The sequence below is a fragment of the Ranitomeya imitator genome, chromosome 2 (assembly GCF_032444005.1).
Source record: "Ranitomeya imitator isolate aRanImi1 chromosome 2, aRanImi1.pri, whole genome shotgun sequence".
Classification (NCBI taxonomy): Eukaryota; Metazoa; Chordata; class Amphibia; order Anura; family Dendrobatidae; genus Ranitomeya; species Ranitomeya imitator.
This window is the reverse complement of record NC_091283.1, coordinates 501,557,779-501,629,867: the sequence shown is the minus strand read 5'-3', so window position 1 is coordinate 501,629,867 and position 72,089 is coordinate 501,557,779. Positions and strand designations below refer to the sequence as shown.

The window sequence follows — 72,089 nt, the reverse complement described above, 5'->3', positions numbered from 1 at the left end:
AAGGGATCAAATACCTATTTCCCACACTGTATATACAGTATGTAAGATGAAAAAGTTATGTAGTATGGCACCATTCACACCCTGTAAATATTAAGAGCGAGGGTCTCATCATGACCCTGTGGATATGTTGGAGGAGAAGGATACGAAAAAGAGGAAAGCAAGATCAGTATGCCCTTCTTTGGGTGGGAAGGGGTGCATAGGAATACACCATCAAATAGAGAACATTAAAATTTGCTTTATGTTTCGCTTCTGAGATCCAAGGAGTTGTGACGTCTGGGCCAATTCAGGCTTTGTTCATTTTGATAATCGTCAGCCTGTCACCATTTTCAGTTGACAAGCGGATGTGGCTATCAGTTATTATACCCCGACGGCAGTAAAAACCTGCTCTGACAAAACGCTAGTGGCAGGGCAGGCCAGCACCTCCAAGGCATAGAGGGACAGTTCATGCCACGTGTCCAACTTGGATACCCAATAGTTGTACTGCACAGAGGAATCACGGAGGACGCTGGTCGGTTAAGTACTCTTTCACCATCTTCCAAAACTTTTCCCTCCTTGTCAAATTACCCCATGCATCAGGGCCTGGGTGATGGGAGGGTCTAATGAAACTGTCCAAGACCTTTGATAGTCTTCCCGCTTTTGGAGGACTTGGAGTGTGTCTCTCTCAACTCTACTCCTTGGTTGTGTAAGGAAGTATGAGCTCTGCCGCCAGTGTTGTCAGATGGAAATTTTTGTACTAATTGTTTGACTATGGCCTTCTTGTATTGTACTATTTTACTAGCGCACTCCTCCACAAGAAGGAGAGATGAAAAGTTCTTCTTGTAGTGGATCGCCCCCAGACACAGGGCCATGCATTTCGGTACCGGGCCTCTCTGGTTCGGTTCTGAGGCTGTCACGGTGGCTAGACCCGGTCCGCGACACTGCTAAGGGGCGTCCAATGAAAGTAGTGGAACAGTCTGTCAGGGGTTCGTGACGCCACCTGTGGTGTTCGGTCAGGGTGACCGACGCTGCTATGGGGTCCGCTGGGGTGATGGAATGGCAGCCGGATGGTATACCTTCCCACAGGTGAAGTATGTCCCCAGGGCTTCCCAGTAAGGTGAATGGTGATGGTGTGAGATACAGTCAATAATGAGGACACAAGGTTGCAGTCTCTTTACCTCTTTACTGAAGGCTTCAGGATCCTCAATCCAGAGTACGTTTAACAGGGCTCTCAGAGACCGGCCAGTCCGATGGGCACATCCAGAGTTTCCTTTGCAGATGGAAATCGTTGCCTACCAATAGCGCCTGTGTGTTGTAGTCCTATCCTGCTGAGCATTCGGAATAGTCCTTACAACTGCTGTTCTCGTTCGTCGTTCTCTACAGCTCTCTCTCTCGTTCTTTGGTTCCAGATGTTACTAGCTTTTAACGTCCCCCAGGTATGTTATGGCTAGGACGCCACCCGTATGACGGGAAGGCTTGGAGGTCTTCCGGGACCCTAGAGACGCCCCTCTCCCAATGTTGCCCCCTATGTCTTCGTAGGTGTAGTAAGGTAGACAGTCAACCTATGATTAACTGTCCAGCGGAGATTGAAGTAAGGCCTGAAGTCAGTTACTCCTACAATGTTCCGGCCACCGACTACGCGCCTCAGTAAGATGTTGCCTCTCTCTCTCTGGGCATGACTCTTACTAGCTCTCCTTTGTGCTTGATCTCGTTTACACGGTTCCACAATATCCTTCCTTTCGTGTCTCTTTCTTAGGATACCACCGCAGGGTGTGCAGGCGCGGTTCCGTTACACTCTGTTCTGTTCGCTAGGCACCTGCCAGGTTCCCACGCCCGACAGGGGCCCCCCTGTGCCTTCTCCCTGCAACACCCCCTGCCACGGGATGTTGCCTGAATCCAACCCAGTCAGCTTCTGACTAACTTCCTCCCCAGCCCCTAGTTTTACCAGTGTGAGGAGTGGCCCAATAAATAAAGCCTTTTTCTCCCCCTAGTGGCCGGAGTATGAAGTGTAATGTCTTCTGGTGATACCTGGTCAGGAGAACTCCTTAGTGCCATCAGACGTACCGCTACTCCCCTTAGCGGCAGAGTGCAATACTGCAATGACCAGGTCTTTGGGGCACTGCACTAGCATTGGTCAAGAAGGAGGAACAACCAGTAATCGTGCTTATAATGCGATGGTCATATGAATGGCTGTGGGACATACAGTAAGCCATGTGTGCCAGACTCCCAACAGGCAAGGCTTCCCTATCCCCACCAGGAGGACGACTCGCCATCTATTCCTTCTCTCTCTTCCTCTTCAAACTGAAGCTAGTGAGGGTAGTACCCTCAGTAGCGCAGGCAACCATCTCCTTACTCATTATCACTCAATCTGTTCTGAGAAGATGAGATGAGGCTGGCTGGGTAGTATCATCTTGTGTTCTTTCTCCCTCCAACTCCGCCTGGTCCACATGCAAAGCTTTCTCTTTAATTGTGAGCAGTGAGCATTTGAGGAGACACAGAAGCGAGTTGGTTACAGTAGTGTTGAGCGACTTTTACTTTTATAGGATCGGGTCGGGTTTCACAAAACCCGACTTTTTCAAAAGTCGGGTCGAGTGAAAGCGGCCGATCCTATAAAAAAGTTGGGGTCGGGGTCGGCCGAAACACGAAACCCAATGCAGTGCATTGGGTTTCCAATGGTTCCCAGGGTCTGAAGGAGAGGAAACTCTCCTTCAGGCCCTGCGATCCATATTTAAGTGTAAAATAAAGAATAAAAATAAAGAATATCGCTATACTTACCCTCTGACGCACCCTGGTACTAACCGGGAACCTTCCTTCCTTCGAATCAGCCTTTCCAGGACCTTGCGGTGACGTCGCGGTGACGTCGCGGCTTGTGATTGGTCGCGCGACCGCCCATGTGACCGCTCGCGCGACCAATCAGAAGCCGTGACGTCACCGAGACATCACCGAAGGTCCTGGAAGCGCTGATTCTTAGGAAGGAAGGCTGCCGGAAAGAAGCAGGGCGCGTTCGAGGGTGAGTATATTCCTATTAGGTATATACTTACCCTCGGACGCGCCCTGCTTCTTTCTGGCAGCCTTCCTTCCTAAGAATCAGCGCTTCCAGGACCTTCGGTGACGTCGCGGTGACGTCACGGGTTCTGATTGGTCGCGCGAGCGGTCACATGGGCGGTCGCGCGACCAATCACAAGCCGCGACGTCACCGCGACGTCACCGCAAGGTCCTGGAAGGGCTGATTCGAAGGAAGGAAGGTTCCCGGTTAGTACCAGGGCGCGTCAGAGGGTAAGTATGGCGATATTTTTTATTTGAATTCTTTATTTTACACTTAAATCTGAATTCCGATACCAATTCCCGATATCTTAAACATATCGGGAATCGGTATCGAAATTCCGATTCCAGATTCAGAAGATCGCTGACTTCATGGCCGACCCCACACAGGGGTCGGGTCAGGTTTCATGAAACCCGACTTTGCCAAAAGTCGGCGACTTCTGAAAATTGCCGACCCGTTTGGCTCAACTCTAGGTTACAGTGATTATGGTGTCATCGCTGCTCACCATCTTGGTTGATTCCTCAAAGTTTTGGAGAACCTCACATATGTCAGACATCCATGTCCACTTGTCGGTTTTTACGTGCGATAGCTGACCGGAATACCGATGGGCATGTTTGAGCTGGTATTCAACTACTGCCTTCTGGTGCTCACAAAGCCTTGCCAACATATGCAATGTGTAGTTCCAGCACATGGTCACTTCGGACACCAGTTGGTGAGCTGGCACTTGCAAGTGCTGCTGCAGCACTGCCAGACCGGAAGCAGCTGTTACTCACGGTGGGCATACACTGCATACAAGTAGCTCAGGAAAATGTGGGTAGGTTTTTAGAAACCGCTGAATCACTAAGCATGTGGGTCAGAGCTTGCAGCTCTGTTCCATTGGCACGATTCAGATACTGTAGTGCCGACGACCTCCAAAATATGCGCTGACGAGTGGAGATTGCCAGCATTTAATAGTAATCAACAGTCTCCATCTATATCTGCGGATAACATGTGCCATAATTAAGACCATATCCCTTCTGCATAGTAAATAATAAACAGCTTCAATTTATATATATGGATAATAGGTGTTATAATTAATATTATATCACTATTGCACAACAATTAATTGGCAGTTTCAATTTATATCTGCGGATATTATGTGCTATAAATATTATATCCTTGCTGCATAATAATTAATAAACAGCTGCAATTGACATCTGTTGATGATAAGTGCTATCATTAATAATACCATATTATTGCTGCATTTATTGGCCCATATGGATTAGAATGGGAATATTAAATAACAAAATAAAGACAGTTTAACATCCAATGTTCATATTAAATTGAAAATCCAGCATACCATTTAAGGCCGGTTTCACACATCAGTGTTTCCAGTATATTTGGTGATAGTTTTCTCACGCACTGGAGACACTGACACACATAGACCCATTGAAACGAATGGGTCTATGCACATAGCAGCGTGTTTTCACCGACCGTGTGTCCATGTGCAAAACACGCAGACATGTTAGTTTTTATCCAGACATACGAGCCGCAAAACATGTCACACACGTGCACATGGAGAATAGTTCACACTGTCCTCCTTGTGGACGGACTGCTACAGGGAAGTAGTGCTACTGTAAGCGCTGTTCCCCGGAGTCTGGTGCTGAACTCGGCTTTCATCCATTGTAGAAAAGAAAAAATCGTTCCAGCTCCATATTATTAAAATCCAGGTTTCCAACTTTATTGTACCATTTAAAAGACAGTGGGCATGAGCTCTCCAAGTACACACCAGGACGCGAGCGAGCCAGCTTTGATAAAGATCCTTAGTGATCAAAACGCGTCGCTCGCGTCCTGGTGTGTACTTGGAGAGCTCATGTCCACTGTCTTTTAAATGGTACAATAAAGTTGGAAACCTGGATTTTAATAATATGGAGCTGGAACGATTTTTTCTTTTCTTCATGTGACGACTACGTGGATCAGCGTGGAGTTCCGTGCACCTGCAGTGGCTACGCGGTGAGCTGGCTTTTTTTCTTTCTGTTATTTCATCCATTGTCCCCTGCTCTGCCGGCGATCAGCGCGAGCAGAGGAGAATGAATGAATGAAAAATCTGACATGGGGTCCCCTTATGTTTGTAAACCAACCCGGCAAAACTCACAGGTGCGGGCTGCTATTCTCAGGCTGGTAAGGGGCCATGGATATAGGCCACACAGCTTAAAAAAACAGCCCACAGCTGCCCAGAAAATGCGCATCTATTAGATGCACCAATTCTGGAGCTTTGCCGGGTTCTTCCCACTTGCCCTGTAGTGGTGGCAAGTGGGGTAATGAGGGGTTAATATCACCTTCCTATTGTAACGTGACATTAAGCCGGCTTAGCAATGGAGAGGTGTTAATATTACACCTCTCCACTACTAATCCTATAGTTGGTAAAGGGTTAAATAAACACACATGCAGAATAAAGTATTTTAATGAAATCATACACCACACAGTTTTACCATCTTTATTATACTGGTAATCCAAGTGACGCCCTCGATCTCCTGTAAAAAAATAAAATAAAAATAACAAACCAACAATATACCATACCTGTCTGGTGTGTTTAGTCAATACCATGCCTTAATCCATATCTGGGGGATAGAGAGTTTGCAACCGGGAGCGGTGCTAATGCAACTGTCCCGGCTGTAAGCTACTGGGGAATGAATGAGAAGCAGTGGGCACAGGCTCAGTAACTAGCGGTGACAGAGCTTGAACTACCGTGACCTCATCACTTGCATTCTCCCATGGTCCTGAGGTCACAAGAGTTCATGCGGGCTGTGACCACAGACTTAGTGATGTCAGCGCTAGTTACTGAGCTTGTGCCCGCTGCGTATCACATGATACCCGGGAGATCCAGTGTCACACCACTGGAACGGTGCAGCATTGGAAGTGACTATAGGTGATAATATTGTACGGGGATAAATGTAGGGATTCAGAAGGGGTTGATCGAATAGTGGACAACCACTATACTTCCATACTGTATAATGGCCACACATGATGCTCAATACTGTATAATGGCCACACAGTGCTCCGTACAGTATAATGGTCCCATACACTGCTCCATACTGTATAATGGCCACACAGTGCTCCATACTGTATAATGGCCACACATGATGCTCCATACTGTGTAATGGCCACACATGATACTCCATACTGTATAATGGCCACACAGTGCTCCATACTGTATAATAGCCACACATGATGCTCCATACTGTATTATGGCCACAAAGTGCACCATACTGTATAATGGTCACACAGTGCTTCATACTGTATAATAGCCACACATGATGCACAGTACCGTATAATAGCCACAGAGTGCTCCATACTATATAATGGCCACACATGATGCTCCATACTTTATAATGGCCACACAATGCACTATACTGTATAATGACCACAAAGTGCACCATACTGTATAATGGCCACACCGTGCTCCATACTGTACAATGGCCCCACATGATGCTCCATACTGTATAAAGGCCACACAGTGCTCCATACTGTATAATGGCCACAATTAACAAAGCCAGTGTACAGTGAGGGCTGTCGATGTGTCCCAGCAGCTCTGCTTACAATGCAGGTAAAGATCTCACCACCTGTCGCTGTCCATACTGCTGCATTACAGATCCTGCACATACAAGGGATACATATATATATATATACTGTACCTATGACTAATAGGCTGTACTGGATTGCTCTAACTGCTGCCACTACTCCTGATTATAATGCCTTGTACTGTAAGCACAACAGAGCAGGGCCAGCTGCATGTATGTGTGCAACACACAAACGTACCTCAGAATGTCCTCTTTCCCTCTCTGAACCACCACTCTGGAAGAAGATACGGAAGGGGCGTAGCCTAATACAAGGGGTGTGTTGGCTGCTTCTCCTGCTGGCTGTGCGGGAGAAGCAGGACTGCAGGGCACAGCCTCAAAATTGGGACAGTCCCACAGTATCATGGATGGTTGGGAGCTATGCATAGGGTCGTGCCTTCAGTCACCGCTCAGTACATGGTGAGCAACAGTTGTAACCGTGCATTATCACTGACTGACAGCCAGCTTAGTACATGGTGACTGGCGGCTGTATCCATGCACCATCGCTGACTGACAACTGGCTCTGTACTGATGCACTGCTGAGCCGGTTGTCAGTCAGTGCCGAGGACTTTGTACTGAGTGGTGACTGAAGCCACTCGACCCCTCTCTATGACTGAAAACTGGAGGCCTCTGGGACAAATAAAGTTCAAATGAACCCCATGTTTGTGGGTTTAATAGCATTCATAGCGTTTTGTCTGATCAGTGCTGTGTTTTTTAGCATATTCTGCAGTGTGATAATAGTCTGCTGGCTGTCTGTATTGAACTGATGTCTATTCAGGCTATGGCCACTGCAGTCTTACATATTTAAAGTGGTTGCTAAACACCTCTAATTGGTGTAAAAAGTAAAGCAAAAGTTGGCACTACCTGTCAGGGTTCTACTCATTGTATGTGAGCTGGTGAAGTTTTTTTTGCCAGGGCTGCTTTTTGGTCCCAGTCCAGCTCTGATCAGCATACTCATGCAGGTGGCGTGACAATGTTATTGCATAGCTGGAATCAGGATTAGGTAAGACTTATCTATATTTATTATTTTTTTATATTATCCATTTGTGGGAGTCATCATACTGTATATAAAGGGCTGTGGCACCATCATACCATATATAGAGAGAGCAGTGGGGCCATCACACTATAGATAAAGGGCCATGGGGCCATCATACTATGTAGAAGGTGCTATCACGCTATATAAGTGGTGGTGGGTACCATAATATAGTGTGTAAGGGGTTGTGCGGGCCATCATACAGTATATATGGGGCTACGGGGGCCATTATACAAAATATAGGGAGTTGTTAGGGCCGTCATATCGGTTATAGTGAGCTGTGTGTGCCATCATACTGGATATAGGGAGCAGTGGGGACCATGACACAGTGCATAGGGAGCTGTGGGGATCATGATACAGTGCATAGAGAGCTGTGGGGATCATGATACAGTGCATAGGGAGCTGTGGGGACCATCGTATAGGAAGTTGTGGAGACCATGATACAGTGCATAGGGAGCTGTGGGGATCATGATACAGTGCATAGAGAGCTGTGGGGACCATGATACAGTGCATAGGGAGCTGTGGGGACTATCGTATAGGAAGCTGTGGAGACCATCATACAGTGCATAGGGAGCTGTGGGGATCATGATACAGTGCAGGGAGCTGTGGGGACCACACATAATTTGGTGCTTTGGCCCCTGATCTTTTAGGACCCTAGCAATGCCCTGATGCATATATTAGACCAGTGTCACTGAACCAACTTTTGTTTTTATTGATTGTATCTATATGACTAATATTGCTTATGCAATACCCTTGTACAATATTGTGCAAAGGCACATTATATTTACTACCAGACTTCCTCTCCTGCGGTTTAGGGCACCATTTGTTGCTGTGTTCCCTTCCCTGATCTGATTTTAATCAATAAAGTTGTTTTGATATTTTTCCATATTCATCAGGCTCACTAGCATTATTCTTTCTCTTTGGATGTTTGTTAATCTTTTGGTGCTCTCTCACATTAGTCCTATACATGACCGGTCTTATACTATTAGCCACTTGACAATACCCTGAACTATGCACACTATAATTACCGTAAGTGTGCATTTTACAGGACAACCTCAGTGAGTTCCTTTGATTTAACTCCTGGAATAGATTGTGTATCACTAATAGAATAAATCAATCAGTTAAATTACTGAAGTTAGTTCATAAAACCCTTTAGGCTGAGTTCAGATGTCTGTACTAAAACTTGGGCAAGTAACTTCCGCAGTTGCTGCAAACTATTTTCATGCGCTATTGTGGTTCCTGACTCGAACCAGAATAGTCCATGCTGTGATTCTTTGCACTGGCACACTGGCTGTAATCATAGTAACATAGTAACATAGTAACATAGTTAGTAAGGCCGAAAAAAGACATTTGTCCATCCAGTTCAGCCTATATTCCATCATAATAAATCCCCAGATCTACGTCCTTCTACAGAACCTAATAATTGTATGATACAATATTGTTCTGCTCCAGGAAGACATCCAGGCCTCTCTTGAACCCCTCGACTGAGTTCGCCATCACCACCTCCTCAGGCAAGCAATTCCAGATTCTCACTGCCCTAACAGTAAAGAATCCTCTTCTATGTTGGTGGAAAAACCTTCTCTCCTCCAGACGCAAAGAATGCCCCCTTGTGCCCGTCACCTTCCTTGGTATAAACAGATCCTCAGCGAGATATTTGTATTGTCCCCTTATATACTTATACATGGTTATTAGATCGCCCCTCAGTCGTCTTTTTTCTAGACTAAATAATCCTAATTTCGCTAATCTATCTGGGTATTGTAGTTCTCCCATCCCCTTTATTAATTTTGTTGCCCTCCTTTGTACTCTCTCTAGTTCCATTATATCCTTCCTGAGCACCGGTGCCCAAAACTGGACACAGTACTCCATGTGCGGTCTAACTAGGGATTTGTACAGAGGCAGTATAATGCTCTCATCATGTGTATCCAGACCTCTTTTAATGCACCCCATGATCCTGTTTGCCTTGGCAGCTGCTGCCTGGCACTGGCTGCTCCAGGTAAGTTTATCATTAACTAGGATCCCCAAGTCCTTCTCCCTGTCAGATTTACCCAGTGGTTTCCCGTTCAGTGTGTAATGGTGATATTGATTCCCTCTTCCCATGTGTATAACCTTACATTTATCATTGTTAAACCTCATCTGCCACCTTTCAGCCCAAGTTTCCAACTTATCCAGATCCATCTGTAGCAGAATACTATCTTCTCTTGTATTAACTGCTTTACATAGTTTTGTATCATCTGCAAATATTGATATTTTACTGTGTAAACCTTCTACCAGATCATTAATGAATATGTTGAAGAGAACAGGTCCCAATACTGACCCATGCGGTACCCCACTGGTCACAGCGACCCAGTTAGAGACTATACCATTTATAACCACCCTCTGCTTTCTATCACTAAGCCAGTTACTAACCCATTTACACACATTTTCCCCCAGACCAAGCATTCTCATTTTGTGTACCAACCTCTTGTGCGGCACGGTATCAAACGCTTTGGAAAAATCGAGATATACCACGTCCAATGACTCACCGTGGTCCAGTCTATAGCTTACCTCTTCATAAAAACTGATTAGATTGGTTTGACAGGAGCGATTTCTCATAAACCCATGCTGATATGGAGTTAAACAGTTATTCTCATTGAGATAATCCAGAATAACATCCCTCAGAAACCCTTCAAATATTTTACCAACAATAGAGGTTAGACTTACTGGCCTATAATTTCCAGGTTCACTTTTAGAGCCCTTTTTGAATATTGGCACCACATTTGCTATGCGCCAGTCCTGCGGAACAGACCCTGTCGCTATAGAGTCACTAAAAATAAGAAATAATGGTTTATCTATTACATTACTTAGTTCTCTTAGTACTCGTGGGTGTATGCCATCCGGACCTGGAGATTTATCTATTTTAATCTTATTTAGCCGGTTTCGCACCTCTTCTTGGGTTAGATTGGTGACTCTTAATATAGGGTTTTCATTGTTTCTTGGGATTTCACCTAGCATTTCATTTTCCACCGTGAATACCGTGGAGAAGAAGGTGTTTAATATGTTAGCTTTTTCCTCGTCATCTACAACCATTCTTTCCTCACTATTTTTTAAGGGGCCTACATTTTCAGTTTTTATTCTTTTACTATTGATATAGTTGAAGAACAGTTTGGGATTAGTTTTACTCTCCTTAGCAATGTGCTTCTCTGTTTCCTTTTTGGCAGCTTTAATTAGTTTTTTAGATAAAGTATTTTTCTCCCTATAGTTTTTTAGAGCTTCAGTGGTGCCATCCTGCTTTAGTAGTGCAAATGCTTTCTTTTTACTGTTAATTGCCTGCCTTACTTCTTTGTTTAGCCACATTGGGTTTTTCCTATTTCTAGTCCTTTTATTCCCACAAGGTATAAACCGCTTACACTGCCTATTTAGGATGTTCTTAAACATTTCCCATTTATTATCTGTATTCTCATTTCTGAGGATATTGTCCCAGTCTACCAGATTAAGGGCATCTCTAAGCTGTTCAAACTTTGCCTTCCTAAAGTTCAATGTTTTTGTGACTCCCTGACAAGTCCCCCTAGTGAAAGACAGGTGAAACTGCACAATATTGTGGTCGCTATTTCCTAAATGCCCAACCACCTGCAGATTTGTTATTCTGTCAGGTCTATTAGATAGTATTAGGTCCAAAAGTGCTGCTCCTCTGGTTGGATTCTGCACCAATTGTGAAAGATAATTTTTCTTGGTTATTAGCAGAAACCTGTTGCCTTTATGGGTTTCACAGGTTTCTGTTTCCCAGTTAATATCCGGGTAGTTAAAGTCCCCCATAACCAGGACCTCATTATGGGTTGCAGCTCCATCTATCTGCTTTAGAAGTAGACTTTCCATGGTTTCTGTTATATTTGGGGGTTTGTAACAGACCCCAATGAGAATTTTGTTACCATTTTTCCCTCCATGAATTTCAACCCATATGGACTCGACATCCTCATTCCCTTCGCTAATATCCTCCCTTAAAGTGGACTTTAGACAAGACTTTACATAGAGACAAACCCCTCCTCCTCTCCGATTTTTACGATCCTTTCTAAACAGACTGTAACCCTGTAAGTTAACTGCCCAGTCATAGCTTTCATCTAACCATGTCTCGGTTATTCCCACTATGTCAAAGTTACCTGTAGATATTTCTGCTTCTAGTTCTTCCATCTTGTTTGTCAGGCTTCTGGCGTTTGCGAGCATGCAGTTTAGAGGATTTTGTTTTGTTCCAATCTCCTCACTGTGGATTGTTTTAGAAATGTTCTTACCTCCCTTCTGAGTATGTTTTCCTGGGTCGTCTTTGTTCGAGTCTAATGTTTTTCTTCCCGTCCCCTCTTCTTCTAGTTTAACGCCCTCCTGATGAGTGTAGCGAGTCTTCTGGCGAATGTGTGTTTCCCAGGTTTGTTGAGGTGTAGTCCGTCTCTGGCGAGGAGTCCATCGTACAAGTAATTCACACCGTGGTCCAGGAATCCGAATCCTTGTTGTCTGCACCATCGTCTTAGCCAGTTGTTTGCATCAAGGATCCTGTTCCATCTCCTGGTGCCATGCCCATCTACTGGAAGGATAGAAGAAAAAACTACCTGTGCATCCAGTTCCTTTACTTTCTTCCCGAACTCTTCAAAGTCCTTGCAGATTGTCGGTAGGTCCTTCCTTGCCGTGTCATTGGTGCCAACATGTATCAGAAGAAATGGGTGGACGTCCTTGGAGCTGAAGAGCTTTGGTATCCTATCGGTCACATCCTTGATCATCGCACCTGGAAGGCAGCATACTTCTCTTGCAGTTATGTCCGGTCTGCAGATGGCTGCTTCTGTGCCTCTCAGTAGTGAGTCTCCCACCACCACCACTCTTCGTTGCTTCTTGGCTGTACTTTTTGCTGTCACTTGTTGCTGTGTGCCCTTTTCTTTTTTGCTTGCTGGTATTGCTTCATTCTTAGGTGTGCCATCTTCATCCTCTACAAAGATTTGATATCGGTTCTTCAGTTGTGTGGTTGGTGATTTCTCCATGGTCTTCTTGCTTCTTTTGGTCACATGCTTCCACTCATCTGCTTTTGGAGGTTCTCTGACACTTTTTGCACCTTCTGTGACCAGTAGAGATGCTTCTGTTCTGTCTAGAAAGTCTTCATTCTCTTTGATGAGTTTCAAAGTTGCTATTCTTTCTTCCAGACCCCGCACCTTTTCTTCTAAAAGGGCCACTAGTCTACACTTCTGACAGGTGAAATTGGATTCTTCTTCTGGTCGATCTGTGAACATGTAGCACATGCTGCAGCTCACCATGTAGGTTGTCACATCTGCCATGTTGCTCCTAGATCCTGCTGACTTGCTGTGTGTTTTCCTTCTTGTGTAATCTACTCAGCCAAGCTCTCTTTCAATAATGTCCTACAGGCAAAAATGGTTTGGTTTGGTGATGCTTTCGAAGCAGCTGGTCCCGGCTGTACCCAACGATCTTCTAGCTTAGGGAGACTTCGCTTCTCCCAGAAGGCACCTGGAATATGCAAATTAGCCTCCTGAAGCTTGAATCCCTGGTTTGGTGATGCTTTCGAAGCAGCTGGTCCCGGCTGTACCCAACGATCTTCTAGCTTAGGGAGACTTCGCTTCTCCCAGAAGGCACCTGGAATATGCAAATTAGCCTCCTGAAGCTTGAATCCCTGGTTTGGTGATGCTTTCGAAGCAGCTGGTCCCGGCTGTACCCAACGATCTTCTAGCTTAGGGAGACTTCGCTTCTCCCAGAAGGCACCTGGAATATGCAAATTAGCCTCCTGAAGCTTGAATCCCTGGTTTGGTGATGCTTTCAAAGCAGCTGGTCCCGGCTGTACCCAACGATCTTCTAGCTTAGGGAGACTTCGCTTCTCCCAGAAGGCACCTGGAATATGCAAATTAGCCTCCTGAAGCTTGAATCCCTGGTTTGGTGATGCTTTCGAAGCAGCTGGTCCCGGCTGTACCCAACGATCTTCTAGCTTAGGGAGACTTCGCTTCTCCCAGAAGGCACCTGGAATATGCAAATTAGCCTCCTGAAGCTTGAATCCCTGGTTTGGTGATGCTTTCGAAGCAGCTGGTCCCGGCTGTACCCAACGATCTTCTAGCTTAGGGAGACTTCGCTTCTCCCAGAAGGCACCTGGAATATGCAAATTAGCCTCCTGAAGCTTGAATCCCTGGTTTGGTGATGCTTTCGAAGCAGCTGGTCCCGGCTGTACCCAACGATCTTCTAGCTTAGGGAGACTTCGCTTCTCCCAGAAGGCACCTGGAATATGCAAATTAGCCTCCTGAAGCTTGAATCCCTGGTTTGGTGATGCTTTCGAAGCAGCTGGTCCCGGCTGTACCCAACGATCTTCTAGCTTAGGGAGACTTCGCTTCTCCCAGAAGGCACCTGGAATATGCAAATTAGCCTCCTGAAGCTTGAATCCCTGGTTTGGTGATGCTTTCGAAGCAGCTGGTCCCGGCTGTACCCAACGATCTTCTAGCTTAGGGAGACTTCGCTTCTCCCAGAAGGCACCTGGAATATGCAAATTAGCCTCCTGAAGCTTGAATCCCTGGTTTGGTGATGCTTTCGAAGCAGCTGGTCCCGGCTGTACCCAACGATCTTCTAGCTTAGGGAGACTTCGCTTCTCCCAGAAGGCACCTGGAATATGCAAATTAGCCTCCTGAAGCTTGAATCCCTGGTTTGGTGATGCTTTCGAAGCAGCTGGTCCCGGCTGTACCCAACGATCTTCTAGCTTAGGGAGACTTCGCTTCTCCCAGAAGGCACCTGGAATATGCAAATTAGCCTCCTGAAGCTTGAATCCCTGGTTTGGTGATGCTTTCGAAGCAGCTGGTCCCGGCTGTACCCAACGATCTTCTAGCTTAGGGAGACTTCGCTTCTCCCAGAAGGCACCTGGAATATGCAAATTAGCCTCCTGAAGCTTGAATCCCTGGATTGAAGCTTGAATCCCTGGTTTCTGAAGCTTGAATCCCTGGTTTCAATCGGTCGGTGTGTGGTATGTGGCATATATGTATTATACACTCTTCTTAAAGGGAATATGTCAAATGGATCAACCCACCTAAGCCGTCTATATGGGCATATAGGTCATAGGAAGCTGAATAAAATAATACCTTGATGGGATTGATTGGATTGTAAATTTCAAGGAAGATTTGTGTACCGCTTATGGACCTTAACAGCTCATTTAAATATTAGGAATAATGTGGATTTCTCTGGATTGAAACTTTGGAACACAAATATCAAGGTATCATTCTATTCAACTTTCTGTAACCTGCATTCTCATATAGACGGCTTAGGAGAATTGATGCTACTGACAGATTCCCTTTAATGAGCCCTTACACCCAAGCACTGAGATCCACAGTCCTCTAAATACAATGAACAGGTGCCAGTACTGTTGAAGAGAAGAGTGATTTGCAACATTAATCTATTGGGCACTAATGAAAACACGATTCATGATTGTCCCATTCCCCAGCCAACCGACCTCCTGGCTGCTGGGGGCTGTTGTTCACGCTTGATTGACTTTTCAGACTGGAATGATTTCTTGAGCCACTGGCTAAACCAGTTTACTCCCAATGCCGCAATATGAGGCAGTTTTAAGGCAGCTTTGCCTCTGCAGTATCAAAAGGGCAATGGAGCTGAAGCTGACCAGATCAGAAGCCAACTGTGTGCTCCAATGATCCTGGTCAGATCAGCACTTACTATTCCAAAGAGCTTATAAGCTTTGAACACGTTCAGCTACTGATGTTAGACAGCAGCACCCACTCTCAGGCAATGAGCAGTAAAGAAATACAACATTGTAATCATCAGAGAACAGAGAATTTTACTAAATAGTAAATTAGAAAAAATTTCCCTTCACTGTAAACACATTTCAATAATACCCATCAATGAAGGGATGGGGAGAGGAATAACCTTTAATGGTACTGCTATCATTTTGTGTGGCAGAATACTTTTTGACCGCATAGGTGGACCATGGTCTAGGTGTACTTCCAACTACCGTACCCTTCATTCAATGTGGTCGATGTCTGCTTTTTCCTGCAGGATAAAATCACGGCTACCTGTAAGATTTACCTCTTCTATTAGGTGCCACTAAGACTATCTGTATATTTGAGGTGTAGGAAAATATGCAAAATACTTAGAGATCGTAACAAATAATGAATTCCAAAAGGCAGACCTTAAAATAACAAAAATCTGTAACAGGGATCCCTCATCTACATTGAGCCATTTATACAGTAACACTGGTATCTTCTGAAGTGATAGAGGCTGCTACCTCTAAACACCCCCCAAAATTAAACCTGGTGCACAAGTGATGGATCAGTTCTATGTATATATGGTATGCCTGTAGGATAAGGAATACTTTATACACAAGCTTTAAAAAGGCCAAAATTGTGAACCATGAAATCTGAGTAATAAACTAAAGATTTGCCTCCAAATCCCAAGCTTAACCCCTTGCCTCTTCCCAGAGTTGAAGCAACAGTCACACTTCTAATCAGCACCCACAATGGTGGCAACCCCAGTCTCCACAAAAGACCATCACCTCAAGGGACCCTCAATTTGTTCTATTAAGTAGGAGAATCTACTATTATAACCCTCTCAAGAAAAAGGCTCAAGCAATGGCCACAATTGTGAACAATGAAATCTGAGTAATAAAATAAAGATTCCTCCCAAATCATAAACCTAACCCCCTGCCTCCTCCTGGAGTTGAAGCAACAGTCACACTTCCTATCTATTGAGTAGAAAAATCTACTATTATGTCCCTCTCAAGAAAAAGACTCAAGGAAAGGAATTACTATACACATTTATTTCATCATGTTAAGTTCCCAATATCATTCATTCTCATCACAGTGATAGCAGAGAATTATACTTCATGAAGCCCAAAGTTGTGGTGAAGGTCTCGGTCTATCTTCTTAATTAATCTTTTCTTCAATTTCATTGAAAGAAGAAGAAACCACCTTTCCATCTACCACTTCTTCTATGATGGTCTTTACCCGTTTGCTTTTGCTTGGGTCTGTAATGAAATGGTTTTGTGAGCAGAATAATAGTTTGCTTCTCTACAACAAGGACATTTCTCCATATCACAATCATCATACTTAAAGGGTTTATACAGCTTTTAAAATGTATGGTTTATTCTTAGGATTAACTTTTAATGTTAGATCCTTGAAGGTCCGACTATTTTTCCTCCTTTGATCTGTTGTGGGAAAGGGCTGCAATCTGCCCTGTTTACATAGGCTATAGCCTCATTTTTTTTTACTTACCTGTAGTTTATTTTTGCATTGGCCAATCTAGATATTGCAGTTTTCTTCCAATTGTTATAATGCAACAGCTTGAAAAACCACTAAAAATATGGTGCTGACAAATACGAACCACAGCAAACGCTTAAAAGTGCTGCATGCTATGAAAATAGCTGATTATAGGGGGTTTAAATAGCCATACCTCCACACATACCGTTTAATATTTATGAAGAATTTATAAAGGCTGCATAACCCATTTAAGCCTCCTTAAATCTCTCTGTATCATATGAGATCTTCTGCCCTATAACAAATTAATTTCCTTTATGAAACTATATTAGAATTACTGTAGGCCTAACTTCACTTGGTGCACAAATTCTGCCCTTGCCTTTTATCTAAATATCCTAGTACCTCCTTTGGTTCCTAACATGCTGAACACATGCCCTGATATTGTCCACAACTATGTCCCTCCAGACTTATTTGATTTTTGTAGGCATCCCAGATCTATATAATTTTGTTCTTCATAATGTTTTTCATACTTCATAGAGTTGCCCACTTTGTACAATCCCTAGGAGAATGGTCCATTGACATTATGCTAGCCACAAAATGTCATCCACTTGGGATCCCCGCTTATCCTCATCTGTAGTCTGTGGGGAAACCTGCCAGTAGTTGTTCATTTTCTTTGCAGCACCTCCACAGAGGAAATTAAGTATTACATAGTGCTCATTACTATCAATGGGTTGTCTAGTTAACTCGAGGTCCTCCAGAACGAGAGAGGCTTTTTTGTAACTGCTCTCACTCTGATAAGAAATAAGGATCCTGAGCAGAGAACCCCCCACAAAAAACTTAGAATTAGTTAATAGGAAATATAAAATGGGGTTTTCTAAACCTAGAAAACTCATCTGATATGAAATGATCATCAAATTACAAATTGAACATCAATTCAAGTGATGGATGTAATGTAGTAGCTTCTGTCTTTTTTGGAAGTTCATGTTTGGTACGTCCAAGGTATTTGGATCAAGAAAGTAAATGAACACAAAGGTCATATCATATACTATCACTATCATCATCTACTGTGAATCATTGGACAATCATGTTACTGGTTTGCAACATATTTTTTGCAAGGGTTAGACCCAAGAAAAAAAATATTTGCAAACTTTGCCAAGCAGTAGATGACCAACGAGCTACTGTTTTTTTTTTTTTGTTCTACCTGATGATGTTCAATCATTATACTATTTGTTAGATATAAGGAAACATGGCTGCCTAATTTTAGAAATGTATCTTCTCTATAACCTGTATCTGATATTACCAGTCATTAACTTTTAAGATGTTCCATGCAAGGCTTGTGAATAAGAATGGTGCTTTTTCCTCATATTAGGCAAAGATCTTTTTTAAGTCTTGAACTCAGATAATCATGCAACCTCAATTAGACATCTCCTTTAGAAACATGGCCAAATGTAGGACAATTAAGAGTAATATTCTAACTATATGTTAAGTCACATGATAAACTTTTCCCATTCAGGCAGTTTTTTCTAAAAGGAAATTATCCTATACAGGAATGTCTCTACATTCCATAAAAGTATGAGAGGAATGAGAAAACATTACATTACCTTTTTTTGAATCAATCGATTCTGAGGATGAGGATGATACAGCAGATGACTTGCTTTTGCTGACACTTGAGGCTGAGCTTGAAAATTGTCTGTTGATGGCATATGAGAAATTAGTTTATTTTTTTTTAATCTATTTGAATATGATTTTTGTGTGCTGTGCACCCAAGGACAATTCCTTTCAAGATGTTTCATGGACAAACCAACAGGAAGGTGGTGGGTAAGAGATATAAATATTTGTGAGTTTTTCGTAGTTTAAAGAGTAGTTTGAGTGCTGCTTTCTTGGAATTGGTATCAGTCGCTCGTAAGTGATGCCATATTCTTACTATATGCCATTAATTTCTGAAAGGAGAAACCCGCTTAATAAAAAAGTTCAGGTTACTTTTAGCAGTACTATCTTCCAAAGTAGGGGGGCCTATGTCAAGGGTTGTCCAGTAAAACAGCTGAGGTTAATGGGTGAGACAGAAAGCAAGATCAAGCATTAAGTCATGGACATGGAACTCTTTGGAGCATTGTGAATAAAGCACTGAAGAAGGATGACTAGATGAAGGATGGAGAGACAGAATGAGCATTTGCCAGGATGTATTGGAGAGTTATGTTAGGAAAGTTGTAATACAGAATAGAAATCAAGAGCCTGGGACAGCTGTGTAGTTTTACTATGTGTGAAAGATGCACAGCCATATCTGGGTTTAGAAGTGAACCAGATAAACTGTAGATAAAAAGCAGCTCGAAATGTTATTAGCATTACATTCTCTTGTAATTATGGTGTGAAAGGTCTTACTCATCTGTGTTATAATGCCATCAATGAGTTAGCAGTATTATAATTGCAAACTATATAGTTATATCTTGGGGCTTATCTCTAGGGATTCCATATGTAGCAGTCACCTTTGGAACCTGAGGGCATCCAAAAGTATTATAAATGGTAGACACGATACAATTGATGTGATTCGAATGATAATTTTTGGAAATATTTCTGAAATCAGGTATAAAAAGATTAATCTCTAGTTAATCGATGATCACTCTTATGCATCTTATCTGTGGTCAACTTAAAAATTCTCGTTTTGGTTAAATGTTTGTTTTGTTGACATAGGGTTTTGTATATTTTTTATGCTGCTTACCCCAGTTCTCCCTCCAGCAGGCGGCAGTATGTTTCAATTTCCATTTCCAGCCTTGCCTTGATATCGAGAAGGTCTCTGTACTCTTGGCCTTGTCTTTCTATGTCAAATCGGATCTGTGCCAGCTGCTCCTCAATTCCATTGATAGCAATCTGGAGCTGCTGTAGTTGTAATCCGTAGCGGCCGTCTACCTCAGCCAAGGTATCTTCAAGAGATTTTTTTCTAAAATCAAACATATTTTAGAAATGTAACAATGACTAGTAGATCCTTAGTTCTGCAATTTAGCTTTAGTACAACCACTAAAGATATTAGTGTTAAACATTGGTACAATGCTGCTGTCTAAAAAGACCTTGACTTACCAGAGCAAGCTGCGATTGAAGCTCAATCTCCAAGGCCTGCAGGGTACGTCTGAGATCTGAAATTTCACTCTTGCTCGTTTCTACTTGTTCCACGCCAGCTGAAATTTCTTTATTCAGTTCCTTGCTCTGAAACAAGAAATCATAAACATTTTGCCACCATCTAATAAAATAAATTTCATGATCACTCAAAATGTTAGATTTTATGATGGGGCAAAAAAGATATTGACTTGGACTATTGAAAAGTTTCCTTGTCCAGTAGAACCCTAATATTTAACATAGAGAAATCTCTTTGATATGACCACCTAAAATTGCATTGAAAAGTAGTAATCTAAAGCGATGGTCCTCCTAAAGAATATGGACAGTATACATAAAGGAAATCTGGTCTTAGTAAAAGGGGTAATCATTTGGATAACTTTTAGTGTATTTAAAGAAATAAAAACGAAAACACTTAAAGATCTCACCTTGGCATTGAACCATGCCTCCGCATCCCTCCGGTTCTTCTCAGCCAATGCTTCATAGTCTGCTCTCATATCATTCAGAAGCTTAGTGAGACCCACACCTGGGGCAGCATCCATTTCCACGTTCACTGTTCCAGAAGTGCTGCTCTTTGCAATGCTCATCTCCTAGAAAACATACACAACTTACTCCAGACAAAATAGATGTGATTTCACTGAATTCGGACAGAAGTGCCAGCTGACAGTATGCTTAAGTGCTATGTATTTCACTTTGCTTGATTAACTATAATCAGTAAAACATATGGTCAATATCCTGCTTAAATTTGCATAGCAATAAAGGCTAACTGTACTTTGATTTAACTGTCCTGAGTGTGGCCATTATGTGACTGGCATCCTGCATTATAACCAACTAGCTATTGAACCCGTTCTACGCCCGGGTGGCGAGCATTTATATTGGTATATTGTCTCCATCATGGTATGTGCTGCTCCATCCTGCGTCCCCATCCTGTCATGCGCTGCTCCATCCTGTGTCCCCATCCTGTCATGTGCTGCTCCATCCTGCGTCCCCATCCTGTCATGCGCTGCTCCATCCTGCGTCCCCATCCTGTCATGTTCTGCTCCATCCTGCGTTCCCTTTCCTGTCATGCGCTGCTCCCATCCTGCGTCCCCATCCTGTCATGCGCTGCTCCATCCTGCGTTCCCTTTCCTGTCATGTGCTGCTCCATCCTGCGTTCCCTTTCCTGTGATGCGCTGCTCCCATCCTGTGATGCGCTGCTCCCATCCTGCGTCCCCATCCTGTCATGTGCTGCTCCATCCTGCGTCCCCATCCTGTCATGCGCTGCTCCATCATGCGTCCCCATCCTGTCATGCGCTGCTCCATCCTGTGTCCCCATCCTTATGTGCTGCCTCATCCTGCGTCCCCATCCTTATGTGCTGCTGCATCCTGCATCCCCATCCTTATGTGCTGCTGCATCCTGCGTCCCCATCCTTATGTGCTGCTCCATCCTGCGTCCCCATCCTTATGTGCTGCTCCCATCCTGCGTCCCCATCCTTATGTGCTGCTCCATCCTGCGTCCCCATCCTTATGTGCTGCTGCATCCTGCGTCCCCATCCTTATGTGCTGCTGCATCCTGCGTCCCCATCCTTATGTGCTGCTGCATCCTGCGTCCCCATCCTTATGTGCTGCTGCATCCTGCGTCCCCATCCTTATGTGCTGCTGTATCCTGCGTCCCCATCCTTATGTACTGCTGCATCCTGCGTCCCCATCCTTATGTACTGCTGCATCCTGCGTCCCCATCCTTATGTTCATGCTGCATCCTGCGTCCCCATCCTTATGTGCTGCTGCATCCTGCGTCCCCATCCTTATGTGCTGCTCCATCCTGCGTCCCCATCCTTATGTGCTGCTGCATCCTGCGTCCCCATCCTTATGTACTGCTGCATCCTGCGTCCCCATCCTTATGTGCTGCTGCATCCTGCGTCCCCATCCTTATGTTCATGCTGCATCCTGCGTCCCCATCCTTATGTGCTGCTGCATCCTGCGTCCCCATCCTTATGTTCATGCTGCATCCTGCGTCCCCATCCTTATGTGCTGCTCCATCCTGCGTCCCCATCCTTATGTGCTGCTCCATCCTGCGTCCCCATCCTTATGTGCTGCTCCATCCTGCGTCCCCATCCTTATGTGCTGCTGCATCCTGCGTCCCCATCCTTATGTGCTGCTCCCATCCTGCGTCCCCATCCTTATGTGCTGCTCCATCCTGCGTCCCCATCCTTATGTGCTGCTGCATCCTGCGTCCCCATCCTTATGTGCTGCTGCATCCTGCGTCCCCATCCTTATGTGCTGCTGCATCCTGCTTCCCCATCCTTATGTGCTGCTGCATCCTGCGTCCCCATCCTTATGTGCTGCTGTATCCTGCGTCCCCATCCTTATGTACTGCTGCATCCTGCGTCCCCATCCTTATGTACTGCTGCATCCTGCGTCCCCATCCTTATGTTCATGCTGCATCCTGCGTCCCCATCCTTATGTGCTGCTGCATCCTGCGTCCCCATCCTTATGTGCTGCTCCATCCTGCGTCCCCATCCTTATGTGCTGCTGAATCCTGCGTCCCCATCCTTATGTTCATGCTGCATCCTGCGTCCCCATCCTTATGTGCTGCTGCATCCTGCGTCCCCATCCTTATGTGCTGCTCCATCCTGCGTCCCCATCCTTATGTGCTGCTGCATCCTGCGTCCCCATCCTTATGTACTGCTGCATCCTGCGTCCCCATCCTTATGTGCTGCTGCATCCTGCGTCCCAATCCTTGTGTTCATGCTGCATCCTGCGTCCCCATCCTTATGTGCTGCTGCATCCTGCGTCCCCATCCTTATGTTCATGCTGCATCCTGCGTCCCCATCCTTATGTGCTGCTCCATCCTGCGTCCCCATCCTTATGTGCTGCTCCATCCTGCGTCCCCATCCTTATGTGCTGCTCCATCCTGCGTCCCCATCCTTATGTGCTGCTCCATCCTGCGTCCCCATACTGTTATGTGCTGCTCCATCCTGCGTCCCCATCCTTATGTGCTGCTCCATCCTGCGTCCCCATCCTTATGTGCTGCTCCATCCTGCGTCCCCATCCTTATGTGCTGCTCCATCCTGCGTCCCCATCCTTATGTGCTGCTCCATCCTGCGTCCTCATCCTTATGTGCTGCTCCATCCTGCGTCCCCATACTGTTATGTGTTGCTCCATCCTGCGTCCCCATCCTTATGTGCTGCTCCATCCTGCGTCCCCATCCTTATGTGCTGCTCCATCCTGCGTCCCCATCCTTATGTGCTGCTCCATCCTGCGTCCCCATCCTTATGTCCTGCTCCATCCTGTGTCCCCATACTGTTATGTGCTGCTCCATCCTGCGTCCCCATCCTTATGTGCTGCTCCATCCTGCGTCCCCATCCTTATGTGCTGCTCCATCCTGCGTCCCCATCCTTATGTGCTGCTCCATCCTGCGTCCCCATCCTTGTGTACTGCTGCATCCTGCGTCCCCATCCTTATGTGCTGCTCTATCCTGCGTCCCCATCCTTATGTGCTGCTCCATCCTGCGTCCCCATCCTTATGTGCTGCTCCATCCTGCGTCCCCATCCTTATGTGCTGCTCCATCCTGCGTCCCCATACTGCCTCTGACCCGCTCGGCGCCGAGTGCTGGGGGGCCTGAGCAGGCGGGGACACCGGCACGCTGTGGGGGTCAGGTGCCGGTATCGCCGCCAGCTCAGGCCCCCCCAGCACTTACTATACTCACCTGTCCGGCGTTCCATCGCTGAGCGCCGCCATCTTCCTGGTCTCCTGGCTGTGACTGTTCAGTCAGAGGGCGGTGCCGGCGCGCATTAAGCGCGTCATCGCGCCCTCTGAACTGAAGGCCACAGACCGAAGTGCCAGCTGACAGTATGCTTAAGTGCTATGTATTTCACTTTGCTTGATTAACTATAATCAGTAAAACATATGGTCAATATCCTGCTTAAATTTGCATAGCAATAAAGGCTAACTGTACTTTGATTTAACTGTCCTGAGTGTGGCCATTATGTGACTGGCATCCTGCATTATAACCAACTAGCTATTGAACCCGTTCTACGCCCGGGTGGCGAGCATTTATATTGGTATATTGTCTCCATCATGGTATGTGCTGCTCCATCCTGCGTCCCCATCCTGTCATGCGCTGCTCCATCCTGCGTCCCCATCCTGTCATGTGCTGCTCCATCCTGCGTCCCCATCCTGTCATGCGCTGCTCCATCCTGCGTCCCCATCCTGTCATGTGCTGCTCCATCCTGCGTTCCCTTTCCTGTCATGCGCTGCTCCCATCCTGCGTCCCCATCCTGTCATGCGCTGCTCCATCCTGCGTTCCCTTTCCTGTCATGTGCTGCTCCATCCTGCGTTCCCTTTCCTGTCATGCGCTGCTCCCATCCTGCGTCCCCATCCTGTGATGCGCTGCTCCCATCCTGTGAGGCGCTGCTCCCATCCTGCGTCCCCATCCTGTCATGTGCTGCTCCATCCTGCGTCCCCATCCTGTCATGCGCTGCTCCATCATGCGTCCCCATCCTGTCATGCGCTGCTCCATCCTGCGTCCCCATCCTTATGTGCTGCTGCATCCTGCGTCCCCATCCTGTCATGTGCTGCTCCATCCTGCGTCCCCATCCTGTCATGCGCTGCTCCATCATGCGTCCCCATGCTGTCATGTGCTGCTCCATCCTGCGTCCCCATCCTGTCATGCGCTGCTCCATCATGCGTCCCCATCCTGTCATGCGCTGCTCCATCCTGCGTCCCCATCCTTATGTGCTGCTGCATCCTGCGTCCCCATCCTTATGTGCTGCTGCATCCTGCGTCCCCATCCTTATGTGCTGCTGCATCCTGCGTCCCCATCCTTATGTGCTGCTCCATCCTGCGTCCCCATCCTTATGTGCTGCTCCCATCCTGCGTCCCCATCCTTATGTGCTGCTCCATCCTGCGTCCCCATCCTTATGTGCTGCTGCATCCTGCGTCCCCATCCTTATGTGCTGCTGCATCCTGCGTCCCCATCCTTATGTGCTGCTGCATCCTGCGTCCCCATCCTTATGTGCTGCTGCATCCTGCGTCCCCATCCTTATGTGCTGCTCCATCCTGCGTCCCCATCCTTATGTACTGCTGCATCCTGCGTCCCCATCCTTATGTACTGCTGCATCCTGCGTCCCCATCCTTATGTTCATGCTGCATCCTGCGTCCCCATCCTTATGTGCTGCTGTATCCTGCGTCCCCATCCTTATGTGCTGCTGCATCCTGCGTCCCCATCCTTATGTGCTGCTGTATCCTGCGTCCCCATCCTTATGTGCTGCTGTATCCTGCGTCCCAATCCTTATGTTCATGCTGCATCCTGCGTCCCCATCCTTATGTGCTGCTCCATCCTGCGTCCCCATCCTTATGGGCTGCTCCATCCTGCGTCCCCATCCTTATGTGCTGCTCCATCCTGCGTCCCCATCCTTATGTGCTGCTCCATCCTGCGTCCCCATACTGTTATGTGCTGCTCCATCCTGCGTCCCCATCCTTATGTGCTGCTCCATCCTGCGTCCCCATCCTTATGTGCTGCTCCATCCTGCGTCCCCATCCTTATGTGCTGCTCCATCCTGCGTCCCCATCCTTATGCGCTGCTCCATCCTGCGTCCCCATACTGTTATGTGCTGCTCCATCCTGCGTCCCCATCCTTATGTGCTGCTCCATCCTGCGTCCCCATCCTTATGTGCTGCTCCATCCTGCGTCCCCATCCTTATGTGCTGCTCCATCCTGCGTCCCCATCCTTATGTGCTGCTCCATCCTGCGTCCCCATCCTTATGTGCTGCTCCATCCTGCGTCCCCATACTGTTATGTGCTGCTCCATCCTGCGTCCCCATCCTTATGTGCTGCTCCATCCTGCGTCCCCATCCTTATGTGCTGCTCCATCCTGCGTCCTCATCCTTATGTGCTGCTCCATCCTGCGTCCCCATACTGTTATGTGCTGCTCCATCCTGCGTCCCCATCCTTATGTGCTGCTCCATCCTGCGTCCCCATCCTTATGTGCTGCTCCATCCTGCGTCCCCATCCTTATGTGCTGCTGCATCCTGCGTCCCCATCCTTATGTGCTGCTGTATCCTGCGTCCCCATCCTTATGTTCATGCTGCATCCTGCGTCCCCATCCTTATGTGCTGCTCCATCCTGCGTCCCCATCCTTATGTGCTGCTCCATCCTGCGTCCCCATCCTTATGTGCTGCTCCATCCTGTGTCCCCATCCTTATGTGCTGCTCCATCCTGCGTCCCCATACTGTTATGTGCTGCTCCATCCTGCGTCCCCATCCTTATGTGCTGCTTCATCCTGCGTCCCCATCCTTATGTGCTGCTCCATCCTGCGTCCCCATCCTTATGTGCTGCTCCATCCTGCGTCCCCATCCTTATGCGCTGCTCCATCCTGCGTCCCCATCCTTATGTGCTGCTCCATCCTGCGTCCCCATACTGTTATGTGCTGCTCCATCCTGCATCCCCATCCTTATGTGCTGCTCCATCCTGCGTCCCCATCCTTATGTGCTGCTCCATCCTGCGTCCTCATCCTTATGTGCTGCTCCATCCTGCGTCCCCATACTGTTATGTGCTGCTCCATCCTGCGTCCCCATCCTTATGTGCTGCTCCATCCTGCGTCCCCATCCTTATGTGCTGCTCCATCCTGCGTCCCCATCCTTATGTGCTGCTCCATCCTGCATCCCCATCCTTATGTCCTGCTCCATCCTGTGTCCCCATACTGTTATGTTCTGCTCCATCCTGCGTCCCCATCCTTATGTGCTGCTCCATCCTGCGTCCCCATCCTTATGTGCTGCTCCATCCTGCGTCCCCATCCTTATGTGCTGCTCCATCCTGCGTCCCCATCCTTATGTACTGCTGCATCCTGCGTCCCCATCCTTATGTGCTGCTCCATCCTGCGTCCCCATCCTTATGTGCTGCTCCATCCTGCGTCCCCATACTGCCTCTGACCCGCTCGGCGCCGAGTGCTGGGGGGCCTGAGCAGGCGGGGACACCGGCACGCTGTGGGGGTCAGGTGCCGGTATCGCCGCCAGCTCAGGCCCCCCCAGCTCTTACTATACTCACCTGTCCGGCGTTCCATCGCTGAGCGCCGCCATCTTCCCGGTCTCCTGGCTGTGACCGTTCAGTCAGAGGGCGGCGCCGGCGCGCATTAAGCGCGTCATCGCGCCCTCTGAACTGAAGGCCACAGACCGAAGACCGGGAAGATGGCGCCGCTCAGCGATGGAACGGGGACAGGTGAATATAGGCCGTTACTCACCCTCCTGGCGGTCCCTGCTTTTGCGGTGGAGATCGCGGTGTGTGTTCAGTGTGAACGCACACCGCGATCTCCCGGGAGCGTCGCTCTGTGAGGCCCAGACTGCGCCGGCGCTTGCGCTTGCGCAGTCTATAGAGGCTTCGGACAGAGTGACGCTCCCAGCGTTATATTATAGATTTTCCCCTCTGCATGATCCACACTTTAAATGCAACCTCTCACCAGAAAAAAACATTGGCATAATGTTATGCTGCATGGTGCCTGCACTTAGCTGAATGCAGTGGGAAAAAAATAAACTTTATTCTCCCCAGCAGCATTCCAGTTTCAGTCAGAGAGGTGGCGCAGGCGTTGGTTCAATCACCGCTCTGAATGTACAGATCGACTGCTGTCACCACATCCTTGACCCTGACTAACAGCCATCCCTAATGCAGTGTCAGTCAGGGCGAGGGGGCACAGTTTCAGTCACAAGGGCGACACCGGCACAGGTTCAGTCACCGCTCTAATACAGCGTGTGTCGAGCACAACAGGTCTAGGAACTATTTCCCTGAGTCTTGGGACAGAGTTCTGTGACTTTTTGCTTGCGCTCTTTGTGCGGTACCATGGCCCTGTGACGCAACAGGGTTCGCTTCCTTCATACCGGGTGAAGCTAACCCGTGTGTGTATCCATATTATACCGCCATATAGTCCGTCATTACTCAGCAGCAGGTTCCATCTCTGCACGGTGGACCCCAGGCTGCGAACGCACCTTATACCATCCTACTAATTATTTGGTGCGTTCCGCTAACCCTAACACCGTCTTTTCCATCTGGTCCAGACCGACATGACAACTTCTCCAGCCAGGACTCAGCTGCAGAGATTACATCAAAGACACATTTCACTTCTCATATTCCAGCCATCACCATCTATTCCAAACCTGCACAAACTCCTTATCCTGCTGATACACCAATGCTGAGCCGCTGCTGTAGTTTGTGCCCCTATTACTGCACCTATTGTGTGGTTCTGTGTGCCCTCTAAATTCTAAAGCAACCCTCTAGATTCTAGAGTCTAAAATATAGTGATGGTGGGTGCAAGTGCCCTAGAAAACAGTGCCCATTAGAAACCTAGAAATTAATATTGCCCTGTGTGCCCCTTTGACACAGTAACCCGTGTTCCCCTATAACAATAAGTGCTCACTTTACATTTAATAATGTCTTGAGTCTCCCCCTATTACAGCTTCCCTGTAAACAGTACAATAACCCCTCACTGTATAGTACCACCCACTCGGTATACTGACCCCTTAGGCTGGTTTCACACTTGCATTGCTGTGCGCTGCGGATGGTAGCGTACTTCCTCCTTGCTTCCTCCGCAAGTGTGAAACCAGTCTTAGTAGCCACTAAATTGTTTAGTGGGTCCAGCATTGTATGATGGCCCCCTCACTATAATCTCCACACTGTATAATGACGCCCTAGATAGCCTCCATATAGTATAATGCACCAGATTTTCAATATAGTATAATACACTCCCCATAGGCCTCCATATAGTATAATGTACTCCCCATAGGCCTCCATATAGTATAATGCATTCCCCCATGGGCATACGCTATAGGGTATAATGCGCTCCCCATAGGCAGACTCTATAGAATTCTGCACCCCTCAAAGGCAGATTCTATATTGTATAATGCACCCCCATAGGTAGATTCTATATAGTATAATGTACCCCCCATAGGCAGACTCTATAGTATAATGCACCCCCATAGGCAGACTTTATAGTATAATGCATCTCCCATATAGGCAGACACTATAGTATCATGTAACCTCCCCCCCACACACACACACATATTCAGACTCTAGTATAATGCACCCCTCCATAGGCAGACTCTATAGTATACTGCACTCCCCCAGAGGCAGACTCTATAGTATAATACAGCACCCCTTAGGCAGACTGTTTAGTATGATGCAGCACCCCATAGGCAGACTTTATAGTATAATGCAGCCCCCCGTAAGCAGACTCTATATAGTATAATGCAGCCCCCCATAGGCAGACTCTAAATTATAATGCAGCCCCCATAGGCAGACTCTATAGTATAATACAGCACCCCGTAGGCAGACTCTATATTAGGCAGACTCCATAATGCACCCCCTACAGGCAAACTCTTTGGTATAATATAGCCGCCCACACACAGGCAGTCTCTATAGTATAATACAGCACCCCGTAGGCAGACTCTATATTAGGCAGACTCCATAATGCACCCCCTACAGGCAGACTCTATAGTATAATGCAGCCCCCCTCCGTAGGCAGACTCCATAATGCACCCCCCACAGGCAAACTCTTTGGTATAATATAGCCGCCCACACACAGGCAGTCTCTATAGTATAATACAGCCTTCCCACCATATGCAGACTCCATAATGCACCCCCCACACACACACAGGCAGACTCTATTATGTAATGCAGCTCCATAAAAACAATAAATAAATACCTTTTTTCCTCCTCATTCCTCCTCTGATTCAAGCGCCCGCACATCTCCGGACAGCGGGCGCCGAGTAGTGACGCCATCACGACCCCTGTAAGCAACGCTCCTTCTCTCATCGATGAGCTCAGCTGTATCGGCATCCAGCCGATACAGTTGAACCTGCGATGATGGGCTGGGGTCCCACTACTGGCACCAGGGCCCCCCACCTTTTTAGGGGACCCAAAGCGTGCAGGTGGCAGAGCAGGGAGATCGTGTCTCCCTGCTATGCCGCAGTGTAACTATCGGCGATGTGCACGCCGATACAGTTACAGTAGCGTAGCTCCGAGTGGGCCCCCTCAGAGGTCGGGGCGACCTCTCTGCCCCCTGGTAGCTACGCTACTGGTTCTTCCCCAGATTATTTGCTGGGGGTCTTAGTTGTGGGTTACACTGTGATCAGTTTGTTGTCATATATTTTTCTGACAAAAGGATTTTGGTCAATTTAGACCTTTTCAAGAACAAAAATAATTAATGGAAAGAATTTCTACATTTAATTAATATTAGGGCAATTCCACTTTTGTAAATTATTTTTTGAAACATAAACCACTGCCTGACATTGCTTCTTTATTGCACTATGATGCAAAATCGCTCAGTTTAAGGTAGTCTGTCATTAATTTTTAAATTATGTGAACATTTTGGGGAATTGAATAGATTGTAGCTCACCTAAAATAGTGCAAACAATAATGTTTCTTCATTAATAAAAAAAAAGTTGGATGCACTATCTCCCCAAATCTTACCTCCTCATGGTTCTTCTTCAGGTAAGCCAGTTCTTCAGACAGGCTCTCAATCTGGATTTCCAGATCTCCTCTGGACAGGGTCAATTCATCCAAGACTCTGCGGAGTCCATTGGTGTCAGCCTCAACACTCTGGCGGAGAGCCAGCTCGTTCTCATACCTTATGAACAAAGAAAATAGATATTTTTTCAGTATTGGTATAACTTTGGGAAAACATATGTTCCTTCCTGATATCAAAATGTCTAATTCAATCTTTGTGTATATAGTATATTAGTCTTCAAGAATTATTTCCTCATTTCCAATGGGTAATTATTGGGAGGCAGAGGAGGGCTGTCATATGATGGCTCTTGTGTTTGAAGATATCCCTGGACCAGATAAGATGACACTAGTATTATATGGCAAATTATAGCTAGGCAGCACTTTTACAGATTTTACATTGGGAATTAGGAGCGTCAAGTTTTTATCATGCGCATCTTGCTTACTATCATTTACTTTTTCCTCTATTTAAATCATTTATGACTTTTTTATTTTCAATCCAGGTTTAATAATTATAGATTACCCTTTAAGACCTATGTTAGTCTATCTTGCCTGAAGCAGCTTTATTTTACCTCAAAATAGCCCAATACATTTCCAAGTCTTTCATTGCGACAAGACATTCTTGACCTAAATAGATCCCATGAGTAACAACTTATAGTCCAAACTTTTCCATTCAAAATAATATTTTGAAAATGTTACTGTATTATGAAATCAATGTGTTAATATTTAATTGGACCTACTTCAGTCTGAAGTCATCAGCAGCCAGTTTGGCATTGTCAATCTGAAGAACAACACGGGAATTTTCAATGGTAGCTGCAAGGATCTAAAAATGAAGAAAGAAATAAGAAAAGCATAAAAATAACTGTTGACTAATAGACGCTTAATGGAGCAGATTTAGAGGGGGGTGCAGAGGTTGAGTTGTATGTGCTTCCAAAAACCCAAGGAAGCCTAAAAATTACAGTAACCCCATTTAAGGAGAACAATGCTACTATTATTAAGTTGTGACAGAAGAGTTCCTGTAATAGGTTTTGGACTGAGAGTTTCACGTTATGCCTCAGATAATAGCACAATACAACGGTGACAGGCAGCTATAACAAAAGTTATCATTCAATAAATCAAAGACAATGGTACTGTACCTTGCTTCTCAAGTCATTGATAATGTCATAGTACTTGCTGTAGTCTTTGGAAGCTGCATCGCCTCCAACACCAACTTGTTTCTCATACCATGCTCGAATCTTTGCTTCCAGCTCAGCATTAGCAGCCTCAAGTGCTCTAACGTTCTCCAAGTAGGAAGCCAGACGGTCATTGAGATTTTGCATGGTCTGTTTCTCACCTCCACCAAAGGAACTAAAGCCGCCAGATGCCCCTCCACCAAAGCCACCAGCAGCGACCCCACCACCGAATCCAAAAGCAGAGCTCAAGGAAAATGCTCCACCGGATCCACTACCATAGCCTCCACCAAAGCTTCCTCCATAGCTGCTACCCCCAAAGCCACTTCCAAAGCCTCCAGATGAGCTTGAAGCTGTATAAGATCCTGCAGAACTTAAACGATAGGAGCTCATGGTGGATATTCTGGTGTAGAAGTTCTAAACTGATCAGAGAAGAAAAGGCAATGAGGATGCTCATCATGGTTTTCACTTCTATATATACAGCATTTAATGGGCGTTTAAAACGGATAGGTATACGAAAGAAAAAAAATCTCAGTGAACACCTGTTTCTAAGTCTACTCTAAATGTCTTTCCTCATAAAAGTTACATAATACCTTCAGGGAATTCTTTGTAACTATGTATTTGTAAAGGTAGGTGGAGAAAATGCTATTTTTATTTGGAAATATTTTCCCCAATTGCCTACCTTTGACTTCCATTTAGTATTACTGTCATCTTCATCCTCGAGGCAAAATAGATGACAGTCGGTAATGGTTTTTTTAAATGAAGATTTTAAAGTGACTTTGTTCTGAATTTTTTTGGTTGAAAGCCTGTAATTTTAATTGTTGGAAATTTTTACTTCGAACAAAGAATTTGTATAAAAACACTTAGTGAAGATACTATCTTTAATACACTTTCACACTATAATCAAGTGACTAGAATTTTCAGTAGAATTCGTGATCTTTTGTTTTTCTACCATTCCCCCAAGCAATCTCCTCCTACATACTGTATGAGCAGGACTACAAAGTAATTCTGCAGCTGCACACTGGAGTGCCGACATCCGCAAAACACATCAGTCACTCATCTCACCACACTTTTGAATCAAGAATGAGAATATTGTCATAGCTAAGTATAGCTATTTGGATATCTGAAATAGTGACTGACGCTTTTACCTTAAAAGTGTAGGGCATAGATAAAAGCAAAAACCCAGTCTTAGCGTGCCTCATTTGTTTTGTTCTATCAAAGTACCATATGTGCTTTGTGTACATGAAAACTCCAGTGTGCAGAAGAGACCTGTCTCGTTCTTTTGCGCAGCTCGACCCAACTCTTGGAATGGGTTCCAATTCGTATTCTTCTGTGTAAGAACTTAGAAGAACTAAATTAGAATAACTCATTGGTGGCCTGGGACTATGACTGATGGCTAGAAATCACTGATCCCGGTTTGGCCCTTAGATACTAGGGTAGTGGGGTCATTGCCAGAGTCTTCATTCTAAGGATTGTGGTGGTTCCATTAGCAGAAAGTTATGGCATATCCATAGGTGATGTCATCACTTTGTGGAATGTTAAAACCTCTGTAGTACCATGGGACCACCCAAACACATATATTGGCTCTTGGTGATATGATCTTATTAATGTTCTAAAACCACTATATGCTCAAGTATGAGGTACGAACGTTGGCATGTCCCTTTATGGTTCTTAAGCCTCCCAGGTCAAATAAAAGGAGTATTCAGCAGTATTTAAATGGTAAATGGATAAAGGAGAACATGAAAATAATTTTATTTTGGTGTCCTTTAATGGAAAGAACGCTGAGTGAACTTTTCAATAATTAAGGCATGTCAATGAAAATAAATGATACGGGTTAACATACTTGACGTCTGTTTTTTTCTACCTAGACATTCAGGTTCAAGAAAAATATGTCCAACTTGCAGAATAAGGATTTTTAACCTAATTAATTTGTCATGTTTTTATAAAGTGTTGATTTATTAGTTGATGAAAGTCTACAATGCAGCTTCTAAACATCTAATCATCTCAATATTCTTCATTTTGCCATGATGAAGAGGGTCCTACTGCAAGTACACTTCCCTTACTATGACATACAAAGCCATCCACAACTAGGGTTGAGCGAAACGGATCGTTCATTTTCAAAAGTCGCCGACTTTTGGCAAAGTCGGGTTTCATGAAACCCGATCCGACCCCTGTGCGGGGTCGGCCATGCGGTATGCGACTTTCGCGCCAAAGTCACGTTTCAATGACGCGAAAAGCGCCATTTCTCAGCCAATGAAGGTAAACGCAGAGTGTGGGCAGCGTGATGACATAGGTCCTGGTCCCCACCATCTTAGAGAAGGGCATTGCAGTGATTGGCTTGCTGTCTGCGGCGTCACAGGGGCTATAAAGGGGCGTTCCCGCCGACCGCCATCTTACTGCTGCTGATCTGAGCTTAGGGAGAGGTTGCTGCCGCTTCGTCAGAAGCAGGGATAGCGTTAGGCAGGGTCCATTAACCACCAAACCGCTTGTGCTGTAGCGATTTGCACTGTCCAACATCACCTTCGGTGTGCAGGGACAGTGGAAGCTACATTTTTTTTTTCCCTCAGCGCTGTAGCTCATTGGGCTGCCCTAGAAGGCTCCCTGATAGCTGCATTGCTGTGTGTACGCCGCTGTGCAAACCAACTGCTTTTTTCAAAGCACAAATCCTCTTGTTCCTTCCTTTCTGCACAGCTATCTTGTTTGTTTGTCCACACTTTTTATTTAATTTGTGCATCAGTCCACTCCTTATTGCTGCCTGCCATACCTGGCTGAGATTACTGCAGGGAGATAGTAATTGAAGGACAGTTCCTTTTTTTTTTTTTTTTTGTGGGAGATTAAGATTGGCATTTCTGCTAGAGTGCCATCCCTGTCTGTGCCATCTCTCACTCAGTGGGCCATAGAAAGCCAATTTATTTTTTTGCTTGATTTGGGTTCTAAAATCTACCTGAAAAAATCACTACGTCAATCAGTGGGAGAAAAATATTGGCCTCAGGGCTTGTGTGCCACTCCTGACTCTTGTGTGTGCCTTCTCTCAGTCAGTGGGCCATAGAAAGCCTATTTATTTTTTTGCTTGATTTGGGTTCCAAAATCTACCTGAAAAAATCACTACATCAATCAGTGGGAGAAAAATATTGGCCTCAGGGCTTGTGTGCCACTCCTGACTCCTGTGTGCATCATCACTCACTCAGTGGGCCATAGAAAGCCTATTTTTTTTTTTTTTTGCTTTATTTGGGTTCTAAATTCTACCAGAAAAAATCAATAAATCAATCAGTGGGAGATTAATATTGGCCTTTGGGCTTGTGTGCCAGTCCTAAGCGTGCCATCTCTCTCACAAATAGTGGGCCATAGAAAGCCTATTTATTTTTTTTTTTTTGGTTTTATAAATTCTCCCTGAAAAAAAAAAGGGAGATTAATATTGGCCTTTGGGCTTGTGTGCCAGTCCTAAGCGTGCCATCTCTCTCTCTCAGATAGTGGGCCATAGAAAGCCTATTTATTATTTTTTTTATTGGGTTTATAAATTTTCCCTGAAAAAAAAAAAAAAAAAGTGGGAGATTAATATTGGCCTCTGGGCTTGTGTGCCAGTCCTGAGCGTGCCATCTCTCTCACAAATAGTGGGCCATAGAAAGCCTATTTTTTGTTTTATTTGTTTTCTAAATTCTCCCTGAAGAAATCATTTTATTTGATTTGGTTTCTAAATTCTTCCTGAAAAAATCATTTTATTCTATTATTTTTTTTCTAAAGTCTCCCTGAAAAAAAAAAATAAAATCAGTGGGAGATTAATATTGCCCTTTCTGCTTGTGTGCCAGTCTTGACTCCTGGATGTGCCATCTCTCTCTCTCTCCAATTGTGGGCCATAGAAAGCATATTATTTTTTTTTGCTTGATTTGGGTTCCAAAATCTACCTGAAAAAATCACTACATCAATCAGTGGGAGATAAATATTGGCCTCTGGGCTTGTGTGCCACTCCTGACTCCTGTGTGCGTCATCTCTCACTCAGTGGGCCATAGAAAGCCTATTTTTTGTTTTATTTGTTTTCTAAATTCTCCCTGAAGAAATCATTTTATTTTATTTGGTTTCTAAATTCTTCCTGAAAAAATCATTTTATTCTATTATTTTTTTTTCTAAAGTCTCCATGAAAAAAAAAAAAAATCAGTGGGAGTTTAATATTGCCCTTTCTGCTTGTGTGCCAGTCTTGACTCCTGGGTGTGCCATCTCTCTCTCTCTCTCTCCAATTGTGGGCCATAGAAAGCATATTATTTTTTTTGCTTGATTTGGGTTCCAAAATCTACCTTAAAAAATCACTAAATCAATCAGTGGGAGATAAATATTGGCCTCTGGGCTTGTGTGCCACTCATGACTCCTGTGTGCGTCATTTCTCACTCAGTGGGCCAAAGAAAGCCTATTTTTTGTTTTATTTGTTTTCTAAATTCTCCCTGAAGAAATCATTTTATTTTATTTGGTTTCTAAATTCTTCCTGAAAAAAATCATTTTATTCTATTATTTTTTTTTTTCTAAAGTTTCCCTGAAAAAAAAAAAAAAAAATCAAATCAGTGGGAGATTAATATTGCCCTTTCTGCTTGTGTGCCAGTCTTGACTCCTGGGTGTGCCATCTCTCTCTCTCTCTCCAATTGTGGGCCATAGAAAGCCTATTATTTTTTTTGCTTGATTTGGGTTCCAAAATCTACCTGAAAAAATCACTAAATCAATCAGTGGGAGATAAATATTGGCCTCTGGGCTTGTGTGCCACTCCTGACTCCTGTGTGCGCCATCTCTCACTCAGTGGGGCATAGAAAGCCTTTTTTTTTTTTTTTATTTGGTTTCTAAATTGTCATTGGAAAAATCATTTTATGTTATTTGGTTTCTAAATTCTTCCTGAAAAAATCATTTTATTTTATTTTGTTTCTAAAGTCTCCCTGAAAAAAAAATAAAAAAATAAAAAAAACAGTGGGAGATTAATATTTACATTTGTGCTTCAGTGACAGTCCTGCGTGTGTGGCATCTCTCTCATTTGGTGCCACCAAAAACAGAGTGTGTAACATTGTGCCTGATTTTCGTTGTGGTCTCACCCACCTGTAAAGGGGTAGCTAAATCATACTGAAGTTATAGCTCACCGTGTAAGTTGTGTGACAGCAACAAATACCGTTAGTTTGGTTACGTTTTTAAAACAATGAGGAAGTCTGGTGGAAGAGGTCGTGGCCGGGGGCGTTCATTGTCAGCTGGTAATGAGGGTAGTGGTAGTGGTGGAGCATCAGGTGGTCGTGGGAAAAAAAATATTGCACCTAAGTCTGGAGCTGTGGAGCCAGGATCGTCGTCTGGCTACACAAGGCCTCGAACGCTCCCTTTTCTGGGAGTAGGAAAACCGCTTTTAAAGCCGGAGCAGCAAGAGCAAGTTTTGGCTTATCTTGCTGACTCAGCCTCTAGCTCTTTTGCCTCCTCTCGTGAAACTGGTAAATGTAAAAGCAGCGCGTCGTTAGTGGATGTTCACGGTCAGGGACAAGTCGCTTCCTTGTCCTCTTCAGCAAAAACAACAACAGAGAAGAATGCAGCAGGCGACACAACGGGTTACTCCATGGAGCTCTTTACACATACCGTCCCTGGCTTAGAAAGTGAAGCAGTTAACAGTCCATGCCCATTACAAGTTGAATCTGACATGGAGTGCACTGATGCACAGCCACAGCCAGACTACTATGCTGGTCCTTTGACTCAGACCACAACATTGCCCTCGCAGGGTAATGATCAAGAATCAGACCCTGATGAGACTATGTTGCCCCATCACGAACGCTATACCACTGACCGACACGGTGACACAGACGAAGTTGCACACGAGCTACAAGAAGAGGTAATAGATGACCCAGTTCTTGACCCCAATTGGCAGCCATTGGGGGAACAGGGTGCAGGCAGCAGCAGTTCTGAAGCGGAGGAGGAGGGGCCGCAGCAGGCATCAACATCGCAACAGGTTCCATCTGCCGGGCCCGTATCTTGCCCAAAACGCGTGGCAAAGCCAAAACCTGTTGGAGGACAGCGTGGCCATCCGGTTAAAGCTCAGTCTGCAATACCTGAAAAGGTATCCGATGCTAGAAAGAGTGCAGTCTGGCATTTTTTTAAACAACATCCAATTGATCAGCGCAAAGTCATCTGTCAAAAATGTTCAACTACCTTAAGCAGAGGGCAGAATCTGAAAAGTCTCAATACAAGTTGCATGCATAGACATTTAACCACCATGCATTTGCAAGCTTGGACTAACTACCAAATGTCCCTTAAGGTTGTAGCACCCTCGGCCAATGAAGCTAGTCATCAACGCAACATCCCTTCCGGCAGTGTAGGGCCACCATTTTCCGCACCACCTGCAGTATCTGTGCAGGTTTCTTTGCCAGGCCAAAGCAGTCAGGGTCAGGGAATCACCAGTTTCGTAGTAGGAAACACTGCATCTAGGGCACCGGCGGCAACAATAACCATCTCCCACCGTCTCTCAGTCTGCCATGTCCACCGGCACCCCCGCTAGTTCCACGATCTCCAGCTCTCCAGTCCAGCTCACCCTACATGAGACTATGGTTAGAAAAAGGAAGCACTTAGCCTCGCATCCGCGTACACAGGGTTTGAACGCCCACATAGCTAGACTAATCTCGTTAGAGATGATGCCCTACCGGTTAGTTGAAAGCGAAGCTTTCAAAGCCCTGATGGACTACGCTGTACCACGCTACAAGCTACCCAGTCGACACTTTTTTTCCAGAAAAGCCATCCCAGCCCTCCACCAGCATGTTAAAGAGCGCATCGTCCATGCACTCAGGCAATCTGTGAACACAAAGGTGCACCTGACAACAGATGCATGGACCAGTAGGCATGGCCAGGGACGTTACGTGTCCATCACGGCACACTGGGTGAATGTTGTGGATGCAGGGTCCACAGGGGACAGCAATTTTGGGACAGTTCTGCCTAGCCCATGGTCTAGGAAACAGTTGGCTGTAGCCGTTCGCACCCCCTCCTCCTCCTCCTCGTCCTCCTGCAGAAGCGAGAGCTCGTCCACAGACCGCAGTCGCACAACCACTCCATCCGCAGCTGCCACTGTTGCACACCAGGTCTCCCATTATGGGGCAGCTACTGGCAAACGTCAGCAGGCTGTATTGGCTATGAAGTGTTTGGGCGACAACAGACACACCGCGGAAGTTCTGTCCGAGTTCTTGCAGAAAGAAACGCAGTCGTGGCTGGGCACTGTAGATCTTGAGGCAGGCAAGGTAGTGAGTGATAACGGAAGGAATTTCATGGCTGCCATCTCCCTTTCCCAACTGAAACACATTCCTTGCCTGGCTCACACCTTAAACCTGGTGGTGCAGTGCTTCCTGAAAAGTTATCCGGGGTTATCCGACCTGCTCCTCAAAGTGCGTGGACTTTGCTCACATATCCGCCGTTCGCCCGTACACTCCAGCCGTATGCAGACCTATCAGCGTTCTTTGAACCTTCCCCAGCATCGCCTAATCATAGACGTTGCAACAAGGTGGAACTCAACACTGCACATGCTTCAGTTTTTGTGGGAGGATACACATACACGGGCAGGCAGTAGGATGGCAGACATGGAGTTGTCAGGTGTGCAGTGGTCGAAGATTCAAGACATGTGTCAAGTCCTTCAGTGTTTTGAGGAATGCACACGGCTGGTTAGTGCAGACAACGCCATAATAAGCATGAGCATCCCCCTAATGCGTCTGCTGATGCAAAGTTTGACGCACATAAAGGATCAGGCGTCTGCAGCTGAGGAAGAGGAAAGCCTTGATGACAGTCAGCCATTGTCTGGCCAGGGCAGTGTACAGGACGAGGTAGCAGGCGAAGAGGAGGAGGAGGACGAGGAGGATGATGGGGATGATTATATTTTTAATGAGGAAGCTATTCCGGGGCCACTGGAAATTGTTGGCGCGGCAAGGCCGGGTTCTGGTTTTTGGAGGGACACAAGTGACGTGGATTTGCCTGAAACTGCCCCTCAAGCAAGCACAACCGCAGATTTGAGAACTGGAACTTTGGCCCACATGGCGGATTATGCATTACGTATCCTCAAAAGGGACACACGCATTACTAAAATGATGAACGATGACGATTACTGGTTGGTCTGCCTCCTTGATCCTCGCTATAAAGGCAAATTGCAAAATATAATGCCACATGACAACTTGGAAATAATATTAGCAACCAAACAATCAACTCTTGTTGACCGTTTGCTTCTGGCATTCCCTGCACACAGCGCCCGTGATCGTTCTCACACGAGCTGCAGGGGCCAGCAGACCAGAGGTGTTAGAGGGGCAGAAATCAGAAGTGGCGTTGGCCAGAGGGGTTTTCTGACCAGGTTGTGGAGTGATTTTGCTATGACCGCAGACAGGACAGGTACTGCAGCATCAATTCAAAGTGACAGGAGAAAACATTTGTCCAGTATGGTTACAAACTATTTTTCATCCCTTATCGACGTTCTCCCTCAACCGTCATTCCCATTTGATTACTGGGCATCCAAATTAGACACCTGGCCAGAATTGGCAGAATATGCATTGCAGGAGCTTGCTTGCCCGGCAGCTAGTGTCCTATCAAAAAGAGTATTCAGTGCTGCAGGTTCAATACTAACAGAAAAAAGGACTCGTCTGGCTACCCAAAATGTAGATGATCTAACCTTCATTAAAATGAACCACAACTGGATTTCGAAATCTTTTGCCCCACCTTGCCCGGCTGACACCTAGCTTTCCTATGAAAAGGTCTTGCCTGTGGACTATTCTGAATGACTTTTCCAATCTTGTAATTTTCTGCACCTGATTGTCCAGCATACGACATGTTTACACCTCACTAAATGGCCAAACTCCCCACACGGGGCCGTGGTATCACCACTTGGCGCCAGCACCCGTGAGAGTGCTGTTTGTCTGAAGAGGTGGGTGTGCCCACTTTTGGCCGACGGCACTGCCACTGGGTCCCTCATAGTACAATAAAGTGTCTCTGGCGGTGGTGGTGCGCACCCAACGTCAGACACACCGTTGTAATATGAGGGGCCCTGGGCCTGTACCGCCTGCCACAAGACAGTTCCCCCCCCCAGCTCAAACAGTGCTCTACCACTTGCAAAATTATCTCTCACAGCTCCACCAATGTTTAGTCTATGCGCTGACATCCTTCAATGCCTGGCACTGACAATACCATTGTATTGACATTTTTGTTATGTTAGGCCTTCGAAGCCTGTCTGCGGTCCCTCCTTCCACTAGGCCTCCACTGACCATTGTACTGCTGCCCGTGTACCCCTGGAACCAATTTTAAATTGCCAACAGCCCTATTTTTTTGTTAGGCCTTCGATGCCTGTCTGCGGTCCCTCCTTCCACTAGGCCTCCACTGACCACACCACTGCTGCCCGTGTACCCCTGGAACCAATTTAAAATTGCCTACAGCCATGTGTTATTATGTTAGGCCTTCGATGCCTGTCTGCGGTCACTCCTTCCACTAGGCCTCCACTGACCACACCACTGCTGCCCGTGTACCCCTGGAACCAATTTAAAATTGCCTACAGCCAGCCCAATTTTTTTATTTTAGGCCTTCGATGCCTGTCTGCGGTCCGTTCTTTCTACTACTACTACACTGACCAGGCCACTGCTGCCCGTGTTCCCCTGGAACCAATTTAAAATTGCCTACAGCCATGTGTTATTATGTTAGGCCTTCGATGCCTGTCTGCGGTCACTCCTTCCACTAGGCCTCCACTGACCACACCACTGCTGCCCGTGTACCCCTGGAACCAATTTAAAATTGCCTACAGCCAACCCAATTTTATTATGTTAGGCCTTCGAAGCCTGTCTGCGGTCCGCTCTTTCTACTACGACACTGACCAGGCCACTGCTGCCCGTTTACCCATGGAACCAATTTAAAATTGCCTACAGCCATGTGTTATTATGTTAGGCCTTCGATGCCTGTCTGCGGTCACTCCTTCCACTAGGCCTCCACTGACCACACCACTGCTGCCCGTGTACCCCTGGAACCAATTTAAAATTGCCTACAGCAATGTGTTATTATGTTAGGCCTTCGATGCCTGTCTGCGGTCACTCCTTCCACTAGGCCTCCACTGACCACACCACTGCTGCCCGTGTACCCCTGGAACCAATTTAAAATTGCCTACAGCAATGTGTTATTATGTTAGGCCTTCGATGCCTGTCTGCGGTCACTCCTTCCACTAGGCCTCCACTGACCACACCACTGCTGCCCGTGTACCCCTGGAACCAATTTAAAATTGCCTGCAGCCAGCCCAATTTTTTTATTTTAGGCCTTCGATGCCTGTCTGCGGTCCGTTCTTTCTACTACTACTACACTGACCAGGCCACTGCTGCCCGTGTTCCCCTGGAACCAATTTAAAATTGCCTACAGCCATGTGTTATTATGTTAGGCCTTCGATGCCTGTCTGCGGTTACTCCTTCCACTAGGCCTCCACTGACCACACCACTGCTGCCCGTGTACCCCTGGAACCAATTTAAAATTGCCTACAGCCATCTGTTATTATGTTAGGCCTTCGAAGCGTGTCTGCGGTCCTTCCTTCCAATAGTTCTCCACTGACCAGACCAATGCTGGCCGTGTACCCCTGGAACCCAGCTGAAAGTGCATGTAGCCTCCTTTTTTTCTTTGTTTTATATTTAGAAAGCCCAGATGAACTACGCTGTGCAACGGTTCAAGCTACCCAGTCGACATTTCTTTTGCGAGAACAGCCATCCCAGCCCTCCAGCGGCATGAAAAAGTCTGCATTGTCATAGCACTCAGGCAATCAAACAGTAGAAAGGTGCACCTGACAAGAGACGCATGGACCAGTAGGCATGTCCACAAAAAGTTACGTGTCCATTACGGCGCACTGGGTTAATGTGTTGGATGCATGGTCCACAGGGGACAGCCTACAAAGTCTGTCTGCAGTCCCTAATTCCAATTTTCCTCCGCTGACCACACCACTGCTGCCCGTGTACCCCTGGAACCAATTTTACAGTGTCTACAGCCTAATTTTGTTATGTTAGGCCTACTACGCCTGTCTGCGGTCCCTCCTTCCAATACTCGTCCACTGACCACACCACTGCTGCCCGTGGACCCCTGGAACCTATTTTTAATTGCATAGAGCATCCTTTTTTTAATAGTAGGCGTACAAAGTCTGTCTGCGGTCCACTATTGAAATTGTCCTCCACTGCCCAGAGCACTGCTGCTTGTGTACCCCTGTAACTTTTTTAAGCTGCAGGGAGCCACATTTTTGGTTTAAGTCCTACTACCTGTGTCTGTCTGCGCCACTCAATTCAGCTGTGTTCCTTTGAAAAAAGCTGAGCGTCAATAGTCTTGTTTTCAGCCTCTAGGAATTTTAAAACTGCATTGGGGGTACAACTTTGGTAGGGCCTACTAACGGTGTCTGCCTCCCCAAGGTGTGCCCCAGGTTTCCTCGCCATTGCTTCGATCTTAATGCTCTCGTTTAGTAGTTGTTGGAAACTACACTGCATTAGGCCTACAAATTGGGTATGGGGTGTAGAGAGATGGTGTGTTCCACTCCAAGGTGTTCCCCAGGTTTCCTCTCCATTGCTTCGATCTTCATGCTCTCGTTTAGTAGTTGTTGGAAACTACACTGCATTAGGCCTACAAATTGGGTATGGGGTGTAGAGAGATGGTGTGTTCCACTCCAAGGTGTTCCCCAGGTTTCCTCTCCATTGCTTCGATCTTCATGCTCTCGTTTAGTAGTTGTTGGAAACTACACTGCATTAGGCCTACAAATTGGGTATGGGGTGTAGAGAGATGGTGTGTTCCACTCCAAGGTGTTCCCCAGGTTTCGTCCACATTGCTTCGGTCTTCCGACTCTCGTTTAGTAGTTGTAGAAAACTACACTTCATTAGGCCTAAAAATTGGGTATGGGGTGTAGAGAGATGGTGTGTTCCACTCCAAGGTGTTCCCCAGGTTTCCTCTCCATTGCTTCGATCTTCATGCTCTCGTTTAGTAGTTGTTGGAAACTACGCTGCATTAGGCCTACAAATTGGGTATGGGGTGTAGAGAGATGGTGTGTTCCACTCCAAGGTGTTCCCCAGGTTTCCTCTCCAATGCTTCGGTCTTCCGACTCTCGTTTAGTAGTTGTAGAAAACTACACTGCATTAGGCCTACAAATTGGGTATGGGGTGTAGAGAGATGGTGTGTTCCACTCCAAGGTGTTCCCCAGGTTTCCTCGCCATTGCTGCGATCTTAATGCTCTCGTTTAGTAGTTGTTGGAAACTACACTGCATTAGGCCTACAAATTGGGTATGGGGTGTAGAGAGACGGTGTGTTACACTCCAAGGTGTTCCCCAGGTTTCGTCCACATTGCTTCGATCTTCCGACTCTCGTTTAGTAGTTGTTGAAAACTACACTGCATTAGGCCTACAAATTGGGTATGGGGTGTAGAGAGATGGTGTGTTACACTCCAAGGTGTTCTCCAGGTTGCCTTTCCTGAGCTTCTATCTTCAGGCTCTCATTAAATTGTGGTTAAATGGAACAACTGCATTTGGCGTACTAGTTGGTTTGGGGCCTACTATCGGTGTCTGCCACTCCTTGCTGTTCTCCTGGTTCCTGTCCTGAAATTCCATTTTCAGGCTCTCGTTAAGTAGTTGTTAATGTTAGACTGCATTTGGCCTACTAGTTGGGTTGGGGCCTACTATCGGTGTCTGCCACTCCTTGCTGTTCTCCTCCACTGAACAAAGCTGTGCCATCTGTTTACTACGGTTGCCAATTTTGAACTGCATTTCGACTACTTACTGATTTGGGCCTACTCTCTGTGTCAGCCTCTCATTCCAGTTGTCCTCCATTGCAATGCCCCCTGGTTAGTCCTGTGTTACCAATTTTGAACTGCATTTAGCCAACTTTATTCTTTGGGCCTATATCTGTGTTTCCTCCTCATCCTGCCCATTGCCCAGCCAGTGATAGATGAGTCTGCTGGTACATTGACCCATAACGCAAAATTCCCCGTGCACACTACACAGCAAGATTGTGACCCTGCTGAAAGTCAGGTTGCTCTTCCCGCATACCATACCACCTTACACGGGGACAAAGAGGAAGGTGCAGATGAAAGTGCAGGTTCCTTCATCAGGTGGGGGGAGGAATACTAGTTGGCGACGTCACTGGCACAGGGCCTCTCATAGTACGCAAAAGTGTTGCTGCCGGTGGGAGGCGCCCCCGCCGTGCAAACACACCGCTGTACTTTGAGGTGCCCTGTGCCAGTGCCAATGCCAACGAGTGGGCCCCCCCTGCTTGCTCAGGATCACAGCACTTGCAAAGTTGAAATACTTACCTCTCCCTGCTCCACTGCCGTGACGTGGTCCAGATTTACTGGGCCCACTAATTACTTGAACCAGCCCTACCCCCCACAACTTTAGCCAAATGACCCCCAATTTCAAATGCCTTCCAATTATTATAAGCTAAATTACGATTGACAAGCTTCTGTAACAAGAATGGATGTTTTTGCCATTAAAATGGGCAGTGTAGGTGTTTTCCTGGCCTCCACTCACTGCCGACTATGCTCCCCCATTGACTTGCATTGGGTTTCGTGTTTCGGGCGATACCCGACTTTTCGCCATAATCGGCCGATTCCACTCGACTCGACTTCTAAGATAGTCGGGTTTCGCGAAACACGACTCGACTCTAAAAAGGTCAAGGTCGCTCAACCCTATCCACAACCAGTCTCCTTCATACATCTGCGACATGGTCTCACGGTACTTACCTACACTCAACCTTAAGGTACCTTTACACATAACGATATCGTTAACGATATCGTTGCTTTTTGTGACGTAGCAACGATATCGTTAAGGAAATCGTTCTGTGTGACAGTGACCAACGATCAGGCCCCTGCTGGGAGATCGTTGGTCGCTGAGGAAAGTCCAGAACTTTATTTCGTCGCTGGATCTCCCGCTGACATCGCTGTATCGGCGTGTGTGACACCGATCCAGCGATGTCTTCACTGGTAACCAGGGTAAACATCGGGTTACCAAGCGCAGGGCCACGCTTAGTAACCCGATGTTTGCCCTGGTTACCAGCGTAAAAGTTAAAAAACAAACACTACATACTTACCTACCGCTGTCTGTCCCCGGCGCTCTGCTTCTCTGCACTTCTCCTGCACTGGCTGTGAGCGTCGGTCAGCCGGAAAGCAAAGCGGTGACGTCACCGCTCTGCTTTCCGGCCGCTGTGCTCACAGTCAGTGCAGGAGGAGTGCAGAGAAGCTGAGCGCCGGTGACAGACAGCGGTAGGTAAGTATGTAGTGTTTGTTTTTTAACTTTTACGCTGGTAACCAGGGTAAACATCGGGTTACTAAGTGCGGCCCTGCGCTTAGTAACCCGATGTTTACCCTGGTTACCCGGGGACCTCGGGATCGTTGGTCGCTGGAGAGCTGTCTGTGTGACAGCTCTCCAGCGACCAAACAGCGACGCTGCAGCGATCGACATCGTTGTCGGTATCGCTGCAGCGTCGCTGAGTGTGAAGGTACCTTTAGATCCTCACAAGATCTCCTTCTCTACTCCCCTCTTATCTCTTTTTCCCACAACCGCATCCAAGACTTCTCCCGTGCTTCCCCCATACTCTGGAACTCTCTACCACAACTCATCAGACTCTTGCCTACCATAAAAACCTTCAAAAAGAACCTGAAGACTCACCTCTTCCATCAATCCTACAGCCTGCAGTGATCCTCAACCTACTGAACCACTGCACAACCAGCTCTACTCTCTCCTAGTGTATCCTCACCCATCCCCTGCAGACTGTGAGCCCTCGCTGGCAGGGTCCTCCCTCCTTCTGTACCTGTACCTGTTAATGCCTTGTTTTTACTCATGTTTATTGTATTTATCTATATTTGCCCCCTTTTCACATGTAAAGCGCCATGGAATAAATGGCGCTATAAAAATGTATAATAATAATAATAATTAGTGTTGAGCGATACCTTCCGATATCGGAAAGTATCGGTATCGGTTTGGATCGGCCGATATTCAAAAAATATCGGATATCGCCGATACCGATACCCGATCCCAATGCAAGTCAATGGGACCAAAATATCGGAATTAAAATAAACCCTTTCTTTCCTTGTAGGTTCATTCTACATGAAGGAAAACAACTAAGAATAATGCCGGATGTATTTGGGGAGGTGGCGGAGACATTAAAGTCATAGAGGTTTATCCCAATCAAATAGAATAGCATGTTTTTTGTTTTTTTTTAAGACGTTCGGAGTGACAAAGATATTGACTATGTAAATTTTTTTTTTATTTTGTCAGATATTGATGTTTCACTATTCCACGCCCTTCCCCTTCTTTTTTTTCTTTTTTTTTTTCTTTTCCCACACTTTCATCTTCATCATCATCAGCATCTTTGACATCAACTTCTTCACCTTATTCATCTTCTTCTTCATCTTCTACCTATTTTTTTTTTTTTATTACATTCTTCATATTCATTTTATTCAACTATTATTATTCTTCTTATTCTACATATTCTTTTTATTCCACTGTTATTATTCTTCCTATTCTACTTCTTCATCATATTCTCATTTGTGACAGGCATTCCCGTAGTTGTTATCTATAAAAGTTTGAAGATTACACCTTCCGTTCTGCCAGTCACAAAAGTTACATTTGTCCGCGTTCAGTTTGGCCTGCAGCATCAGGCTTTATCCAGGGGCACCACGAGGAGGAACGGACTCACCCCCATACACTGCTTAGTCTTCTTCTGCATATAATTTAGATAATATCTTTTGCTCTGATATTAAGTCTTATGCTTAATGTTCTTCTGCTCTTTGTTCTGCAGCCTCTTGTTCTTCTGCTTCTCGGTCTTCCATGTTGTCGTCTCCAGGGTCGTCGTCTCCAGTGTCGTCATCTCCGCCATCGTCGTCGTCGTCATCGGGGTGGTCTTCCGTGTCGTCGTCATCGTGGTGGTCTTCCGGGTCGTCGACGTTAGGGTCTTCAACTTGGAAATGTAGCAGAAGGTACAAGAAGGCTGAGAAAATGCCAAGAACCAGCTGATGGAACTGGAACTCGGATGGCTACCCGAAGGTTCAAGAGCCTATGGAACTACCGAGGACCAGCTGACGTTACTGGAACCCGGTTACTAAGCAGGAGGTACCCGTGCTAAAAAGCACTACCAAGGACCGCCTGACGTTGACGGAACTCGGATACCCAGAAGGAGGCACCTAAGCCAAAGGCTCTGCCCGGAACCAGCTGACGTTACTGGAACCAGGATGGGGAGCAGAAGGTACAAGAGCAAAAGACACTGCCGAGAACCAGCTGACGGTACTGGAACCCGGATGGGTAGCCGAAGGTCCAAGAGCCAATGGAACTACCGAGGACCAGCTGACGTTACTGGAACCCGGTTACTAAGCAGGAGGTACCCGTGCCTGAAAGCACTACCAAGGACCACCTGACGTTGGTGGAACTTGGATACCCAGAAGGAGGCACCTAAGCCAAAGGCTCTGCCCGGAACCAGCTGACGGTACTGGAACCAGGATGGGGAGCAGAAGGTACAAGAGCAAAAGACACTGCCGAGAACCAGCTGACGGTGCTGGAACCAGGTGGTGGACCCGAAGGCCCACAGGAGAGGAGAGAACAGCTAGGCCACGAGGCAGCCGCAGTTACCGAACCCCAACAGTCCTACAGGGGGAGCTGGGCCTACTGGCACTACATAACCAGCCTTGACTACCAGTTCACGCAGCCCACATAGGAAGCTCCTAAACTGGAGGCACCCTGGAGTTGGCTAACTCGACCGCACCACGACGGGGCAAGCATAGGCGTCTCAGTGAAGTTGACACAACCCGGAAACAGCTGACGGTGCTGAAACCAGGCTTGGCACGAGGGAGTACCTGTGACAAGAACACTGCCGAGAACCAGCTGGCGGTGCTGGAACCCGGATGCGTTGCCCCAGTGTGCAAGAGCCAATGGCACGACCGAGGACCAGCTGACGGTGCTGGAACCCGGTTACTAAGCTGTAGGTGCCCGCGCTTAAAAGCACTACCAAGGACCGCCTGGCGTTGGCGGAACTCGGATACCCAGGAGGAGGCACCTAAGCCAAAGGCTCGGCCCGGAACCAGCTGACGGTGCTGGAACCAGGTGGTGGACCCGAAGGTCCACAGGAGAGGAGAGAACAGCTAGGCCGCGAGGCAGCCGCAGTTACCGAACCCCAACAGTCCTACAGGGGGAGCTGGGCCTACTGGCACTACAGAACCAGCCTTGACTACCAGTTCACGCAGCCCACATAGGAAGCTCCTAAACTGGAGGCACCCTGGAGTTGGCTAACCCGACCGCACCACGACGAGGCAAGCATAGGTGTCTCAGTGAGCTTGACACAACCCGGAAACAGCTGACGGTGCTGAAACCAGGCTTGGCACGAGGGAGTACCTGTGACAAAAACACTGCCGAGAACCAGCTGGCGGTGCTGGAACCCGGATGCGTTGCCCCAGTGTGCAAGAGCCAATGGCACGACCGAGGACCAGCTGACGGTGCTGGAACCCGGTTACTAAGCTGTAGGTGCCCGCGCTTAAAAGCACTACCAAGGACCGCCTGGCGTTGGCGGAACTCGGATACCCAGGAGGAGGCACCTAAGCCAAAGGCTCGGCCCGGAACCAGCTGACGGTGCTGGAACCAGGTGGTGGACCCGAAGGTCCACAGGAGAGGAGAGAACAGCTAGGCCGCGAGGCAGCCGCAGTTACCGAACCCCAACAGTCCTACAGGGGGAGCTGGGCCTACTGGCACTACAGAACCAGCCTTGACTACCAGTTCACGCAGCCCACTTAGGAAGCTCCTAAACTGGAGGCACCCTGGAGTTGGCTAACCCGACCGCACCACGACGAGGCAAGCATAGGTGTCTCAGTGAGCTTGACACAACCCGGAAACAGCTGACGGTGCTGAAACCAGGCTTGGCACGAGGGAGTACCTGTGACAAAAACACTGCCGAGAACCAGCTGGCGGTGCTGGAACCCGGATGCGTTGCCCCAGTGTGCAAGAGCCAATGGCACGACCGAGGACCAGCTGACGGTGCTGGAACCCGGTTACTAAGCTGTAGGTGCCCGCGCTTAAAAGCACTACCAAGGACCGCCTGGCGTTGGCGGAACTCGGATACCCAGGAGGAGGCACCTAAGCCAAAGGCTCGGCCCGGAACCAGCTGACGGTGCTGGAACCAGGTGGTGGACCCGAAGGCCCACAGGAGAGGAGAGAACAGCTAGGCCGCGAGGCAGCCGCAGTTACCGAACCCCAACAGTCCTACAGGGGGAGCTGGGCCTACTGGCACTACAGAACCAGCCTTGACTACCAGTTCACGCAGCCCACATAGGAAGCTCCTAAACTGGAGGCACCCTGGAGTTGGCTAACCCGACCGCACCACGACGAGGCAAGCATAGGTGTCTCAGTGAGCTTGACACAACCCGGAAACAGCTGACGGTGCTGAAACCAGGCTTGGCACGAGGGAGTACCTGTGACAAAAACACTGCCGAGAACCAGCTGGCGGTGCTGGAACCCGGATGCGTTGCCCCAGTGTGCAAGAGCCAATGGCACGACCGAGGACCAGCTGACGGTGCTGGAACCCGGTTACTAAGCTGTAGGTGCCCGCGCTTAAAAGCACTACCAAGGACCGCCTGGCGTTGGCGGAACTCGGATACCCAGGAGGAGGCACCTAAGCCAAAGGCTCGGCCCGGAACCAGCTGACGGTGCTGGAACCAGGTGGTGGACCCGAAGGTCCACAGGAGAGGAGAGAACAGCTAGGCCGCGAGGCAGCCGCAGTTACCGAACCCCAACAGTCCTACAGGGGGAGCTGGGCCTACTGGCACTACAGAACCAGCCTTGACTACCAGTTCACGCAGCCCACATAGGAAGCTCCTAAACTGGAGGCACCCTGGAGTTGGCTAACCCGACCGCACCACGACGAGGCAAGCATAGGTGTCTCAGTGAGCTTGACACAACCCGGAAACAGCTGACGGTGCTGAAACCAGGCTTGGCACGAGGGAGTACCTGTGACAAAAACACTGCCGAGAACCAGCTGGCGGTGCTGGAACCCGGATGCGTTGCCCCAGTGTGCAAGAGCCAATGGCACGACCGAGGACCAGCTGACGGTGCTGGAACCCGGTTACTAAGCTGTAGGTGCCCGCGCTTAAAAGCACTACCAAGGACCGCCTGGCGTTGGCGGAACTCGGATACCCAGGAGGAGGCACCTAAGCCAAAGGCTCGGCCCGGAACCAGCTGACGGTGCTGGAACCAGGTGGTGGACCCGAAGGCCCACAGGAGAGGAGAGAACAGCTAGGCCGCGAGGCAGCCGCAGTTACCGAACCCCAACAGTCCTACAGGGGGAGCTGGGCCTACTGGCACTACAGAACCAGCCTTGACTACCAGTTCACGCAGCCCACATAGGAAGCTCCTAAACTGGAGGCACCCTGGAGTTGGCTAACCCGACCGCACCACGACGAGGCAAGCATAGGTGTCTCAGTGAGCTTGACACAACCCGGAAACAGCTGACGGTGCTGAAACCAGGCTTGGCACGAGGGAGTACCTGTGACAAAAACACTGCCGAGAACCAGCTGGCGGTGCTGGAACCCGGATGCGTTGCCCCAGTGTGCAAGAGCCAATGGCACGACCGAGGACCAGCTGACGGTGCTGGAACCCGGTTACTAAGCTGTAGGTGCCCGCGCTTAAAAGCACTACCAAGGACCGCCTGGCGTTGGCGGAACTCGGATACCCAGGAGGAGGCACCTAAGCCAAAGGCTCGGCCCGGAACCAGCTGACGGTGCTGGAACCAGGTGGTGGACCCGAAGGCCCACAGGAGAGGAGAGAACAGCTAGGCCGCGAGGCAGCCGCAGTTACCGAACCCCAACAGTCCTACAGGGGGAGCTGGGCCTACTGGCACTACAGAACCAGCCTTGACTACCAGTTCACGCAGCCCACATAGGAAGCTCCTAAACTGGAGGCACCCTGGAGTTGGCTAACCCGACCGCACCACGACGAGGCAAGCATAGGTGTCTCAGTGAGCTTGACACAACCCGGAAACAGCTGACGGTGCTGAAACCAGGCTTGGCACGAGGGAGTACCTGTGACAAAAACACTGCCGAGAACCAGCTGGCGGTGCTGGAACCCGGATGCGTTGCCCCAGTGTGCAAGAGCCAATGGCACGACCGAGGACCAGCTGACGGTGCTGGAACCCGGTTACTAAGCTGTAGGTGCCCGCGCTTAAAAGCACTACCAAGGACCGCCTGGCGTTGGCGGAACTCGGATACCCAGGAGGAGGCACCTAAGCCAAAGGCTCGGCCCGGAACCAGCTGACGGTGCTGGAACCAGGTGGTGGACCCGAAGGTCCACAGGAGAGGAGAGAACAGCTAGGCCGCGAGGCAGCCGCAGTTACCGAACCCCAACAGTCCTACAGGGGGAGCTGGGCCTACTGGCACTACAGAACCAGCCTTGACTACCAGTTCACGCAGCCCACATAGGAAGCTCCTAAACTGGAGGCACCCTGGAGTTGGCTAACCCGACCGCACCACGACGAGGCAAGCATAGGTGTCTCAGTGAGCTTGACACAACCCGGAAACAGCTGACGGTGCTGAAACCAGGCTTGGCACGAGGGAGTACCTGTGAGAAAAACACTGCCGAGAACCAGCTGGCGGTGCTGGAACCCGGATGCGTTGCCCCAGTGTGCAAGAGCCAATGGCACGACCGAGGACCAGCTGACGGTGCTGGAACCCGGTTACTAAGCTGTAGGTGCCCGCGCTTAAAAGCACTACCAAGGACCGCCTGGCGTTGGCGGAACTCGGATACCCAGGAGGAGGCACCTAAGCCAAAGGCTCGGCCCGGAACCAGCTGACGGTGCTGGAACCAGGTGGTGGACCCGAAGGTCCACAGGAGAGGAGAGAACAGCTAGGCCGCGAGGCAGCCGCAGTTACCGAACCCCAACAGTCCTACAGGGGGAGCTGGGCCTACTGGCACTACAGAACCAGCCTTGACTACCAGTTCACGCAGCCCACATAGGAAGCTCCTAAACTGGAGGCACCCTGGAGTTGGCTAACCCGACCGCACCACGACGAGGCAAGCATAGGTGTCTCAGTGAGCTTGACACAACCCGGAAACAGCTGACGGTGCTGAAACCAGGCTTGGCACGAGGGAGTACCTGTGACAAAAACACTGCCGAGAACCAGCTGGCGGTGCTGGAACCCGGATGCGTTGCCCCAGTGTGCAAGAGCCAATGGCACGACCGAGGACCAGCTGACGGTGCTGGAACCCGGTTACTAAGCTGTAGGTGCCCGCGCTTAAAAGCACTACCAAGGACCGCCTGGCGTTGGCGGAACTCGGATACCCAGGAGGAGGCACCTAAGCCAAAGGCTCGGCCCGGAACCAGCTGACGGTGCTGGAACCAGGTGGTGGACCCGAAGGCCCACAGGAGAGGAGAGAACAGCTAGGCCGCGAGGCAGCCGCAGTTACCGAACCCCAACAGTCCTACAGGGGGAGCTGGGCCTACTGGCACTACAGAACCAGCCTTGACTACCAGTTCACGCAGCCCACATAGGAAGCTCCTAAACTGGAGGCACCCTGGAGTTGGCTAACCCGACCGCACCACGACGAGGCAAGCATAGGTGTCTCAGTGAGCTTGACACAACCCGGAAACAGCTGACGGTGCTGAAACCAGGCTTGGCACGAGGGAGTACCTGTGACAAAAACACTGCCGAGAACCAGCTGGCGGTGCTGGAACCCGGATGCGTTGCCCCAGTGTGCAAGAGCCAATGGCACGACCGAGGACCAGCTGACGGTGCTGGAACCCGGTTACTAAGCTGTAGGTGCCCGCGCTTAAAAGCACTACCAAGGACCGCCTGGCGTTGGCGGAACTCGGATACCCAGGAGGAGGCACCTAAGCCAAAGGCTCGGCCCGGAACCAGCTGACGGTGCTGGAACCAGGTGGTGGACCCGAAGGTCCACAGGAGAGGAGAGAACAGCTAGGCCGCGAGGCAGCCGCAGTTACCGAACCCCAACAGTCCTACAGGGGGAGCTGGGCCTACTGGCACTACAGAACCAGCCTTGACTACCAGTTCACGCAGCCCACATAGGAAGCTCCTAAACTGGAGGCACCCTGGAGTTGGCTAACCCGACCGCACCACGACGAGGCAAGCATAGGTGTCTCAGTGAGCTTGACACAACCCGGAAACAGCTGACGGTGCTGAAACCAGGCTTGGCACGAGGGAGTACCTGTGACAAAAACACTGCCGAGAACCAGCTGGCGGTGCTGGAACCCGGATGCGTTGCCCCAGTGTGCAAGAGCCAATGGCACGACCGAGGACCAGCTGACGGTGCTGGAACCCGGTTACTAAGCTGTAGGTGCCCGCGCTTAAAAGCACTACCAAGGACCGCCTGGCGTTGGCGGAACTCGGATACCCAGGAGGAGGCACCTAAGCCAAAGGCTCGGCCCGGAACCAGCTGACGGTGCTGGAACCAGGTGGTGGACCCGAAGGCCCACAGGAGAGGAGAGAACAGCTAGGCCGCGAGGCAGCCGCAGTTACCGAACCCCAACAGTCCTACAGGGGGAGCTGGGCCTACTGGCACTACAGAACCAGCCTTGACTACCAGTTCACGCAGCCCACATAGGAAGCTCCTAAACTGGAGGCACCCTGGAGTTGGCTAACCCGACCGCACCACGACGAGGCAAGCATAGGTGTCTCAGTGAAGTTGACACAACCCGGAAACAGCTGACGGTGCTGAAACCAGGCTTGGCACGAGGGAGTACCTGTGACAAGAACACTGCCGAGAACCAGCTGGCGGTGCTGGAACCCGGATGCGTTGCCTTGCCTATTAAAGATTGTCTTCCTAGAGCCCCAACTAGCGGTGTTGGAGCAAAGGGTAAGCAGGGGGAGATGAGTGTAGGCCGAAGCCTGCACTGGAGGCAGCTTTGTGTCTGCGTTGCGTTTGCAGGACACTTTGCCGGCTACACACTGGGGGAACAGCTGGCGTTGCTGAACCCCACTAACACAATGGCGTGTGTTTTTCTCTGTGCAGCTAGCACTTGCGGGCAAAAACTAGCGATGTTAGAGCCCGTGTTGAAGCAGGAGGAGGAGGAGAGGAGCAGAGTGTAGGCCGAAGCTTAGTTGAACCAATTTCAAAGGAAACCTTTAACCCCCCCCTCAGGTGTTACAAAGTACAAGAGACACACCTTGTGCAGTATTAATGCTGCACAAGTGAAAGGTTGCTCTATTAATTTGTCTACTTGCACACGCTGAATGAAAGACATACACAATTTACCCCATTCTACAGTCAAACTGTAGTGGATGCGTGACTTGGTTTTTTGATGAGACGCAGCACAGGTGTCCAAAATAACGCCTTGGTGCTTGGAGCAGCTTCCTGAGCGTTGTTATTTGCTGTACAGGAGTCTGCGCTCTTGTGTTATCCCTTGGCAATGCCCTGTTAGCGCTGCCCATCTTATGACATCATTTCATGTTGGCCGGTGCGGTTAACGATGGCCATAAATCCCAGACCCACAGTGTCTTTTCATAAAGCCACACTGCGGTGCTGGGATTCGTGGCCTTGAGCAGTAAATATTTTGGCCGCTCACACACGTCCTTACACCTGCTTCAGACTGGGCGGCCTCTGCTGATCCCTTCTTGCATGCCGCGGCCATGAGGCTGCACAGTCTGAAGAAGGCTGAAGGAGATGAGTTAAGACAGGCGAAGATATGCACTGCTCGTGCCCATCAATCACACCCTCGCAGTCAAAATAATTAAGACAACGAGGAGCATTTTATTCAGGCAGGGCGGACGAACAGGCGCAAGTAGCCAACCAATGATGTCAGAAGACGGGAAGCGCTACCAAGGGGGGTGCTGCGTATCATTAGAAAGGAAAGTCACACCTCAGGGACAGTGGAATGGTCTCAAAGAGACACATTTTGTACGTGTTGAGTTCCACGTGGGCAAGGAGAAAACATCAGCCACCTTGTACAAATGCAGCAGTACTGCTGTACAAGGTGGCTGTTATACATAGAAACACCTGGGGGTGGGGGCCAGGCTCCCTTCAATTTCAGTTCATGTGCCTGCGTGGCGTTTGCAGGTCACGTTGCAAGCTGCACAGCAGGGGAACAGCTGGCGGTGCTGAACCCCACTAACACATTGGCTGGTGTTTTTCTCTGTGCAGCTAGCATTTCCGGGCAAAAACTAGCGGTGTTTGAGCCCAGGGTCAGCAGGAGGAGGAGGAGAGGAGCAAAGTGTAGGCCGAAGCCTGCACTGGTGGCAGCTTTTGGTCGGTTGTGCCAGCGTGGCTTGTGCTGGACACGATGCCGGCTACACAGCGGGGGAACAGCTGGCGTTGCTGAACCCCACTAACACATTGGCTGGTGTTTTTCTCTGTGCAGCTAGCATTTCCGGGCAAAAACTAGCGGTGTTTGAGCCCAGGGTCAGCAGGAGGAGGAGGAGAGGAGCAAAGTGTAGGCCGAAGCCTGCACTGGTGGCAGCTTTTGGTCGGTTGTGCCAGCGTGGCTTGTGCTGGACACGATGCCGGCTACACAGCGGGGGAACAGCTGGCGTTGCTGAACCCCACTAACACATTGGCTGGTGTTTTTCTCTGTGCAGCTAGCATTTCCGGGCAAAAACTAGCGTTGTTAGAGCCCAGGGTCAGCAGGAGGAGGAGAGGAGCAGAGTGTAGGCCGAAGCCTAGTTGAACCAATTTCAAAGGTTACCTTTAACCCCCCCTCAGGTGTTACAAAGAACAAGAGCCACTCCTTCTGCAGCATTAATGCTGCACAAGTAAAAGGTTGCTCTATTAATTTGTCTACTTGCACAAGCTGAATGCAACACGTAGACTATTTAGCCCATTATACTGTTTAACAGTAGTGGAGGCGTGACTTGTCTTTTTAAAGAAAAGCAGCACAGGTGTCGAAAACACCTTTTTGCATGGGCGCAGCTTCCTGAGCGTTGTTAGTTGCTGTACAGGAGTCTGCGCTCTTGTGATCCTTTGGCCATGCGCTGTGAGCGCTTCCTGTCTTATGACCTCATTTCATGTTGGCCGTTGCGGTTAGCGATGGACATGAATCCCAGACCCACAGTGTGTTTTTAAAAAATCACACTGCGGTGCTGGGATTCGTGCCCTGGTGCAGTAAATATGTTTGCCGCTCACACATGTCCTTACACCTGCTTCAGACTGGACGGCCTCATCTGATCCCTTATCGCCTGCCGAGGCCATGAGGACACCCAGTCTGAAGAAGGCGGAAGGAGATGAGTGAACACAGGCAAACATATGCACTGCACATGCCCATCAATCACACCCTCGCTGTCCAAAAAAATAAGACACCGAGGGGCGTTGTTTCGAGCAGGGGAGATGCACAGGCGCAGCCAGCTAACCAATGATGTCAAAAGACGGGCAGCGCTAACAAGGGTGGTGCTGCGTGTCATTACAAAGGAAAGTCACACCTCAGGGACATTGTAATGGTCTCTAATGAGACACATTTTGTACGTGTTGAGTTCCACGTGGGCAAGGAGAAAAAGTCAGCCACCTCGTACAAATGCAGCAGTACTGCTGTACAAGGTGGCTGTTATACATAGAAACACCTGTGGGTGGGGGGCAGGCTCCCTTCAATTTCAGTTCATGTGCCTGCGTGGCGTTTGCAGGTCACGTTGCAAGCTACACAGCAGGGGAACAGCTGGCGTTGCTGAACCCCACTGACACATTGACTGGTGTTTTTCTCTGTGCAGATTGCATGTCCGGGCAAAAACTAGCGGTGTTAGAGCCCAGGGTCAGCAGGAGGAGGAGGAGAGGAGCAAAGTGTAGGCCGAAGCCTGCACTGGTGGCAGCTTTTGGTCGGTTGTGCCAGCGTGGCTTGTGCTGGACACGATGCCGGCTACACAGCGGGGGAACAGCTGGCGGTGCTGAACCCCACTAACACATTGGCTGGTGTTTTTCTCTGTGCAGCTAGCATTTCCGGGCAAAAACTAGCGGTGTTTGAGCCCAGGGTCAGCAGGAGGAGTAGAGGAGCAGAGTGTAGGCCGAAGCCTAGTTGAACCAATTTCAAAGGTTACCTTTAACCCCCCCCCTCAGGTGTTGCAAGGTACAAGAGCCACACCTTGAACAGCATTAATGATGCACAAGTCAAAGGTTGCTCTATTTAATTTTGCTCCTTGCACACGCTGAATTAAACACGTACACTATTTAGCCCATTATACTGTCAAACAGTAGTGGAGGCGTGACTACTAGTCTTTTTAAGGAGACGCAGCACAGGTGTACAAATTTACACCTAGGTGCTGTGCGCAGATTCCTTACCGTTGTTATTTGCAGTACAGGAAACTGCGCTCTTGTGTTATCCCTTGGCAATACCCTGTTAGTGCAGGCCGTCTCATGACCTCATTTCATGTTGGCCGGTGCGGTTAACGATGGCCATAAATCCCAGACCCACAGTGGCTTTTCCTAAAGTCACACTGCGGTGCTGGGATTCGTGGCCTTGTGCAGTAAATATGTTCGCCGCTCACACATGTCCTTACACCTGCTTCAGACTGGGCGGCCTCAGCTGATCCCTTATCGCATGCCGCGGCCATGAGGCCGCACAGTCAGAAGAAGGCGGAAGGAGGGGAGTGAAAACAGGGGAACATATGCACTGCTCGTGCCCATCAATCACACCCTCGCAGTCAAAATATATGAGACAACGGGGGGCGTTGTGTCGGGCAGGGGGGACGCACAGGCACAGCCAGCCAACCAATGATGTCAGGAGACGGGCAGCGCTAACAATGGGGGTGCTGCGTGTCATTACAAAGGAAAGTCACACCTCAGGGACATTGTAATGGTCTCTAATGAGACACATTTTGTACGTGTTGAGTTCCACGTGGGCAAGGAGAAAAAGTCAGCCACCTCGTACAAATGCAGCAGTACTGCTGTACAAGGTGGCTGATATACATAGAAACACCTGTGGGTGGGGGGCAGGCTCCCTTCAATTTCAGTTCATGTGCCTGCGTGGCGTTTGCAGGTCACGTTGCAAGCTACACAGCAGGGGAACAGCTGGCGTTGCTGAACCCCACTGACACATTGACTGGTGTTTTTCTCTGTGCAGATTGCATGTCCGGGCAAAAACTAGCGGTGTTAGAGCCCAGGGTCAGCAGGAGGAGGAGGAGAGGAGCAAAGTGTAGGCCGAAGCCTGCACTGGTGGCAGCTTTTGTTCTGTTGTGCCAGCGTGGCTTGTGCTGGACACGTTGCCGACTACACAGCAGGGGAACAGCTGGCGGTGCTGAACCCCACTAACACATTGGCTGGTGTTTTTCTCTGTGCAGCTAGCATTTCCGGGCAAAAACTAGCGGTGTTTGAGCCCAGGGTCAGCAGGAGGAGTAGAGGAGCAGAGTGTAGGCCGAAGCCTAGTTGAACCAATTTCAAAGGTTACCTTTAACCCCCCCCTCAGGTGTTGCAAGGTACAAGAGCCACACCTTGAACAGCATTAATGATGCACAAGTCAAAGGTTGCTCTATTTAATTTTGCTCCTTGCACACGCTGAATTAAACACGTACACTATTTAGCCCATTATACTGTCAAACAGTTGTGGAGGCGTGACTTGTCTTTTTAACGAGACGCAGCACAGGTGTCAAAATTTGCACCTAGGTACTGGGCGCAGATTCCTGAGCGTTGTTATTTGCTGTACAGGAGTCTGCGCTCTTGTGTTATCCCTTGGCAATACCCTGTTAGTGCAGGCCGTCTCATGACCTCATTTCATGTTGGCCGGTGCGGTTAACGATGGCCATAAATCCCAGACCCACAGTGGCTTTTCCTAAAGTCACACTGCGGTGCTGGGATTCGTGGCCTTGTGCAGTAAATATGTTCGCCGCTCACACATGTCCTTACACCTGCTTCAGACTGGGCGGCCTCAGCTGATCCCTTATCGCATGCCGCGGCCATGAGGCCGCACAGTCAGAAGAAGGCGGAAGGAGGGGAGTGAAAACAGGGGAACATATGCACTGCTCGTGCCCATCAATCACACCCTCGCAGTCAAAATATATGAGACAACGGGGGGCGTTGTGTCGGGCAGGGGGGACGCACAGGCACAGCCAGCCAACCAATGATGTCAGGAGACGGGCAGCGCTAACAATGGGGGTGCTGCGTGTCATTACAAAGGAAAGTCACACCTCAGGGACATTGTAATGGTCTCTAATGAGACACATTTTGTACGTGTTGAGTTCCACGTGGGCAAGGAGAAAAAGTCAGCCACCTCGTACAAATGCAGCAGTACTGCTGTACAAGGTGGCTGATATACATAGAAACACCTGTGGGTGGGGGGCAGGCTCCCTTCAATTTCAGTTCATGTGCCTGCGTGGCGTTTGCAGGTCACGTTGCAAGCTACACAGCAGGGGAACAGCTGGCGTTGCTGAACCCCACTAACACATTGGCTGGTGTTTTTCTCTGTGCAGCTAGCATGTCCGGGCAGAAACTGGCGTTGTTTGAGCCCAGGGTCAGCAGGAGGAGGAGAGGAGCAAAGTGTAGGCCGAAGCCTGCACTGGTGGCAGCTTTTGGTCGGTTGTGCCAGCGTGGCTTGTGCTGGACACGATGCCGGCTACACAGCGGGGGAACAGCAGGCGGTGCTGAACCCCACTAACACATTGGCTGGTGTTTTTCTCTGTGCAGCTAGCATGTCCGGGCAGAAACTGGCGTTGTTTGAGCCCAGGGTCAGCAGGAGGAGGAGAGGAGCAAAGTGTAGGCCGAAGCCTGCACTGGTGGCAGCTTTTGGTCGGTTGTGCCAGCGTGGCTTGTGCTGGACACGTTGCCGACTACACAGCAGGGGAACAGCTGGCGGTGCTGAACCCCACTAACACATTGGCTGGTGTTTTTCTCTGTGCAGCTAGCATTTCCGGGCAAAAACTAGCGGTGTTTGAGCCCAGGGTCAGCAGGAGGAGTAGAGGAGCAGAGTGTAGGCCGAAGCCTAGTTGAACCAATTTCAAAGGTTACCTTTAACCCCCCCCTCAGGTGTTGCAAGGTACAAGAGCCACACCTTGTGCAGCATTAATGCTGCACAAGTAAAAGGTTGCTCTATTTGTTTTGCTCCTTGCACACGCTGACTAAAACACGTACACTATTTAGCCCATTATACTGTCAAACAGTTGTGGAGGCGTGACTTGTCTTTTTAACGAGACGCAGCACAGGTGTCAAAATTTGCACCTAGGTACTGGGCGCAGATTCCTGAGCGTTGTTATTTGCTGTACAGGAGTCTGCGCTATTGTGATCCCTTGGCCATGCGCTGTGAGCGCTTCCTGTCTTCTGACCTCATTTCATGTCGGCCGTTGCGGTTAGCGATGGACATGAATCCCAGACCCACAGTGTGTTTTTAAAAAATCACACTGCGGTGCTGGGATTCGTGCCCTGGTGCACTAAATATGTTTGCCGCTCACACATGTCCTTACACCTGCTTCAGACTGGGCGGCCTCATCTGATCCCTTATCGCCTGCCGCGGCCATGAGGACACCCAGTCTGAAGAAGGCGGAAGGAGATGAGTGAACACAGGCAAACATATGCACTGCACATGCCCATCAATCACACCCTCGCTGTCCAAAAAAATAAGACACCGAGGGCCGTTGTTTCGAGCAGGGGAGATGCACAGGCGCAGCCAGCTAACCAATGATGTCAAAAGACGGGCAGCGCTAACAAGGGTGGTGCTGCGTGTCATTACAAAGGAAAGTCACACCTCAGGGACATTGTAATGGTCTCTAATGAGACACATTTTGTACGTGTTGAGTTCCACGTGGGCAAGGAGAAAAAGTCAGCCACCTCGTACAAATGCAGCAGTACTGCTGTACAAGGTGGCTGATATACATAGAAACACCTGTGGGTGGGGGGCAGGCTCCCTTCAATTTCAGTTCATGTGCCTGCGTGGCGTTTGCAGGTCACGTTGCAAGCTACACAGCAGGGGAACAGCTGGCGTTGCTGAACCCCACTGACACATTGACTGGTGTTTTTCTCTGTGCAGATTGCATGTCCGGGCAAAAACTAGCGGTGTTAGAGCCCAGGGTCAGCAGGAGGAGGAGGAGAGGAGCAAAGTGTAGGCCGAAGCCTGCACTGGTGGCAGCTTTTGGTCGGTTGTGCCAGCGTGGCTTGTGCTGGACACGATGCCGGCTACACAGCGGGGGAACAGCAGGCGGTGCTGAACCCCACTAACACATTGGCTGGTGTTTTTCTCTGTGCAGCTAGCATGTCCGGGCAGAAACTGGCGTTGTTTGAGCCCAGGGTCAGCAGGAGGAGGAGAGGAGCAAAGTGTAGGCCGAAGCCTGCACTGGTGGCAGCTTTTGGTCGGTTGTGCCAGCGTGGCTTGTGCTGGACACGTTGCCGACTACACAGCAGGGGAACAGCTGGCGGTGCTGAACCCCACTAACACATTGGCTGGTGTTTTTCTCTGTGCAGCTAGCATTTCCGGGCAAAAACTAGCGGTGTTTGAGCCCAGGGTCAGCAGGAGGAGTAGAGGAGCAGAGTGTAGGCCGAAGCCTAGTTGAACCAATTTCAAAGGTTACCTTTAACCCCCCCCTCAGGTGTTGCAAGGTACAAGAGCCACACCTTGTGCAGCATTAATGCTGCACAAGTAAAAGGTTGCTCTATTTGTTTTGCTCCTTGCACACGCTGACTAAAACACGTACACTATTTAGCCCATTATACTGTCAAACAGTTGTGGAGGCGTGACTTGTCTTTTTAACGAGACGCAGCACAGGTGTCAAAATTTGCACCTAGGTACTGGGCGCAGATTCCTGAGCGTTGTTATTTGCTGTACAGGAGTCTGCGCTATTGTGATCCCTTGGCCATGCGCTGTGAGCGCTTCCTGTCTTCTGACCTCATTTCATGTCGGCCGTTGCGGTTAGCGATGGACATGAATCCCAGACCCACAGTGTGTTTTCAAACAATCACACTACGTGGCTGGGATTCGTGGCCTTGTGCAGTAAATAGGTTTGCCGCTTACACATGTCCTTACACCGGCTCCAGACTGGGCGGCCTCAGCTGATCCCTTATCGCCTACCACGGCCAGGAGGCCGCACAGTCTGAAGAAGGCGGAAGGAGATGAGTTAAGACAGGCGAACATATGCACTGCTCGTGCCCATAAACCACACCCTCGCTGACAAAATAAATATGACAACGAGGGGCGTTGTTTCTAGCAGGGCGGATGCACAGGCGCAGCCAGCTAACCATGATGACAAAAGACGGGAAACGCTACCAAGGGGGGTGCTGCGTATCATTACAAAGGAAAGTCACACCTCAGGGACAGTGGAATGGTCTCAATGAGACACATTTTGTACGTGTTGAGTTCCACGTGGGCAAGGAGAAAAAGTCAGCCACCTTGTACAAATGCAGCAGTACTGCTGTACTAGGTGGCTGTTATACATAGAAACACCTGGGGGGGTGGGGCCAGGTTCCCTTTTAATTTCAGTTCCTGTGCCTGCATGGCGTTTGCAGGTCACGTTGCCGGCTACACAGCAGGGGAACAGCTGGCGTTGCTGAACCCCACTAACACATTGGCTGGTGTTTTTCTCTGTGCAGCTAGCACTTCCGGGCAAAAACTAGCGGTGTTTGAGCCCAGGGTCAGCAGGAGGAGGAGAGGAGCAGAGTGTAGGCCGAAGCCTGCACTGGTGGCAGCTTTTGTTCTGTTGTGCCAGCGTGGCTTGTGCTGGACACGTTGCCGACTACACAGCAGGGGAACAGCTGGCGGTGCTGAACCCCACTGACACATCACCTAGTGTTTTTTTCTGTGTAGACAACACTTCCAGGTGGCAACTGACAGTGTTGAAACCCAGGGAATCAAAGAGGAGCAGAGTGTAGGCCGAAGCCTGCAGTGGAGCAAGTTGAAAGGGAACCTTTAACCCCCCCCCCCAGGCATTTGTTGCTGAAAGAGCCATCTTGTACAGCAGTAATACTGCACATGGAAAATGGTGGCTCCGAAAATTATGCTCCTTGCAAACGCTGAAGTACACACTCATATAATGTGTCCCCTCACACCGTCAAACCATCCCGGAAGTGGGACTTTCCTTTGTAATGTGACACAGCACAGCCGTCATTCCAACCCCCTTGGTGCCGGGCACCACCTCCTCAACGTTGTTTGGTTCTGTCACGGAGCCCGCACTGTAATGTTATCCCTTGGCCATGCACAGTTAGCGGTGCCCGTCTTCTGACATCATGTAGGTGTCAGGCTGGCAGTGCCTGTGCGTCCAAGCTGCCCGAGATCCAACCTTGCAGTGTCATCTAATGTAGTCCCACTGCGGGCCAGGGATCCATGGGCATGCGCAGTGCATATCATCGCCTCTCACTCACCTCCTTCCTGCTTCTTCAGACTGTGCGGCGTCACGGCCGTGGCATGCTATTAGGGATCAGCTGACGCCGCCTAGTCTGAAGAAGCGTGAAGAAGGGGAGTGAGAGGCTAGTATATGCACTGCGCATGGCCATGGATACCAGGCCCACTGTGGGATCACATTAGACGACACTGCGAGGTGTGATTTCGGGCAGCGTGGACGCACAGGCGCAGCCAGGACGACAACAAATGATGTCAGAGGACGGGCAGCGCAAACTGTGCATGGCCAAGGGATAACATAACAGCGCAGGGTCCATGACGGAATCAAACAACGCTAAGGAGGCAGCGCACGGTGCCAAGGGGGTAGCAATGACGGCTGTGCTGTGTCACATTACAAAGGAAAGTCCCACCTCCGGGACGGTTGGACGGTGTGAGGGGACACATTACATGAGTGTGTAGTTCAGCGTTTGCAAGGAGCATAATTTCAAGAGCGACCTTTCCCTTGTGCAGTATTAGTGCTGCACATGGTGGCTCTTTCAGTAACAAACGCCTAGGGGGGGGGGGGGGGGACAGGTCCCCTTACATTTTAGTTGTGCCAGCGTGGCGGTCGCATGACACGTTGCCGGATACACAGCTGGGGATCAGCTGACGTTACTGAACCCCAATAACAGAGGAGCGACTGTTGACTGTGCACACAGCACTTCCAGGCACCAACTGGCGGTGTTAGAGCCCAGGGACAGCAGGAGGAGCAGATTGGAGGTATTGCCGCACACACAGCTGGGGATCAGCTGACGTTACTGAACCCCAATAACAGAGGAGCGACTGTTGACTGTGCACACAGCACTTCCAGGCACCAACTGGCGGTGTTAGAGCCCAGGGACAGCAGGAGGAGCAGAGGAACAGAGTGTAGGCCGAAGCCTGATTGGAGCAAGTTGAAAGGAAACCTTTAACCCCCCCCCCCAAGACGTTTGTAGCTGAAAGAGCCATGTTGTGCAGCACTAAGGATGCAAAAGGAAAAGGTTGCTCTTTTAATTATGCTCCTTGCAAACACCGAAGTAAACACTAAAAATGTGTCCCTTTATACCGTTAAACCGTTCCGGAGGTGCGAATTTCCTTCGTAATGGGACACAGCACAGCTGTCATTCCTATCCCCTTGATGCCGTGCGCTGCCTCCTCAGCGTTGTTTTAAGCTGCCACGGAGCCTGCGCTGTTCTGTTAGCCCTTGGCCATGCCCAATTAGCGCTGCCTGTCTTCTGACATAATTTGGTGTCAGGCTGTCAGTGCCTGTGCGTCCACGCTGCTCCAGATCCCACCTCGCAGTCTCATCTAACGTAATCCCACTGCGGGCCTTGGAACCATGGGCATGCACAGTGCATAACCTCGACTCTCACTCCCCTCCTTCCTCTTCTTCAGACTGTGCGGTGTCACGGCCGTGGCATGCTAGGGATCAGCTGACGGCGCACAGTCTAAAGAAGGCGGAGGGAAATGAGCGAGAGCCCGAGGGGAAGATATGCACTGCGCATGCCCATGGATCCCAGGCCCGCAGTGTGACTCAATCAGAAGACACTGCGAGGCGGGATCTCGGGCACCGCGGCCGCACAGGCGCAGCCAGCCTGACACCAAATTATGTCAGAAGACAGGCAGCGCAAATAGGGCATGCCCAAGGGATAACAGAACAGCGCAGGCTCCGTGACAGCTTAAAACAACGCTGAGGAGGCAGCGCATGGCACCAAGGGGGTAGGAATGACGGCTGTGCTGCGTCACATTACGAAGGAAAGTCCCAGCTCCGGGACGGTATAACGGTATCAGTGAACACATTTTATAAGTGTTAAGTTCTGCGTGTGCAAAGAGCTAAAAAAAAGAGCTACCTTTTCCTTGTGCAGCATTACTGCTGCACAAGATGGCTCTTTCAGTAACAAACGACGGGGGGGGGGGGGGGGACAGGTTCCCTTACATTTAGGTTGTTGTGCCAGCGTGGCGGTCGCAGGACACATTGCCGGCTACACAGCTGGGGATCAGCTGACGTTACTGAAACCCAATAACACTGGGTCGTATGTTTTTACTGTGCAGCCTGCACTTCTGAGCCGCAACTGGCGGTGTTGGAGCCCAGGAATAGCAGTTCAGGTGGTAGAAAGATGAACACAGCAGGAGACCTGGATGACACCCAATTACTTAATCAGGCAGAGGAGTGGCAAATTCCTGCGAGATCCAGGCCTGGTTCATTTTCAGGAAAGTAAGCCGGTCAACGTTATCGGAGGATAGTCGCATGCGACGGTCTGTTAGTACACCACCTGCGGCACTAAAGACACGTTCCGATAAGACACTAGCCGCAGGGCAAGCCAGCACCTCCAATGCATACTGGCTTAGCTCTGGCCATGTATCCAGCTTAGAGACCCAAAACTTGAACGGGGAAGAGCCGTCTGGGAGTACAGTAAGAGGGCAAGCCATGTAGTCTGTCACCATCTGACGGAACCGTTGCCTCCTGCTGACTGGAGCCGCCGGTGATGGTGTAGACATTTGGGGCGGGCACACAAAAGTGTGCCAGAGTTGTGCCATACTGGGCTTGCCTTGGGCAGAGGCACTGCTTCTGCTCCCTCTTTGGGCAGAGCCTCCCCCACTGCCTCGACGCACTGAGCTGCTTTGTAAAGCACTAGCAGCACTCCTCTCAGTTGGACAGGAGAAGATGATGGAATTCACCAGTGTGTCGTGGTACTCCCGCAATTGACGCTCCCGGGTCAACTGCAGGGATGAGGTTTTGGACGTTGTCCCGGTAGCGAGGATCGAGGAGGGTGAACACCCAATAATCAGGCATGTTGAGAATGTGGTCGATGCGGCGGTCGTTTCTCAGGCACTGCAGCATGAAATCCACCATGTGCTGCAGAGTGCCACCTGGCCCAGAAACGCTGTCCCCTGCTTGAGACATGATCTCTGCCCGCTCGTCATCACCCCACCCTCGCTGTACACACTGACCACTGGACAATTGTGTCGCTCCCTCCTCTGGACGGAGCTCTTTCCTCCTCCATTGACTCCTCCTCATCCTCCTCACAAATTGGCCCCTGCGTACCCCTTTGTGAGGAACCACGTGGCGCTGACTCTCCAGAAGCTGATGGAAAAGGTGACTCCTCATCCTCCACCTCTTCCACCACATCATCCCTTAACCCTTGCAAAGTTTGCTGAAGCAGGCAGATAAGGGGGACAGTCATGCTGACTAGTGCATCATCTGCACTTGCCATCCGCGTGGAATAATCAAAAGGACGCAAAACCTGGCAGACGTCCTTCATAGTGGCCCACTCTGTGGTTGTGAAGTCTGATCGGCGCTGACTGCGACTTCTTGCGCCTGATGCAGCTGGTACTCCATAACTGCTTGCTGCTGCTCACACAACCGCTCCAACATATGTAACGTGGAATTCCACCGGGTAGGTAGGTCACATATGATGCGGTGTTCCGGAAGGCGGAATCGCGCTGCAGAGCAGCAATGCGGGATCTGGCCAAGCTGGAACGCCGCAAGTGAGCAACTCTAGGCGGGACCTTGTGCAGCAGGCATCAAGATCCGGATGTCCCTCAGAAAACTCTGCACAACCAAATGAGCACATGTGCCAGACATGGGATGTGAGTGAGGTTGCCAAGGGCCAAAGCTGCCACCAGATTTCGGCCATTGTCACACACTACCATGCCTGGCTGGAGATTCGGCTGGCAGTAACCACACATCGCTCTCCTGCTTTATGGCATTCCAGAGCTCCTGCGCTGTGTGGCTTCGATGCCCCAATGAAACTAGTTTCAAGACGGCCTGCTGACGTTTGGCCACGGCTGTGCTCATGTCGGTCATAGGTAAACGTTCACGGGTCCATGTGGGGGTGGACTGTGACGGATCCTGCAGAGAGGAATCAGAGGAACTGGTGTAAGAGGAGGAGTCGATGCGTACAGACTGGATTCCTGCAATCCTTGGAGTGGGCAGGACACGTCCTGCGCCACTCGCACGATCTGTACCTGGCTCAACAACATTAACCCAATGGGCAGTGAGGGAAACATATCGCCCCTGTCCATGCTGACTGGTCCACGCATCGGTGGTGAGGTGGACCTTGCTACTGACGGCGTTCAGTAGCGCATGTTTATGTTTGCCTCAACATGCCTGTGCAGGGCAGGGACAGCTGCCTGCTGAAGTAAAAGCGGCTGGGCACCTTGTACTGTGGACTGCCAATGCCATCAAGTCACGGAAGCTGTCAGTCTCCACCAGCCTGAACGAGAGCATTCCAGGGACAACAGTTTGGCAATGCCTGCATTCAGAGCCTGTGCTCGGGGGTGGTTGGCCGAGAATGCCCGCCTTTTCTCCCATGCCTGTACTACCGATGGCTGTAGAGTAGACTGGAGTGTGAGGATGACTGGGAAGGTGGTGCTGTGGGTGGAATTACACAAGGTCTCTGGGAGGAAGCCAAACCAGCTGTGCGTGAGCTGGAGGAAGAGGCAACACGAGCTGAAGAGGTGGTAGCTGCCGCTGTTGGTTGGCCTACATCTTCAGTGTGTTTCTGTAACTCCACCGCGTGCCTGGTCCGCACATGTTTCCCACATATTTGTGGTATTGAGGTTTGCTGACATTTTTCCCTCTTTTTACTTTATGATGACACAGCTTGCATTTGACAAAACAAATGTCATCTGCAACTGTGTCAAAAAAGGACCAGGCACTGCAAGTCTTGGGAGCGCCCTTTTTGGCTTTGGAAGAGACAGGCTCCTAACGGGTGCCAAAGTGGAGGCTACAGGCTCCGCAGTCTTCCCCCTCCCTCTCCCTCTTTGGCCCGTAAGAGGAAGCTCTTCCTCTGAGCTGCTCCACCACCTTCCTGTTCCTCACGCCACGATGGGGTCAAGGACCTCATCATCTCCACTACCCTCTGCCACCAACTGCTCCTCCTGGGTAGTCTCAGCAGCACAGTACGCACGAGAAAGCGGCACCTGAGTTTCATCATCAGATGCGTACTGCGCTGTGGTCACCGGAGGCACTGGCCCACCTGCTCTTCAGAGTCAGAGAGATAAAGCTTTTGGGCATCACTGCACACTGCCTCTTCTTCCATTTCTCCAATGCTGCTTGGCTGGCCCCCTGTTTCCAAGCCAAGAGATTCAGAGAACAGAAGTAGAGACGGCTTCCCTGTCCTGGGCTCTCTGACTGCCTGGCCAATTTGGCAGGTGGTGAAGAGACAGATGGCTGCTCTCCAGTGCTCTGTGCCTGAGAGGATGTGGCACTAACTGAAGTCGATGCCGAGGCGTTAGCTGCCATCCACCCGACAACGGCTTCAATTTGGTCTTCACGCAGCAGCGGTGCACGGGCGCTCTCCGACAAAGCTGCGCATGAAGGACTGTTCCCTGCTGAAACTGAGTGACGACGTGGTCACCGGCGCCCGCAGCAGGCACAGAATCACCACGTCCTCTCCCTGCTCCTCTCCCTGCTCCGCGCCCACGCCCACGTGCCTTACTCCCTGCCCTCTTCATCTTGGTTGACAGATAAAGATAAGCAGAAAAGTACTAAGGCCTTAGTGTGCTTATTCCTGTAATGCTCCTCCTAACAGGTGTAAGAAACACTAATGTTGTAAATTGTGGACTAAACTTTATTATTTTTCAAATGTGGCCTACACAAGTGTAAGTTGTGTTTGGTGAACTTAACCTTTTTTTTGGTGCAGATCGGGCTACAGAGCTAGTTTAAATCACACGGAGACCGTGCAGACAGCCGTAAACGGGCGCTGCAAGGCCAAGAAACCCTCCTCTAGGTTATCCTATATAGTGTTTTTCCACTATTTAGCTGGATACAAGTGGAAAGACACTAATAGGAATTTTTTTTTCAAATTTTAAACTGGCTGCACTATTTGAAAAAAAGGAAATTGTTTTTCAAGGTATGAGGCAGTAACGCACCCTGAGCTGAATCCAACCGGCTATGGCTGCACACAGACTACAGGGCGAGCTGGGCTCACACGGGAGACCGTGCAGACAGCCGTAAACGGCGCTGCAAGGCCAAAAAACCCTCCTCTAGGTTATCCTATATAGTGTTTTTCCACTATTTAGCTGGATACGAGTGGAAAGACACTAATAGGAATTTTTTTTTTCAATTTTAAACAGGCTGCACTATTTGAAAAAAAGGAAAATTTTTCTCAAGGTATGAGCCAAGTAACGAACCCTGAGCTGAATCCAACCGGCTATGGCTGCACACAGACTACAGGGCGAGCTGGGCTCACACGGAGACCGTGCAGACAGCCGTAAACGGCGCTGCAAGGCCAAAAAACCCTCCTCTAGGTTATCCTATATAGTGTTTTTCCACTATTTAGCTGGATACGAGTGGAAAGACACTAATAGGAATTTTTTTTTTCAAATTTTAAACAGGCTGCACTATTTGAAAAAAAGGAAAATTTTTCTCAAGGTATGAGCCAGTACGAACCCTGAGCTGAATCCAACCGGCTATGGCTGCACACAGACTACAGGGCGAGCTGGGCTCACACGGAGACCGTGCAGACAGCCGTAAACGGCGCTGCAAGGCAAAAAACCCTCCTCTGAGGTTATCCTATATAGTGTTTTTCCACTATTTAGCTGGATACGAGTGGAAAGACACTAATAGGAATTTTTTTTTCAAATTTTAAACAGGCTGCACTATTTGAAAAAAAGGAAAATTTTTCTCAAGGTATGAGCCAGTAACGAACCCTGAGCTGAATCCAACCGGGCTATGGCTGCACACAGACTACAGGGCGAGCTGGGCTCACACGGAGACCGGTGCAGACAGCCGTAAACGGCGCTGCAAGGCCCAAAAACCCCCCTCTAGGTTATCCTATGTAGTGTTTTTTCCACAATAGAGCTGGAGACTGGTGGAAAAACACTAATAGGAAATTTGAGAAAAAATGTGCAGCAGGCTGCACTAAGAGCAAAAAAGAACAACTGTGTGAGGCAGTGTGAACCCCCCTGAGCTGAATACAACCGGGTATATGGCTGCACACAGACTACAGAGTGAGCTGCACACACACACACACACAGAGACCTTGCAGAACGCTGTTAAAACAGCGCTGCAAGGCAAGAGCAAGGTGAACAGTGAAGAACACACAGCGTTTTGCTAAATTAGCCTTTGGAAAGGAAAATAAAGCAATTAGCTAGCTCAACTGGCCCTCAGTTAGAACACAGCGTCCTGTCCCTAACTGAAATCACAGCAGAGTGAGCGCAAAATGGCGGCAGCGCTTTTTTATAGTGCAGAGTGACATCATTTCAGCAGCCAATCCAAGCCTTGCAGTACTTCCATGCCCACCATGCTAAACAGGATGTGCCCACACTTTCATTCATTCCTCATTGGCTGCTGCGTTCAATTTGAATTCTGGGAACTTCCGATTCCGGTATCCGATACGCGGGAAGTATCGGAATTCGGTATCGGAATTCCGATACCGCAAATATCGGCCGATACCCGATACTTGCGGTATCGGAATGCTCAACACTACTGAGGACCAGTCATTCGAAATGACTTCTCCATGCATTTTATGCATTGGTAAAAGCACTATGATGAAAAGTGTGATATGTTTTCAGGTATCTCCTATACTAATAGAGCCACATGCTCACCGGTTTGCCACATGATGTAGGCCTATGGACTGAACAAGAAACCACCAAAATTTTAACCAGTCATCGTTCTCACAACACTGAGGACCAGTCATTCGAAATGACTTCTCCATGCATTTTATGCATTGGTAAAAGCACTATGATGAAAAGTGTGATATGTTTTCAGGTATCTCCTATACTAATAGAGCCACATGCTCACCGGTTTGCCACATGATGTAGGCCTATGGACTGAACAAGAAACCACCAAAAATTTTAACCAGTCATCGTTCTCACAACACTGAGGACCAGTCATTCGAAATGACTTCTCCATGCATTTTATGCATTGGTAAAAGCACTATGATGAAAAGTGTGATATGTTTTCAGGTATCTCCTATACTAATAGAGCCACATGCTCACCGGTTTGCCACATGATGTAGGCCTATGAACTGAACAAGAAACCACCAAAAATTTTAACCAGTCATCGTTCTCACAACACTGAGGACCAGTCATTCGAAATGACTTCTCCATGCATTTTATGCATTGGTAAAAGCACTATGATGAAAAGTGTGATATGTTTTCAGGTATCTCCTATACTAATAGAGCCACATGCTCACCGGTTTGCCACATGATGTAGGCCTATGGACTGAACAAGAAACCACCAAAAATTTTAACCAGTCATCGTTCTCACAACACTGAGGACCAGTAATTCGAAATGACTTCTGCATGCATTTTATGCATTGGTAAAAGCACTATGATGAAAAGTGTGATATGTTT

The 72,089-nt window shown here is 48.8% G+C and overlaps 1 protein-coding gene across 1 annotated transcript; it reads right to left on the bottom strand.

Annotated features, from left to right (window-relative positions):
* Positions 1-16,391: 16,391 nt before the first annotated feature.
* LOC138664674 (keratin, type I cytoskeletal 47 kDa-like) lies at positions 16,392-32,050 on the bottom strand. Its single transcript, XM_069751578.1, has 8 exons — positions 31,560-32,050; positions 31,164-31,246; positions 30,391-30,547; positions 20,382-20,543; positions 19,921-20,046; positions 19,565-19,782; positions 18,450-18,538; positions 16,392-16,619 (listed from the first exon to the last, which is right to left on the bottom strand). The coding sequence occupies exons 1-8, from the start codon at positions 31,983-31,985 to the stop codon at positions 16,519-16,521; spliced, it is 1,362 nt and encodes a 453-aa protein (XP_069607679.1). The 5' UTR covers positions 31,986-32,050; the 3' UTR covers positions 16,392-16,518.
* Between the last annotated feature and the right edge of the window lie 40,039 nt (positions 32,051-72,089).

Bases quoted from the DNA above. Each gene is read 5' to 3' on its own strand.
- LOC138664674 (XM_069751578.1), bottom strand. From the start codon at position 31,985: ATGAGCTCCTATCGTTTAAGTTCTGCAGGATCTTATACAGCTTCAAGC. The intron at 20,047-20,381 runs GTGAGATCTTTA...TTCTTGTTTCAG, and splicing joins AGGCATGGTTCAATGCCAAG to AGCAAGGAACTGAATAAAGA. The intron at 19,783-19,920 runs GTAAGTCAAGGT...TTTGATTTTAGA, and splicing joins TTCAATCGCAGCTTGCTCTG to AAAAAATCTCTTGAAGATAC.